At 35.3% G+C, this 72,089-nt stretch overlaps 5 protein-coding genes across 5 annotated transcripts in view; 4 read left to right on the plus strand and 1 right to left on the minus strand.

Moving 5' to 3' along the window:
- Window positions 1-29, plus strand: part of LOC110720941 (G-type lectin S-receptor-like serine/threonine-protein kinase At2g19130) — a 3,004-nt gene extending 2,975 nt beyond the window's left edge. Inside the window, exon 1 of the mRNA XM_021900040.1 lies at window positions 1-29. This exon is cut by the window's left edge and continues 2,975 nt beyond it. The gene's annotated coding sequence lies outside the window, so the exon portion shown is untranslated.
- Window positions 30-1,575: 1,546 nt separating this feature from the next.
- On the plus strand, window positions 1,576-4,299 carry LOC110720942 (G-type lectin S-receptor-like serine/threonine-protein kinase At2g19130). Its single transcript, XM_021900041.1, has one exon. It carries the CDS (start codon window positions 1,783-1,785, stop codon window positions 4,135-4,137), a length of 2,355 nt encoding a protein of 784 aa, XP_021755733.1. The 5' UTR covers window positions 1,576-1,782; the 3' UTR covers window positions 4,138-4,299.
- An 18,916-nt stretch (window positions 4,300-23,215) lies between these two features.
- On the plus strand, window positions 23,216-25,826 carry LOC110720943. Its single transcript, XM_021900042.1, has one exon. The coding sequence runs from the start codon at window positions 23,785-23,787 to the stop codon at window positions 25,564-25,566; it is 1,782 nt and encodes a 593-aa protein (XP_021755734.1). The 5' UTR covers window positions 23,216-23,784; the 3' UTR covers window positions 25,567-25,826.
- A 16,698-nt stretch (window positions 25,827-42,524) lies between these two features.
- LOC110720944 lies at window positions 42,525-49,667 on the plus strand. The gene is made up of 9 exons (XM_021900044.1): window positions 42,525-43,205; window positions 43,786-43,855; window positions 43,968-44,061; window positions 44,149-44,194; window positions 44,321-44,419; window positions 46,486-46,554; window positions 46,646-47,012; window positions 47,135-47,280; window positions 47,359-49,667. Exons 1-9 carry the CDS (start codon window positions 42,723-42,725, stop codon window positions 49,093-49,095), a joined length of 3,111 nt encoding a protein of 1,036 aa, XP_021755736.1. The 5' UTR covers window positions 42,525-42,722; the 3' UTR covers window positions 49,096-49,667.
- A 209-nt stretch (window positions 49,668-49,876) lies between these two features.
- On the minus strand, window positions 49,877-51,644 carry LOC110720945. The gene is made up of 3 exons (XM_021900045.1): window positions 51,182-51,644; window positions 50,481-50,734; window positions 49,877-50,396 (listed from the first exon to the last, which is right to left on the minus strand). The coding sequence occupies exons 1-3, from the start codon at window positions 51,642-51,644 to the stop codon at window positions 50,217-50,219; spliced, it is 897 nt and encodes a 298-aa protein (XP_021755737.1). The 3' UTR covers window positions 49,877-50,216.
- Between the last annotated feature and the right edge of the window lie 20,445 nt (window positions 51,645-72,089).

A 72,089-nucleotide genomic window follows, 5' to 3' on the forward strand; every position in this document is an offset into this window, starting at 1 on the left:
ATTGTATTATTCCTTTTTCAAATGCAGACCTCTCTTTTATTTGTGTGAAAGTTGCAGTTTGAGTTATCTGCCATAGTAAAAACGTTATCATAAAGATGTACGAGTAGTAGAGTACTACTGTACTGTACTAGTTTATTTTTTATAGTGATTAATTAGACAAGTATATCGATAATCAACCCTATTAATCTGATATTCTGTTTTAGGTGAAATTTTATTCGTGTAGGATTAAGTTAAGCTACACAAATTAACATATGACTAATGCCACTATTTCAATAGTGTGGATTTATGACTTGAACAAACATACTGTATGTATAATTCCTCCATTAATTTTCTACTGCAACATCTTTTTCCATAAATAATGTATCCAAATTTGAATATAGTAGTATGTTTTTTCTTGCTATAAATGCAGTCGTTGAAATTTGCAAAGACTGAAATAGAGATTGACTTGAAAATAAAAGCAAAGAAGCTACAAGGTAGCTGAAATGAAAAGGATGTATGTTAGAGAGAAACTTGATACAAAGACAAAATTATATTCAACTTAATGTTGCAGAAACCAAACAATAATGTCCTCCAATTTGAAAATTCTTCCTATTTTAGCTATACTCTACCACATACTTTCCATACTGATTAATACTTCCTCGCATCCCTTGTAAAATATTTATGGAAAATAACATAAAAATCATTTAGTAGGATAGGATAATTAGAGAGTGAAAGAGAATATCCATAGAATATTCTCATCCTAGGTTTAAGATATATTTTGTATAAAATTATCTTTATGATATCTTTATATATCTTCTTAGTTACTTAATATGATTAGGACACTCATCGTAACCCAATAAATATTAATCTGGAAATCACCCTAATAAAGGAGTTTCATATATATTATCTGACAGAGAGCTTATGATATACTCTTTCTCTCCCTTCGATTGCCTTATTTCTATTAAAATTACACTTTTTATTGAGCATGTGGGTGTTTGAACATTTAAGCACGTAAGGTAAGAAATAAAGTAAAGAGAGATCGTGATGGCTTTATGGGAACCATATAATGTTACAGAAAATAGATGAGAAATGATGAGACAAAAAAAGCGTGAATGATTTAGGGTCCGTTTGGTAAGGTGTAAAACATTTTCAATGTAAAATGGTTTTCCATAAAAATCATTTTACAATGGAAAACTCATTTTCAAAAAAAAATTCCGTTATTTGGTTGAATGAAAAATGATTTTCCATTTTAAGCATTTTCCATTGTTTGGTTGAACTGAAAATTCAATTGTGCGGGAAAATATTTTCCCTCCACTTGATTTTCCACTTGTGATAGAAAATGAATTCCTTCTAAATTGGGGGGGAAATGTTTTCAATAGTGTGGAAAATGACCTCAAGTTTTACATTTTAATGTTTTACACCAAACCAAACAATGTAAAATGTGAAAACACTATTCAGTGAAAATGTTTTACGCCCTACCAAACGGAGCCTTAGTGCAATCTTTAAGATTAATAGGGACTACAGAGTATCAATGTATCTCCAACAAGAAGGATGAAGTCAAAGTACCTAAGGCGCGTAATTGCAGTCCTCGTTGAAAAGTTGCAAAAAATAAGAAGGATTAAGACTTCTTTGGCAAAGATTGATCGTTATTGACTTCTTCGATCCTAGTCAACGAAAGAGTTGACGTTGCACAGCAAGTTTCTTTACTCACATCCCAACTTCTCTGCTCTTTGCTAGTGCTTAAATCCATCCTTGTGTTCTAACAAAAAATTAAAAACAAAAATCACAACAAATGAACAAAAGATGGGCACAATAATCATTACCAAGCTTTTGTTGCATGTTTATTCTTTGCATCTCTTTTTCTTTCTTTCTTTTGGAACCGATACCATTTACTTGGGTCAATCTATATCCAATGATCAGACCATTATAACGTCTACAAATGGAGTCTTTGAACTTGCCTTCTATACACCAGAATCATCGTATGGCTGCACTACCTACGACAGCAGCCAGTACAAAGCCTGCTACATTGTAATCCGATACAATAACCTTCCTGCACGAGATATTGTGTGGACAGGAAACATCAGATATCCCCTGTCTATCAAATCATTCTCACCTACACTATCTCTAGATGGTAATTTAACACTCACCAATGGTGAGGGACAATCCATAGTAATTTGGTCAAGCAGATCATCTTCAGAGTACAATTCCACGAAATTAGTCCTCGAGGACAACGGTAATCTGGTACTTAAGTGTATTTCAGATCCCAACATCATCCTCTGGCAGAGTTTTGATCATCCTACCGATACGTGGTTACCTGGTGCCAAGGTCGGATTCAATAAGCTTACTAACACACAACAAGTCTACGAATCCGGTATATTCTCTTTTCAGATGGATAACAATACATTCAACTCTATTAGTCTTAATAATGGCTCCTGTAGGGTTAAAGAAAAATCTATCTTTTGTATGTTGGAATTAGGCTGGTATAATGGTCAAGCAGACATGGTTCTGTTTGACCACACCTCCGTCTCCCTCGTGTCAAATGTGAACGAGACATATTTTACTTATTCACAGACAAACACCTCCATTTTAACACGATTTATGCTCGACAAAGCCACTGGGTTGTTAATTCAATATGTGTGGTTGGATGATTTCCATGTCTGGATGGCATCAAAATGGAAGCTGTCAGACAAATACTGTGATCAATTTGCAGTCTACAACCACCAACGGAACAACTCGCAAGATTGCACATGCTTTTCTAGAGCTGAATGTGTAAACACTAGTCCTTTCCAGTGCTATGATGGCACAAAAGAAGGTTTTCTACTGATTCAAAATTCAACACTTCCTTCGGAGACTGGTCTTCCTATAGGAGGCCAAGACGGTTGCATTAGACCTTGTGTGCGAGATTGCAACTGTGAAGCATATGGAAGATATGATGATCACATTAACGCTTGCCACATGTGGTATAGCCCCCTAGGCCTATATTATTCTCCAGGATCAGATGTATATGTCAGACTTGCTACAACAAATAGGATCAAGGCCGGACTTGCTACAACTAAGACAAGAAAGGCTAAGCCGAAAAGTAATTCATCAATCATAGGAGCAGCTCTAGGTGGATTAAGTCTAATAGTCACAGCAGTGGTTTTCATTTGGAAAAGCAGAAGAAAAAACTCTGTACACGCGTTACAGGCAGAGGAGGGTTCTTTATTTATCATGAAGTACAGTGCTATCCGCAGTGCAACAAAGAACTTTTCATGTAAGTTGGGTGAAGGAGGTTTTGGGACTGTCTACAAAGGAACTTTGCCAAATTCATCAGCGAACATAGCTGTGAAGCACCTTAAGGTTCAATGTCAGGGAGAGAAGCAATTCCGAGCAGAGGTAAGCACCTTGGGAACAATTCAACATTCCAATCTTGTGCATCTTTGGGCTTTTTGTGTTGAGAGCTCAAAAAGGTTTTTAGTCTATGAGTATATGCCTAATGGATCACTTGATAAGCATATATTTTGCAAAAGCCCTGGAAATTTACAATGGAAAACAAGATATCAAATTGGACTAGGTATTGCTAGAGGATTAGCCTATTTACATAGCGAGTGCAGAGAATGTATCATACACTGCGACATTAAGCCAGAGAATATATTGCTAGATGGTGAATTCAATCCTAAGATTGCTGATTTTGGCCTTGCTAAACTTCTATGTCGAGACTTCAGTCGTGTATTGACAACAATGCGGGGAACAAGAGGTTATCTTGCACCCGAGTGGATTTCAGGTGCACCCATTACATCAAAGGCTGATGTATACAGCTACGGAATGATGCTTTTTGAGATTATATCTGGCAGAAGAAACTGGTCTATGAGAATCAAAGAAGAAAATGATTACTTCCCAATTCAAGTCATGCAGAAATTGATGAATGACGAAGATGTTATAAGCTTGCTAGACAGTGAACTAAAGGAAAACGTCGACTTAGAAGAATTAATCAGAGCTTGTAGAGTTGCAGGCTGGTGTATACAAGAAAACGAGGAGGACAGACTATCCATGAATAATGTCGTACGAATTTTGGAAGGAGTCATGGAAGTTGTTAATCCTCCAATTCCAAGATTTTTACACTATGTTGCAGAAATTCCAATTAACTCTACAGCTTACCTTTCATGTATTACTGAGTGATAACCAACTCACCTAACCGAACAAATTTTGTATGTTAGTCATTCAAATGATAATTTCAGCATACTATCATAAAACTGTAACATGCCATGCTCCAAAGGTATATATTGGCGAGTTTTGGCCAGAGTTCTCTTCCTATGTGTCTGTTCTAATCACGTTGTAATTTTGTATGCAGAAGAGAAATTTTACTGACATTTGAACTTAATTATGTGTCTATTTAAAGAAGCTTAATTAAATGCAAAATTTACTTTGATTTGTTACTTAAGAATTTGTCTACTGGGAGTAGTACTGATTACTGATGTAACACTTGTAGATGAGTACTCGAGTATCAACTTATCCCAGCTAAATAACTAAGCAATATGCAAAGTATATATATTCATGTAATTCATCAGTAACATTATCTCATTTGCATCACGATCTTTGAATTTATCAAACTTCACTTAGCTTGAAGCTAACTACAGAAACATAAGCTCAATTGCATAATTTTTCCTACATGTTTTATTTTGTCTATCTACACTGTGATTAAGCATTACTGTGACAAGTAAAGGTTAATCATAAATCAAACCAGTAACATATCTTGTATGCAAAACATACTTTTAGTCTCGCTTTGCAACTGAAACAAATATCACAGGCACCAATGTTTTTTCTTCATAATTCTTCAATCAATGCAGAAATTTCATTTGTTGAAAGCTTGAAGCAGGTAAAAAAGTTCAACAGCATAAGTGTTAGAATATGTAAGCTTATGAACTGGTACTAATACATCAGTAATCAACCCTCTTATGCTGTAATATCATAATGCTCCACTGTCCAAATTTAAAAATTAAATAAAAAAAATTAAAAAAAGTGATGCATGTTCTAAGATTTTGTTCTAGCAAGATAAACTAAAATCTACACAAAGTAGCATAAAAAGTATTTTGTACTCCATATAATACGAAATACTTCTACCACTTTTTTTATAGCAACAAATTTTTTAATGGCCAAGCTTTGATGCTATAGTATTTCGAATTAAAACTTTTACTTATAAATTAAAGATATTGATGGTCAAACTTTACATTAGAAGAGTTTGTAACAGAAATTATCGCAATTCATTTATAACGAAGGATCGGATGTACTAACTTTGGATGAGTTGATGGCTTGATGTTATGTTGGATTGTTGCCGTTGGGGGGAGCAAGATTTTCAGGATCACTTGCTCATCGGAATTTTAGACCAACTGACCAAACTCCAGTTACATCTGGTCCATATTAGAGTTGTCCTTAGAATTTGTAGGCTTATATTTGCATGGTTAGAAAGTTGATTTGGAATAACAACCAAAAAATAAGATTAGGCCATTATTGGACGTACTAATGACAACAACCAAAAAATATAATATTATCAATCTTACTAATTCTTTGTACTTTATAAATCTTACTTTTTCCATTCTTTTGTAGTTGATACATACTTTTTTCATTACGTTTAACGATGCATAAGTTTAACAATTAATAAGCTCTTAAAAAAAGTTTAACAATTAATATTTCTGATTATCAGTATGACAGGAGCGGTGCCCAGTTAATATTTCATATTAATGAAATATGTTAATATAGTGGCAATATTACAATTTTGAGAGGTTGCTGCTATTATTTTATTGTTATTTTAGTTTGCTGCTAAGGTGGCAGATAACTTGACGTTAGCAACTAAAGTTAACAATTCTTTTTAATTCCGTTTGGTCTGTTATTTCGTACTCACAAACTCAATTGAACCCCGTTGTAGAAAACACCGTCTCTTTCCTCTCGCACCTGCAGTATCTTTTGGAGGAGAGTCAGACCATTCAGGAGAATGGAACAACATTTGGTTCAGCAACGGAAAATAGTTACGGAACGGGACTGTAAAAAAAGGAGGAGGTTAACGCCGGCATTTTGGAAGTTAACGGTCCTCCCGCATGTTTACAAATTTGCCCTTACTTAAAAGGTGGAAATGACCGGTGCACCCTCATATAAACGAGACTGATTAATATGGCATATTAACCAGTCTTTTCTCGTATGACAGTATGTAATAATCATAAAATGCTGATAAATTTCTTGAGAAGGTTCATAAAAAATTCGACATTATTACCTACCTCATTTTCACTTCACTAATAAGTTCAAATATGAAGGTTCAATGGGCACTCAAGAGGGGGGGGTGAATTGAGTGTTAAGTAATCGTTGGCTAATTTTGCTTCTTTTCGGATTATGTGTGAGGAACCAGTTGTGCTGGTTCCCGTACGCAGCGGAATATAAATAAGCAATAAAGAAGACAACAAATTTAACGAAATAAAACAAAGCAATAAAGAACACAACAAATTTAATGAGGTTCAGCCAACTCAGGCCTACGTCCTCCTATCCTAAGTTCTTTATTAATCTACTCCGAAAAACAAAGACAAAGAACACTCTGCTGTTCCCTACTCCGGGAACCAGCAAACCCCACACTCTACTCCGAGTGTGCTCTCGACTTACACTCGTAAGCCCAATGTGTTTGAACTCACAAACACTCACCCAGCCTTTAACCCCTTTGTTAAAGACTCAATACAAGAATCAAGAACTCCCCTTTGATCTCACTTCTACGAAGCTAATTAAGAGAAAATATTTAAGTACTAGAATGCTCTTGTATATGACTTGATGAATGGGATTAGTGCTTAAGTATATGCTCTCAAATAATTGCTCTTTTGATTTCTGGAGAGGCACACGAAATATGTGAAATAAGATGAGTTTATATAAGCTTAGATTCCTAAAACCTAGTTTCCTTAAATCACACAATCTTAGAGAATAAGATATAATGTAATTTTAGGAAAGTTTTTATCTTATTTGATTTAATCACAAAGATAGAATCAATTAAGATAAATACTCCTAGTTTTTAGGTAACCAAGAATATTTCATCTTATTTCCTGCTGCACAAAATATTTTCAAAATAATCTTTTCGAAAAAAAATCTTTTTGTAAAATCTTTTTCCAAAACGGCAGCTCGAATACAGTGAACCTGGTTCCCCGACCTGGTTCCCTGAATTGAAAGATGTTATGAAACCTGTTCCAACTTTGTACCAGATTTCATATCATACTTCAATATACTTTTAAGCACTTATATAACCCAAACATGCAAGCATACTACGGAGCATATTACATGAAAACCTAGATAACATATTAAAGCATAAATCGTCTTTTCTTCATGTAATCTTCAAGACTTGAATCTTCCTTGAATACTTCTATTATGAGCAAACAATCTTTCTTCGAAATATCTTCGAAAGGCTTCTATGCTCCAAGTCTTGGAATCAACTCAACTACTGCACATGTAACATGGTTAATGCACAATAAAGAGTATGTGACTGCTTTACCACGTAGCAACCATGGAAACAGTACATACTGGTTCCCTACCAGTACATAACACTTTTATCATATAACTGTTCCCTGTATAAAGACAAGTTAGTTCAATAAGAAAACTCATGTAAGTAATAACTTGTCTGGGGAAACAGTGTTCTATGTTAGCTGGTTCCCCCAACTGTATCGAACACTTTCAAGGACCTGTTTCCCTTAGCTGTTTGTCATCATTCAAAACTATCAATCAAAACCTAAGGGACTCAACAAATTCCCCCTTTTTGATGATGACAAACTCTTGAAGTTCCTGAACCTGTGAACATGCTCAAAAGGAAAACCGTCAAAAACTTCAAGGACTCAAGACTCTTTGGAACAAGTCAGTTAGGCCAACTGGTTCCCTAAACAGAAAATAGAAAATACGAAATTAGAAAATACGAAATAAAAAGACTCAAACTGACTCAATCTAAACTAGCTAAACCTTAGGCTTCAACTTCAGACTACTTCCCCCTTTTGGCATCATTAAAAAGTATCCACAAGTAAAAGCAATGTGCACAAGTTAATGTGCTTATCCATACAATGGCATCAACCACCATTCAAGCATTATGCTGCAAAAAGAGATTAGTCAAACAGTTCATACCATAGCAGAGTTAGTAGTTCATACAAGCCAACAAAGTTCAACCAAAGAAGCCCAAATCCATCCAAAAAGAAAGTTCATGGAATGGAGAGAAGTAGACAGACCAACAAAATCAGTTATTTAAGAATAAACATGAGGATGAGGAAAACAAGAACAGAAGCAGCATCACTCCTCATCATCATTCTCGTTCCCTTCCTCCTCCTCGAACTTTGCAACATCTTCTGTATTATCATCTGATTCCTCTTCATCCTTGTCACCATGCTCTGCTTAAACCAAAATCATTATATTACTAAGCATATTCTTGTGATTCCCCAATCTGTTTCAAAACCACTTCCTGACCTGCTGGTTCCTCTATTTTTTTTTTATTTTTTTATTTTTTTATTTTTTTTTTTTTTTATTTTTTTATTTTTTTTTTATTTTTTTTTTTTTTTTTTTTTTTTAAAGAAAGCATGAGAGATATGTACTGATTCAGAATGTTCTCCTTGTTGCATAACGAGTGCAAAACTGTTCTCCTTGTTGCATAACGAGTGCAAAACTAGCATCACATCAATCAAGCAAAGAGGTTCTTGCTGGTACCCTTTTTCTCTTGGTTCCTGGAACAGCGTCAATGGACTGTTCCTCCTGCACCTTCTCAGTGAACTTCTTTAATTGAGTTACTCTACTTCGTACCATGGTCTTAGCAGTGGGTGTCTCCTCATAATAACCAACAACCTCTATTTCATCCTTTTCACTCTGACTTTTCTGAATTTCCTCCAACTTCGGGCTTAAGGACATTTATGCTTCCTTCTGATGTTCCCCCTGAGACTGAGCTGGTTCCTTGAGTGAACAGTAACCGAATGAACAATGATGAATTTAAAGCATACGAGAGAGAGAAAGAGAATTTCGAGTGATGATGATTGATGATCTGCACAAAGGGTTAGTGTATATTTTTAACAATGAAGCACAAAGAGAGAAGAAGGAAAGAAAAGAGTTAGTTGAGCCAATAAAAAGCAACTGTAAAGGATATTTTTAAATTGAAATCAAAAATTTGGTAATTATCTTTTACCATAATTATCTCAACCAACTATAAATAAGGCATATGATATGTTTGCCTTTTATATGGGATTAAATAACTGAAATAAGATAAATTCCTTCCAAAAGGAAATATCTTATAGTAATCTTCCGAAAATAAAAGATATTATCGGATGACATATCAGAGCTGGTCTGCTGTTTCCCTTTGCTGGTACCTGTATAGAACCATGTCACGCTGTTTCTGGCAATTCAGCCTGATTTCACCTGTTTCTTACAACAATGATTCTCAATCCTTTTGAGATTTTGAACCATCTACACAACACTTGAAAGATATCAACATAAGTATGTACACACACTATACAAGAGAATACCATTCTAACCAATCATTGAAGGAAGTAATTGAAGCCAATACCTAAAATCTAACTAGACCTAAAAGGACTCTTAACCTACAAAAAGACTCTCTACACAAAGGCTTTGTGAAGATATCAGCAATTTGATCTTCACTTTTACAAAACAACATCTCCACCAATCCTTTTTCCACATTGTCTCTTAAAAAATGGTGTCTTATTTCAATGTGTTTTGTCTTGGAGTGTTGCACAGGATTCTTTGAAATATTGATTGCACTAGTGTTATCACAAAACATAGGAACACTTTTATAAATAACACCAAAATCTTTCAGCTGGTTCCTTATCCACAGTAGCTGGGAACAGCATGAAGCTGCAGCTATATATTCAGACTCTGCCGTGGATAGGGCCACTGAATTTTGCTTTTTAGAACCCCATGAAATTAGACAAGAGCCAAGAAAGTGTGCCATACCTGATGTGCTCTTTCTATCAACTAAGAAACCAGCATAATCTGCATCTGTGTATCCAATAAGATCATTGGTACTGCCTTTGGGGTACCACAATCCCAGATTTGCTGTTCCTACAAGATACCTAAGTATCCTTCTAACAGCCTTCAAGTGAGATTCCTTTGGATTGCTTTGAAACCTAGCACACAAACCAACAGAAAACACAATGTCAGGTCTACTAGCTGTTAGGTAAAGTAGAGAACCTATCATTCCTCTATAAAGAGAAGCTTCAACATCTTTTCCCTTAAGATCAGCATCTAATTTTGTAGATGGGGGAACAGGTGTATCATAAGCTTTGCTGTTCTCCATGCCGAATTTTTTCAGCAACTCTTTTAAGTACTTTTGTTGATGGATCATTATTCCATCATCCATTTGCTTAATCTGCAGCCCTAGGAAGAATCCTAGTTCTCCCATCATGCTCATTTCAAATTCACTCTGCATAAGATTAGCAAATTCATCACATAAAACCTGATTAGTAGCACCAAATAAAATATCATCAACATAAATTTGTACTACAATCAAGTGTTTCCCCCTGGTTCTTATGAACAAGGTCTTGTCTATTGTTCCCCTCTTGTAATCATTTGCCATCAAGAAATTGGACAATCTTTCATACCAAGCCCTCGGAGCTTGTTTCAACCCATATAATGCTTTGTCCAACTTGTACACATGTTGGGGGAAAGGTGCATCTTCAAAACCAGGTGGCTGCTCCACATATACTTCTTCCTTTAAATATCCATTGAGGAAGGCAGTCTTTACATCCATCTGAAACAGCTTAAAATTCATGTGAGCAGCATAAGCAATTAAAATCCTAATAGCCTCTAGCCTAGCTACTGGTGCAAACGTCTCATCATAGTCAATTCCTTCTTGTTGATTGTACCCTTGCACCACTAGCCTTGCTTTGTTTCTGACTATAGTACCAAGGTCATCTAACTTGTTTCTAAAGACCCATCTAGTGCCAATGACTGATCTTTCCTTGGGACGGGGAACCAGGTGCCAAACCTGGTTCCTCTGAAACTGATTTAACTCATCTTGCATAGCTAGTACCCAATCAGGATCAGTCAATGCCATTTTATAGTCAGTAGGCTCTACATTAGACAAGAAAGAATAGAAAGCACAAAAGTTTTGAAAAACATTTGTTCTCGTTTGAATCCCCTTATTTATATCACTAATTATTTGATCAGTGGGATGAGAAGATTGATATCTATAACTTTTAAAATTAAGACTGTTTTGTGCTTTCTCATTAAGTTGGGAACCAGCATGTTCATGGATCTCTCCTTCTTCTGAGGAGCCAGGAGGATTCACATTCATGCTGTTTCCTCTATCATTACTTACCTCAGGTTCAGGGGTGGTACCTTCTTCTGTTCCCCCTGAACTCATTACCTGTCTATTATTTGAGGAACCATCAGGACTTGGTTCCCCTTCAGAGTCCTCATTATCTTCATTTTCTTCTCTAGGCACTTCATCATTATCATCTGGTGGAGTATTTGGTAGGCCTAGATCTGCTTGCACTTCATCCGTGGGACCAGTATACTGGTTCCCCGTGAAATCCATCAATCCAATCACTTCATCAGGTTGTACCTGCGCAATCTCAGAAGACATGTTAAATTCATCAAAAATGACATGGACACTCTCCTCAACACGAAGAGTCCTTTTATTAAAGACTCTATATGCTTTGCTGTGAGAAGAGTATCCAAGGAAGATTCCCTCATCACTTCTAGGATCAAATTTATCAAGCTGGTCCTTCCCATTATTATGCACATAACATTTACATCCAAAAATGCGAAAATATGTAATGTTGGGCTTTCGACCTTTAAGCAGTTCATAGGGAGTCTTATTTAACTTTGGTCTAATGAGACCTCTATTCAATATATAGCAAGCAGTGTCAACAGCTTCTCCCCAAAAAACTCTTTGGGAGACCACTCTCAATGAGCATCGTCCTCGCCATCTCCTCAAGAGTTCTATTCTTCCTTTCTACAACACCATTTTGTTGAGGTGTTCTAGGGGCTGAGAAGTTGTGATTAACTCCATGTTCCCTACAATAATCAATAAAGTTAGCATTATCAAATTCAGTACCATGGTCTGATCTTACCGAGACCAGCTTGTGGGTGAGCTGGTTCTCCACTTGTTTCACCAATGTTACCCATTCTTCAAACGTTTCATCCTTTGTGTGTAACATCATTACCCAAGTGTACCTAGAATAATCATCAACCATAACACAGACATATCTATGACCTCTTCGACTTTGTACTCTCATGGGACCACACAAATCAATGTGTACAAGTTCGAAGGGTCTGCTGGTACTCAAAACAGTTTTAGGCTTAAAAGAGATTTTGACCTGTTTCCCCCTTACACATTCAGAACAAACTTTATCAGCTTCATACTTAATGTTAGGAAGGCCTACAACTAAGTCACGTGTTTTAAGTTTGTTTAGAAGTGTTAGGCTAGCATGTCCAAACCTCTTATGCCAAATCCATTGATTATTGTCAGAAACAGCTTTCAAACAGATGGACTTGTCTTGAGGGATTTTATCTAAGAAGGTGATGTAAACATCATGCTTCCTGGTTCCCTCACATACAAGTTCTCCTGTTTGTGAGTTAACTATGTGACATAGGTTGGCTTGAAACTCAACTATATTACCTTTGTCACATAATTGAGAAATACTCAAGAGATTATGTTGCAAGCCTTCAACATAATAAACATCATCTATTGCGTTAGAAAGTGTCTTACCAACCTTACCTAAACCAGTGATGGTTCCCTTGCTGTTATCCCCAAAGGTGACACTTCCTCCATCAAAGGCCACTAGTGAAAGGAATTGATCTTTATCCCCGGACATGTGTCTTGAGCAACCACTGTCCAAATACCAATAGGTGTCTCCCTTCACTCTAGCCTGCAAGAGCAAATCAAACATTAGTTTTAGGAACCCAAACATACTTGGGTCCCTTTTCAACAACATTAACATCTTGTTGATCCTTTCTTCTCCATACATATTTTACACCCTTGCTGTTCTTATTAGCACTAATTTTCTTAGCTGGACATTCATGCATTTTATGTCCATTTTTACCACAATGAAAACACACATGCATCTCTTTAGTCATGACATACTTGCCTCGTTGATATTCTTTGATCCAGGTGGTTTCTCTGGGAGACCAGTTAGTCCTGGTTCTCTGTCTAATATAACCAAGACCCACTTTTCCTCTGTTTCCTCTTGATGAAGTCAGGTAATTTAAGGATTCTTGAGCATTCAATAATTTGTCCACATGTCTATGACTATCATTAAGTTCTTTTTCTCTGGTTTCAAGTGTTTTAGTTAACAATTCGTTTTTCTCTTTAAGAAAATCAAAGTTACTTTTTAAAGCTTCGAATTGTAGATTAAGCTTTGAAACCATAGAGTCAATAGACATGTCAACAACCACTGGTTGCTTGTCCTTTTTCAGTTGATTGATTTCCGCATGCAAATCACAAATATTACTTTCATACTTATCAATCGTATTACTGACATCTACACTGGTACCTGTAGGGGAAACAGTGAACTGTGCAGCTTTAAGTGAAGCAATTTCCTTGTGAGAGTTTTCCAGGTTGTAAGCCAATGTTTCAAAGGCCTTCAACAAGGAAGTTCTAGTACACGAATTTGCTTTACTTATAGCTACTGAAAAATCAAGAGTATCACTAGTGGTTGATAAGTCTCTAGGGAACCAGGAGGTCAGATCCTCTTCACCATCAATTGGTTCAAACGATCTTTCCTTTTCTAGTTCCACTTTACACTTGTCCAATTCAACCTCTAGTTCTGCTACTTGATTTTTTAGTTCATAACAGACTCCTTCTAGATGATCACAACTAGCAATAGCAATATTACATTCACCACGTTTTTCTTTTAATTCTCTTTTGCAAGTTATGTATGTTTCACTTAGTTTATAGCATTCATCTAGTAAGGAATCAATACAAGCAAGCATATTTTCTCTATCATATTCATGCATATCTTCTCTAATTTGCTCTAAGCTTACCTTGCGTTCATGTAGTACATCCTTCTTTGCCATAAAGCATTTGTTGAATGTACTGGTTCCCCCTCTGGTTCCTGGACCAGTGCTGTTTTCCTTGATGTTTGTAAAGGCAGTTAGGCAAACATCTGAGTTGGGTGATCCTTCTTCCTCATCTGACCCTGAGTCAGAGTCTCCCCACATGGAAGCTATCATGGCATTCTTGTATGCTTGTTTATCTCCGGATTTAGACTGTTTGTCATTCCACTTAGGACAATCTCGAATAAGATGTCCTTTTTCTCCACACTTGAAACATCCTGTAGAAGAAGAATTAGAGTTAGATTTTTTATAGTTTTTAAAATGCTTACCTTTGAAATTCTTTCTTTGATCTCGAAGAGATCTCTCAAATCTTTTTGCAATCATGCTAATTTCATCTTCATCATCTTCTACTGTTCCCTTAAGCGCCATGCCTTTTGCTGGTTCCTTCTCAGACTTAGAGTCAATCAGCATCTCATGAGTCATAAGGGAACCAATCAGCTGTTCCAGAGACAAGGTAGACAGATCCTTTGCTTCATATACTGCTGTTACCTTGGCTGTCCATGCATCTGTTAAACTACGCAATAATTTTCTCACAAGATCCTCGTCAGATAAATTTTTACCAAGAGATCTAAGATCATTTACAATAGTCATAAACCTACGAAAGCAATCATTGATTTTTTCATTTTTATTCATGGCAAACAATTCATATTTAGACATGATTAAATCAATTTTAGACCGTTTTACCTCACTGGTTCCCTCAAACGCAAGTTCAAGGGTGTCCCATATCTCCTTAGCACTACTGCAGCCAGATATACGATTTGTTTCGGTCTCACCTATTGCTTGTTGTAGTATTGACATTGCCTTAGCATTCTTCTCCAGCAACTTGTAATCAGCAGTGACCAATTCGCTATCTTTCTTGGGAACCTGGTTCCCCTCAACATCTGTCTTGAGAATGATATTAGGACCATTTTTAACTACGAGCCAGCATTCATAATCAATACCCATGATAACATTCTGGATCCTGTTCTTCCACCAAGCATAATTATTTCCATTAAACTTGGGTGACTTGTTGTCATAACCGATTGCACTTAATTCTTGAGTACTCATTCTTAACTCCTCTAGATGTTACTCTTTCGAGAAGCTTAGGCTCTGATACCAATTGAAGGTTCAATGGGCACTCAAGAGGGGGGGGTGAATTGAGTGTTAAGTAATCGTTGGCTAATTTTGCTTCTTTTCGGATTATGTGTGAGGAACCAGTTGTGCTGGTTCCCGTACGCAGCGGAATATAAATAAGCAATAAAGAAGACAACAAATTTAACGAAATAAAACAAAGCAATAAAGAACACAACAAATTTAATGAGGTTCAGCCAACTCAGGCCTACGTCCTCCTATCCTAAGTTCTTTATTAATCTACTCCGAAAAACAAAGACAAAGAACACTCTGCTGTTCCCTACTCCGGGAACCAGCAAACCCCACACTCTACTCCGAGTGTGCTCTCGACTTACACTCGTAAGCCCAATGTGTTTGAACTCACAAACACTCACCCAGCCTTTAACCCCTTTGTTAAAGACTCAATACAAGAATCAAGAACTCCCCTTTGATCTCACTTCTACGAAGCTAATTAAGAGAAAATATTTAAGTACTAGAATGCTCTTGTATATGACTTGATGAATGGGATTAGTGCTTAAGTATATGCTCTCAAATAATTGCTCTTTTGATTTCTGGAGAGGCACACGAAATATGTGAAATAAGATGAGTTTATATAAGCTTAGATTCCTAAAACCTAGTTTCCTTAAATCACACAATCTTAGAGAATAAGATATAATGTAATTTTAGGAAAGTTTTTATCTTATTTGATTTAATCACAAAGATAGAATCAATTAAGATAAATACTCCTAGTTTTTAGGTAACCAAGAATATTTCATCTTATTTCCTGCTGCACAAAATATTTTCAAAATAATCTTTTCGAAAAAAAAATCTTTTTGTAAAATCTTTTTCCAAAACGGCAGCTCGAATACAGTGAACCTGGTTCCCCGACCTGGTTCCCTGAATTGAAACATGTTATGAAACCTGTTCCAACTTTGTACCAGATTTCATATCATACTTCAATATACTTTTAAGCACTTATATAACCCAAACATGCAAGCATACTACGGAGCATATTACATGAAAACCTAGATAACATATTAAAGCATAAATCGTCTTTTCTTCATGTAATCTTCAAGACTTGAATCTTCCTTGAATACTTCTATTATGAGCAAACAATCTTTCTTCGAAATATCTTCGAAAGGCTTCTATGCTCCAAGTCTTGGAATCAACTCAACTACTGCACATGTAACATGGTTAATGCACAATAAAGAGTATGTGACTGCTTTACCACGTAGCAACCATGGAAACAGTACATACTGGTTCCCTACCAGTACATAACACTTTTATCATATAACTGTTCCCTGTATAAAGACAAGTTAGTTCAATAAGAAAACTCATGTAAGTAATAACTTGTCTGGGGAAACAGTGTTCTATGTTAGCTGGTTCCCCCAACTGTATCGAACACTTTCAAGGACCTGTTTCCCTTAGCTGTTTGTCATCATTCAAAACTATCAATCAAAACCTAAGGGACTCAACAAAATAATTAGTAACAAAAATAACATAAGGACTAATAAGTTCAAATTAGATAAAATAAGAGTTAACAAGTTTTAATAAGCTATAATAAGATAAGATAAAATAAAATTAAGAAGAGGTGAGGCTTAATAAGACAAATAAAAATTAGGAAAATGTTATACATAATTCTAATATGCATAGCCCTTAGGGCTACATATAAGCATTAAATACATTTTAGAAAATTGTTTAAATTTAAGAAATCATGACAAAAACACTCGAATTACACTGATTTACGCTTATTTTTGTCATGAATTCCTAATTTTGTACAATTTTCAAGAGTGTATTTAATGCTTTTATGCTGCCCCAAGGGCTACATATAGCATTACCCCTTAAAAAATTATGGCTAATAACTAAGTTCAAGACTTGTGTAGGAAAAAAAAAAAAATAGGTTTAAGATTAAGGTAATACGGAGTACTACTTTAAAAACTATTACATGCATTAATACAAATTGACTTTGTCAATAAAAAAAAATGGATGAGGTTGTCATTCATGTTATGCATGGTTGGTATATATGTTACTATGTTGAAATACTTAAATACAATATATTTCATTAAAAGCATGATTAATTCCTAACTAGTTTTATACTCCAGAAAATATACTCCATTAGATGATTCATATTTTTTTATATGATTGAGCGAGATTTTACTACATAGTTCCACATGCACTTAAAAGTTTAGACAACCATACAAGCAATGAGATGTTGAAATTGAAATCTCAAGGCCACAAACACTCACGAAGTTAAAAAAATTTAAAAAATATACTTCGTATAATATAAATACTTATCTTTCTAGTTTCTGTTGATATTTATTATGAGATCTGTGAATGTAATATGAACTATGAAGATATACTTTCAATTCAATTGATTAAAAATATCCTGGAGGAGTACCCCAAGTCGGCTTATTTGTCTTCATCGTAGGACGCATTCAATAAAAATCTTTGATGATCTGTCTCAATGAATCCAAAAGCATATTATATCTTCAATTCTTCGTCAAGAAACATGCACGCGGAGTTGCAAAATTTCACTACACCTATGATGACGTGGATATTGGATGAACCATAACAAAATTTAATTATTTATACTAGAGCGTCTTTGTGTGGCCTGAGTAATGTCTCGGGTTCTTACATTAAATTTTGAATTGTATTAATTGAGTTATAAAATGTAAAGTATATAAAGAACACAACGAAAAAAGAGTTATATATACCAAAGAGTACTAAAATTTGGCATTTGTATCAGGGAAGGTACTGAACTTTCAATTGTATCAGATAGAGTACTTTTGGTAGAGTATTATACTTTCTTAGCTACGGTAACCGGTTAACACATAAATAAAAAAATAAAAAGGAAATTAAAATTCTGAATATTTAATGGAAAGGTATTGAACTTTCTTTTTCTCTTTTTTCAGCTCCTTTAATTCTCTTTCTCTTTCTTCCCCTTTAATTCCTCTCTCTTTCTTCTGCTCTCCTTACAATTCTGGGTATTTTTTCATCATCTACTTCAAATTATATCTCCTTTTACATGATTATGACTTCCTAAAAGGAAGGGATGAGTTTCTTTTAAACATCAAAAACTGGAATCATGATGTCTTTGGTAAGATTACTAACAAAAAGAAAAGATTAATTGCTAGAATTGATGGAATTCAGATTGCTTTGTCTAAAAATTATTCGCCTTTTCTTATTCAGTTAGAAAGAGATTTACTTTTCAAGCTTAATCAAATTTATAAATTTGAGAGAATAATTTGGGCTCAAAAATCTGGATTGGATTGGAGGAGGAATGTTGATTGTAATACCAAGTATTTTCACTTGTTATTAGCCAACATAAAGAAAACCAGGGTGAAAATTTTATCTTTAAAAGGTGATGATGATGTTTGGATAACAGATTTAAATACTCTTAAAAACATGGCCAGAGATTATTGTTATACTGTTTTCAAAAGTGTGTCCATCAACGAAACCCTTTTCCAGTCTCATTCTTTTAATAAAACTCTTGACCAATCTATGATGGATAATCTAGGTCTCCCTTCTTCTTTAGAAGAAATTAGACTTGCCCTCTTCAAATGGACCCCATTAAATCCCCAGGACCAGATGGGTTACAGCCTATTTTTTATCAAAAAAATTGGTCTGCTACTGGTAATTCGATTCAGAAATTCATTTCTGATTGTTTTATCAAAGATTCTATTCCTAATTCGATTAATGAATCTTATATTTCCCTTATTCCTAAGTGTGAGCATCCTTCTAACATGAAAGATTTTAGACCGATTGGACTTTGTAATTCTATTTACAAAATTCTTACTAAATGTATTTCTAATCGTCTAAAACCTTACATGAATGATCTCATTAGCCCGTTTCAATCCAGCTTTATTCCTAATAGATCTATTGAGGAAAATGTCATTATTATTAAAGAAGTGTGTCACTATTTTAATAAAGTTTCTAAACATGCCAATCTTTTAGCCTTAAAAATTGATTTGTCTAAGGCTTTTGATAGTCTTGAATGGAGTTTTATTAAGGATACTCTTCTTAGTATTAATCTCCCCTCTAATCTCGTCAATCTTATTCTAAGTTATACTTGTTCTCCTTCCATTTTCCTCCTTTGGAATGGAGAAATTACTAAGTCTTTTAAGCCTTCTAGAGGTATTCGTCAAGGTGATCCTTATCTCCTTATATTTTTGTTTTGTGTCTTGATCGCCTTTCTTCTATGATTCAACATTGGGTTAATCATGGTGATTGGAAACCTATGAAAATTGCTAAGGATATTAAAATCTCCCATCTCTTTTATGCGGATGATGTTTTTCTTTTTGGAAAGGCTTCTCCTTCTAACATTTAGGTCATGATGAATGTTCTTGAGCTCTTCAAGAGTATTTCAGGCCTTTCTATTAATATTTTGAAATCTTCAGCCATCTTCCCTAAGAAGGTGAACCATAATGTTAGGAAGTCTATTTGTGAAATTTGTAATATTACCAATACTACGTCCTTTAGCAAGTATCTTGGTATTATCATTTCTCACAAACGTCTAAGCCTTACAGATTATTTCCCTTTATTGGATAAAACTTGTTCTAAAATAAGAAATTGGCAAGCTAAAATCTTAAACATGGCTGGAAGATGCACCCTGATAAAATCTGTTTTAAACTCTTATCCGATTTATGCCATGCAAACTAATGTTCTTCCTTGCAGCGTTCTAAATGAACTTCAAAAAAAGTGCAAACAATTCCTTTGGAACCGTGTCAATCTTTCTAGATATATCCCTAGAACTAATTGGAAGGTGATTTGTGACCCTATGGCTAAGGGGGGTTTGGGAATAAGAAACCTAAAGAGATGGAATTTATCCTTTATGGCTAAATTAGGATGGAAGATCCTCACCCAACCTCATAAGCTAAGGGTTCAAATCCTTACCTCAAAATATTTGAAATACTCTAACTTTTTAGATTACTCAATAAAACCTTCTGATTCCATTATTTGGAAAGATATCCTTTCGGGTAGACCTTTTCTGAATAAAGGAATAATCATTAATATTGGGAATGGTGATGACACTTCTCTATGGTATCACCATTGGATAGGAGAGTGTTCTATTTACCTTATTCCCAATATTAATATTCTGGATTCAAAAGGTCATTGGCATGTTTCCAACATCATAAGAAATAAGAAATGGTATTTAGATGATGTTTCTCATATTATTCCCTCTTCTCTTTGTTCTTTAATTTTAGCCTATCCGCTTCCTTACATTGTTGATGTTTCTGATAGGTTAAAATGGACCATGGATATAAAGGGATCCTTCACAACTAAATTGGTTTACAACTCTAATAATCCTACCTATAATCTTAACTCTTCCTTTTTATCTAAGTTTTCTTGGAAGAATCTGTGGAAATTAGTGTTCCTTTTAAGTATAAAATGCTTATTTGGAATCTAGTTAGGGATATCCTTCCGGTGGGTACTACTCTTCAAAAAAAAAAAAAATACCTTTCTTTGATCCTGTTTGTATAAGATGTGAAGCCATTCTTGAGAATTCTATTCATGTTTTTAGGGACTGCCCTAATTCTTCGGCTTTTTGGTCTTTGGTTTTCCAGAATCTTGCTCTTGCGGGTTTTGATTTTTACTCTTTTTATAACTCTACTCTTTCTGATTGGCTGACTTTCAACTTGACCAATGATTATACTTGGAAAATTATTTTTGTGGTGGACATTTGGCATTTGTGGAATACTAGGAACATGGTTATCTTTGAGAAATAAATGCTCTTTATAAAGTCCACTTTTAATAAATTCTGGGTGGATTGCCATTACACTCTCAATTTAAAACAGGAACAGGTTGGCATGCTATCCTCTTCAGATTCTATTCCTCGGATGTGGGCTCCTCTACATAAGGGATACTTCAAGCTTAACACAGATGGATCATGGATGAGCCTAGATAATGCTAGTGGAGGTGATGTTTTGAGATGTGAGAAAGGGTTTTGGCAAATTGGTTATGCCGTGAATTTCAATGCTATCACTCCTGCTGCTGCTGAACTTTTAGCTATCAAAGAAGGTTTACTTATTGCTTGGGCAAGGGATATTAAGCTCCTGGAGCTTGAAACTGATGCGGTTGCTTTAAAAAAGATGTTGGAGGATCCTGATTCTTTCAAAGACCATTTTCTAGGAAATATTATCAGGGATGTTGCCTCCATGCTTAGGAGATCCTGGAAGGTTACTATCTTCCATGTGAGCAGAGCTGTCAATTGTGTTGCTGACAAACTAGCGACCATTGGTAGAACTAAAGTAACTCGAGGAGAATCAGCTCTCTACCATTACCCTCCTGCTAAGTTATTCGAAACATATGCTTCAGAAATCCCTAAAATGGTGGTTACTTAATGCTGTTCAAGGTCCAGATTATGCGCCCAGTACTTGTTTTGAACAATTTGTGTTACTTAAGCAAGCTTTTGTGATCTGGCGCTTAGTTTTATTTTCTAATTCTGCTTTTAATGTAGTTTGTTTCAATGTATTTCTACGGTGGATAACCATAAACTTAGTTGCCTATCTTTTGCTAATGTGGCTTCTGTCACAGTGATATAATATAATGTTCCCTTTTGCGTTAAAAAAAAATATCTCCTTTTAACTTATTTTTTTCAAAAAATCCCCTACCCACCGGAAGAACAACCCCTATCACTTCCTGCCAGTTAGGGTGGGAATTCGAGGTAGGTATAGTGGTTTTCTCGGCTGCTCTGGTTTGGAGGTTGTTGCCGGCAGCTGCTAGGTGTTGGTGGTTGTTGAGGCGGCTTCTTGCGGTGGCTTCTTTTATATGAGTTGCGACTTGCGGTGGGAGTGGCTGCGGTTAGGTAGGCAAATGGTGGTAGTGTGATGATGGCTGGTTTGGGTGTCGAAATTGGTGGTGCGGCGGAGCAGGACATTGTGTGGCTGTAGCGTTGGGCATCACTATAATGGTATGTAGTGTGTGCATGGCAAAAGCAGGGGAGTTTGAAGGAGGGGTTGGGATTGGTGATGCAGGGGATATATTGGGTTGTGATGGCAGGGGAGTCAACTAACAAGGGGGGAGAGAAAGGCCGGCGGCCGGTGGTGGGCGAGGGTGGGGGTTTTTCTCTAATTGTAAAATTTGAGTTTATTGCTAATTGTTAAATTTTCCCTATTAAAAGAATTTGCTCTTATTGTTGAATTTGACTTGATTGCTTTTATATGGATATTATTATATAAATTTTCATTGAAGTTGAATTAATAAATTTTCATTGTGGTTGTGGGACTATGGTCATGGAAGTGTTTAGAAAGAGGTCTTCCAACCATGAAAGAAGGAAAGAGAAAAATTAAAGGAAGGGGATGAGAGAGAAAAACAAGAATGATGGCATTTCGTTTTATGAGACCTTTTGCTGACACAAAAAAAAAAAAAAAAAAAAAAAAAAAAAAAAAAAAAAAATTATATATATAAACACGTTAACCGGCTAAAATAGGTTAGTAGCGGATAGTTTTTCTCCGGTCACCGTCAGAGTACTCTCTTTGATACATTTTTAAAGTTCAGTACCCTAAGTGATACATTTGTCAAACTTTAGTACCTTATGGTATATATAACTCAACGAAAAAGTATCACAATAAATATCCTCAATCTGTTGCACCAAAAGAAATTCTCAATCGTCAACATAATCAAAAGATAATTAAGATAATTTCTCTAGCTCAATTCTTATTAATCTTGAGCTCAAATCCTACAAATCCTATTATTCACATTTTCATATACTTTGTATTCGCATTAATGCATGTTATGTTCACCTTATTTTCATTATTTCAGATCTAATAATTTCGGATAAATTCAATTAAGGAAAGTAAGTTTTGATAAGGGTTACCTAAGTTCAAATTACAATTAAAATAAGTTCAAGTAAATTCAGATAAGATAACATATGTTCAAAATACTGAAAATCAGGTGAATAGTTCATACCGCTAATTTTTTCTAACTAGTGTTATGCATAACTTCATGTTGTCGACTTTAATAATTTTCATTTGTTGATAAGAACATACATAATTCTTTTCGAATCCATGAATCATTCTCTGAACCAAAACACGTTTTTTTCAAACACTTCAACACAACCTGATGAATATTTTCACGTTAATGTATTCAACGACTGTATCCCCTCAAAAACTCAAACGCAATATAAGCCTGATGAATATTTTCACGTTAATGTATTCAACGGTTGTATCCCCTCAAAAACTCAAACGCAATATAAGACAATTCAAACCTTCCCTATATATAGGGCAAAGATGTGTACAAAATACCCCACTAATTTAGCTTTATAACACCAATAATTAATAATCATACACATTCATGTCCTATTTCAGAGGAGTTCAATTTAAAACTAAGAAAATAATCTTAACTTTGACCAAGTAAGAAGGTGTCCATCCAACCTTTCCCTTTCAAAAGTCTCCTCATCACCTCTTTAAAAAAACCTTCCAATTTTTTCTTAACAAATCAAAATCACATGAACCCACACACTTTACTCTCACTTGCTTCTTAAATTTTCCATTATTTTCCCCAATTTTTTCGCTTCCCACATTCTTTCTCTTTGTTGGTTATTTTTTCTCTTCCAAATTATCCCCAAATCTCCTTTCTTGTTCCTTGTTTGGATGAATTTACACCCAACAAAATCTGGGATTTTGAGAGATTAATTTTTCTGGGTAACTTGAATTTTTAATTGATTGATTAATCATGCCATCTTTATGGAAGAAACAGAAAGGGAATCGGATTTCTCGGCTTGTTGCCGACTTCCAAACAGGGCCTAAACGAGGTGGGTCCCTCGTTGTTGAAACTGGGTTTCCAACTTCTTTGATTGATCTGTTTGTTAAGAATCGTGATAAATTGAAGAAACCCAAATCAAAGCATCACAAATCTAAGAAGAAGAAGAAAGCAAATGAAGAAGATGTTGATGAACAACACCGTTTTCCAAATTTGCCCTCGGTGAGTGATTCTTCTGTTTCTGGGTTTGATTTTGATGCTTCCAGTTGCTCAGTTGTTGAAAATTGTCAAGAAAACGTTGCTCAGATTGATAAAAACGGTTTATTTGTTGATGATTGTGTTGCCCATGAAAACCCTGTTATAGATATGCATCATCATCATGATTCTTGTGAAAATGGTAGTGATGAGGAAAGAAGAGAGGTTTTCAAGGTTTCGAATTCGAGTTTTTTGGTTTTGTTGTCAATTGTATTGGGAACGGTTATTTTTGCTGTTGTGTTATATACTAAACGGTGGTTTCTTGCGTTGATCACTTTGGGGTTTCTGTTGTTGATGTTGTTAGAATATGTTGGTAAACCGTGTTTCGGGTTGTTGAAACCGTGTGAGAATGTTGTTTCAATGTCGATTTTGAAGGGGGCTTTGGTTGTTGGTGTAGCCCTGTATACAAAGTGGTTTGTTGTGGGGATTACAATTGGTGCTTCGTTATTGATTTTATTGGAATACGCCGGAAACTCGGCTTGTGCGTTGTTTAAGCCTTGCCAAGATGTTAAGAGGAAGTTGCAAGGAATTTTGCCACATTGGTGTTTTTCTAAACAAAGGAGGGAGTTAGGGGTAAGAAGTGGGAGAAGGGTAGTGTTGACAAGGTCTCTTCTTATTGGTTCGAGGAGGGAAGTTCGTAAAGGAGGAGATGATGATCGTTTTACAAGTAGTGATTCCGATCAAGATGAAGTTGAAAGTGAAGATATATCGAGTAGGGGATTCGAGCCAAAAGTTGGGAGTGATCATGCTTCGAATAAGGATGATGAGCGAACATTTGATGATGGAGAAGTTATTTCTTCCAAGGGGGAAATCGAGCAAGGTAGTGGGGATAGTAGCACCCTTGTTAACAAGAATTCTCTGTTGGTTGAGGAAGAATCACAAAACAAGCCCATGTATAAAATCTTAGACCATGAATTGAAAGATTCCAAATACCCGAAGAGCTTAAACCTCAGTGGTCCTGTTAGATATAGTGACCTGGTAGCGGAGAAAAGAGCCATAGAAGGAAGAGAAAAGGGGTGTGAAGACTCCAATTTGTCTGAATTGGTTAATCATGATGTTAAGTGTAAGAAAAACAAGAAGTTTTGGAAGAAATTTGTACCCAAGAAAATGCATAAGAAAAAGATGCATAAACACGAAAAAGAAAACAATGCAGCCTATACTCCTGATGGTAGTCAAGACACTGAAACTGATTTGGAGGAGGATGATGGACAAGAAGAGTGCGAGCAGGAAATAAGCGAGGAAGAGGGATCAACAACATCATCGGTTGAGGAAGATGAGTGTGGAGTTGACGATTTGGAGGTTGCAAATACTTGCTTGACTGAGATGTTACAGCTTGATAACAAACTCTCTAAACCCTGTGAAATGGTCAAGGAAAGATATGGGAACTTGAAGTACTTGACTACTATGATGATTCCACTCACTGGTCTTATAGGAGGCCGGATGTTTGCCGTTGGATTAACTGTAATCTGCTGTCTGGTGTTCAAGATGGCAAGAGGCTAAGTCCAACGTCCAATTCATGTTATTATACATTACCTTATGAAGTTTCGATGTAACTTAATTTTCATTTTTGATTTGATTCAGATGTGGTTTTCTCCTTATCTTCTGATATTAGAGAAGGTGCAGGTTTATGCGCATCCTATGTGAAATTGTACTTAGATATAAGTATAATTTTACAAACAAATCTTAATCATTGTAAACACAAAGATAGTGTTAATAATTGAAGGCCAAAGTTTGGCTCATACATTGAAACATCAGATTCTCATATTATTGGGATGTTCTTTAGTTTGGATAAGTGTTTTTGAAGTCTTGCACTATGAATACATGTGCTCGATGTTCACTGTGCATCAAATGAACACAAGTGCATGCCTAAAAGAACATGATAGTATGATAAAATAACTAGTAATATACTTCTTTTATTTTAAACTATTGCTCAATCAAACAACATATCTCATGTTCATTCATTACAATATCATGTTCTTTTGTATACGCACTTGTGTTCTATTGGGTATACACTATACAATGAATATGGTGCATATGTGTCTATGATCTAATTTATGAAGAGATTTAATTTCTTACTTAAAGTTCACATGCATGAAATTGACAGACTTGTTTTAATATAAGCTTAACAGTTAAGAGTGTTAATCATACAAGATATTTAGTGGTAAACAAAAGCAATAAAGCCAAAGAAAAAGGAGGTCAATCATGCAAGGCAGGCGTGTTTGGTTTTAATGGTGTTGTTGGGTGCTTGGAATGTAGCCCCCACCAAATAAATGGTTGCTATATGCTTAATGACACGCTTTTAGTTAAGGAGTGATCTTTTTCATGGAACATTATCATTTTTGTCATGCAATGACTACAACAAATCTAATGGATCATTTTAGTGCATTTCATTTTCTTATTTATTGTCTAACCACTATACCGTACTGTTTTATGGTCAATATTGGGACATATCATCCAATTCCTTTTTTTTTTTTTTTCTTTTTTCGGTTGTGTAGCTCCATCCTTGCACCGAACTATGCTTATCAATTTATCGCACACTCCTTTCGTTAGAATTTGTTTGTATTATATTCTTTTTATACGTTCATCTTATTCCTTTAGATTAGTGGATAATATTGTCTTCTTTATAGGAAGGATAAGAAGAAAAAAAAAAGTATATATTAGTTGTAGCGACCATGTTAAACGGTTAGAAAATGGAATAATATTTCCTTCGTCTAGAGGTGCTCAACTATGGCCTAGCCTGCTAGTTTGGCTTTATTTGGTCTGAAAAAAGGGTGAGTTCGTACAAGCTAAAAAAGCACTTTCTTAGTTAATAATTCGATCCCGACCCAAAAAGTTTGTTTTGGCCCGACAAGCCCGTCACTTTAATGGATTTGGGTATGACATTTGATGTTAAGGTCTGGCTCGACTCGAATTTTTTATCATCTTCGGCTGTGTTCTATTCACCTGATTTTTACTTATCTAAACTTATTTGATCTTATATGAACTTACCTGAACTTATTAAACCTTAATAAAACTTATTTTAGTTGTAATTTGAATTAGGGCAACCCTTATCAGAACTTATTTTTCCTGAACTTATTAGAACTTATTAGACCTGAAATAAGTGAAAATAAGGTGAATAGAACAGACTATCCCTTATTGTTTGCTCTATTTTCATCTTTAGTTCATTACTTAACTTTACCCCATACTACTTTTAGATATAAAGAACCCCAAATTTACTCTCTCACAAGTCACAACCATTTCATTTACCCTATCATGTTCTCATTCATACAAGTAATTTTTCAACCAAAAATTACCAACCTCATTCATACTTGGACAGGCCAAATGACTGTTACCAACCTCATTTCTTTTGCATTTTTGTAAATAGGTAAGAAAAAAATTTTACCGAGTCAAAACTTTTTATAAGTCAACTCGATCCAAATTAGCAAACTAGGTCCTTTAAGAATTAAGAGTGGAGAGTAGGAAAATCTTATCCCAAATTATATCTAGTGGAATTTAATACTACGACCTCTTGATTGTAAGATTTCGAGTAACAAACATCTTGACTTACCGACCTCATAATGACAATACAATTTGTAATGAATACAAGGAAAATTTGTTAGAAAAAACCTTTTAAAAGCACCATTTTGCGAAAAAAAACCTTTTAAAAGCTTTTTGGTTAAAAAAAACCACCACGTTCATTGTTTTTGCGAGAGAAAACCTATTTCCTTAATCACCCTCTAATTAACTTAATTAGCCTCTAATTTTTCTTATTTCTTCTAATTAACCTCTAACCCACCAAATTATTAAATAACTAGATTTAATTTATATATATAAATAAATAAATAAATAAAACCACCACTCCTCCCCTTCCTCCTCCCTTTCCCTCTCCCATGGAAGTAACCCCCCTCCCTCATCGGACCCACTGCCTAAATCCCCCCACCCCCGGCGACCTCCTCCACCGCCGAACGACCCCCCCTTTTGCCCCTTATCACCGCGGCGACAACCACCTCCTTGATTTTGAAAAACCCTGGAAAATCGATTTGGGGGTTTTTAATTTTGTGCATCTTGCTTGTAATTGATGCTTGTTTTGGTTTTGATTATGTATGTATGTGATGCTAAGGTGATTTAGAAGCAAATTGCAATTGTTTTGGACTTGATTTGAGCATGTTTAAGTAGATTAGAACCAAAAAAATTGAAGGGTGGTGGTGGTTGCCAACGGGGATAAGGGGGAAAGGGAAGGTCAACCGGCAGTGAAGGTAGGTCGCCGGAGGTGGGGGGATTTGGGCGGCGGGTCCAATGGGTGAGGGGGGTTGCTGACAGGGGAGGGGGAAAGGGAGGAAGAAGGGGAAGGGGTGGTTGGTTGGTTGTAGGGGTGGTGGTTTTTTGATATATAAATTAAATCTAATTATTTAGTTATTGGGTGGGTTAGAGGTTAATTAGAAGAAATGAGAGAAAATTAGAGTCTAACTAGTTTAGGTCCCGTGCAATACACGGTAATTTTTAAAAGTTACTATCAACTTTTCATAAAGTTAAAAAATTTCTATAAAATAATAAAAAAAAAATATGCACACTACTTTGATATGAATTCTAATCAATAAATAAACAAATATTTTTTATTAGGGAATAAATATGAATACTTTCTTGAAGTAAATCAAAATATGTCGCAAATCATGTTAATATTTTCTTTTTATTATAGTCATAAATGTTTGTGTGGAAAGGTATATCAAATCTTATTTATTTCAAGTAATTATCTTTGTTATTAACATATATATAAAAAATATTTTTATATAAGATTATTTTATTATTTTATACTATAATTGATTTTTTTTCAAAAAAAAAAAATACTAAGGACACGCCAAAAGATGACACGTGTCATTGCTGGTGTGTCTTTTAGTATATAAATTATTGATTAAGTTAATTAGAGGATAATAAAGGAAATGGATTTCATTTCGCAAAAAAAAATGAACGTGGTGGTTTTTTTTAACCAAAAAGGTTTTAAAAGTTTTTTTTTTTCATAAAATGGTGCTTTTAAAAGGAATTTTCTGATAAATATTCCTAAATACAATATATTCTTCTATATTACGGAGTATATAGATTTTGGCCGGGTGTGAATGCAACAAGTCGTTTACCGACCTCCTACAGACAAAAAGACAATACAAAACAGTTTACCAGTCAAATTTTAAATGAAATTGGATTTGGGCCTGCCTTTCTGTATTTCTTTATTACCAAAATGCTTTTAATGCAGTTTGGGCTAGGGCCGTTTAATAGAACAATTAGAGGTTTTTACCATGAGATAACCTCCTTAGTCATTCCTTATCACCCCCCCCCCCCCCTTTCATCCTATTGAAATTTATGAAGTACTCCGTAATTTTTATTAAAAAAACAATAAATTGAGAGTGACGAATAGTTCAGTTAATTAGACTTTTCTCTCGATTTTAGAGGAAAATGGTTTAACTTTTTTCCAGATAATTTAATACTCTGTTGTACTTCATATTTGTTAACATTGAGCATATTGTATACAATTAAATTTATCACCCTGGATCATATACGATTCAACTTTGCAAGTGGATTGCTTCCATGTGATTTGTGGTATAAATGCTATTGTATGTACCCACTTATCTGATTAGCATTATCTAAAACCAACTAATTGAGAAAACTAAGGCCTTATTTGATTGACATGGGAAATAACTTCCCATAAAATGCAATTTTTTGTGGGAATTTATTTCCCTAATGAAATTTCTAGGAATTTCCTAAATTTGTTTGGTTGGCAATGTGGGAATTTAGAAATCTCATGAATTTTGATTGACCTAGGGGGGGCGGTAATTTACTTCCCTTGTTTTGTGGGAAGTTAAAATTCCGATGAATTTTCATTTCCCTCATTTTTGCTTTTTTGTGTCAATCAAACAACTCCTCAATTTATCAAATCTCATGAATTTCCACTTCTCCCATTTTATGTTGTCAACCAAACAAGACCTAAATATACCAAATTTTCCTTTTTTGGAACGAGATATTCATGAATAAGAACCAAAAGAAACCTATCCTTTTCCATGAATCACAAGCACAACTGCATGAATATCTAAACACAATGTCAAATATTCAATAAAAATGAATCTCCCTTTTTTATTTTTGTAACAATAAAGTATCTGTAAAAGAATAAATTATTCAGTTACTAACCTTTCTAATTTTATTTTATTTTGGTGTTAAAGAGCCACGAGGATAAGTGATGATCGATCCCAAATCTCTTCAAGAAAAAAAACAACCAAAATAAGAAAGTAAAATCTGGAAAATTTCTTTGACCATTGAATGCAACCAAAACAAGAAAAAAAAAACAAATTGATTCAAAAAATTTATATGAAGATAATAATATGAATAATTTAATTGTTCTTGAAGAGAAATTGGGCTTAAAATTAAATACTTTGTATTAAATACCTCCGTGATTTAATGTTAATTAACAACTTAAAATTCGGCTTCAATACTATATGAAACAAAATCGAAAAACCTTCTATTACAACAATGATACATAGTTATGTAAAATCCTACCTATGTGGGGTAGGATGAGATTGTTAATTGTTATATACGTAACGTTACCTCTAAGTAGTCGAAACTAGTAAAAAAAAATTAAGACAACTTCGACAATAGTAGTGATCATACGGTAACAAGAAAAGATAGAAATTGTTGTGCACACTTGACTAAGAAAACATAAACACAAGCTGCAATCACCCATTCACAAGGAAACAACATTGCTCCAAACGCTCCTTTGCTTTAGAATTCAGCTAAATTTCGATCAAGTAGTATATATACGTGTACTCGTATATCATATATCCTTCAATCTTCAACGTCGTTGATGATCTAATGACGGATAGTTTGTAAATGAGCCTTGTGAAAGCGCGAATATGGCATTTCCTGTATAAGGAGGTATGGAGGAGGAAGGAAACCTTGAGAGATTCTCAACTTCCTTCCTTGATTTTGTTGCTTGGGTTTGGTAAGGTTATATGATGTGCATACAAGTATTTTTGTTAAGGGAGACTTATTAGAGCAAATATATATATAGGAGACTAATTTAGGTAAGCTTTTGAATTTTGAAAAATTACAGTGCATACTTGGACAAATTTCTTTGGTCATGCCAGCAAAAGAAACGTCAACCAGAGAAGAGAAAGAAGGGGCCAGGGGACCAATAAGATATTTGTATTTTTTTTTTTTAAATATTTCCTCGCTTTTTAAGATATTTGTAATTATATATTAACTTTTGCATTATTCATAAACGTCATATTATGACTTAGCTTGGTCTTTATATTTACCTGACCAAATTTATCTAAATATCTATTCCTTTAAAAAAAAATGTCCAAATATCAATTTTATAATAATTTTAACGAAATACTTCAAGTACTACGTATATAAATTTAAATATATTAATAGTTAAAACGCAAACTTGAAAATTACGTGTTGCAAGTTCTTTGTCTTTTGCAGCAGATAAAAACTTAAATCATACAAGTAATACAATACTTAACTTCAGTTTTGGAGAGATTACATTTGGCTTTGTGTGTGAAAGCAAGATTGAATATTGATGTGAAATTTTTAAATAATAATTGATATCAATCATTCTCCATATCATAATACATGTATGGCCTAGAATTCTATCAAAATAAATAAATAAATAAGTATATGTGTGGATACTTAATTCAACATTTGGCTACATATTGAGCACTAGCTCATTAGCCTGGAATAATTGAAAACAATATGTGATTCTTCTCACTTTGCTTTGCTATATTATTAAATTCAAAATAATTGACTTTCTGTTTTTGGAAGGAATATGACAATTTTTTTTTTTTTGTTGCAATGGGGAATACTTTACATTTGTTGCAAATAGATAGCTTATTAGGTTAGCTAAATCAGATTGATAAGCTCACTCAAGATATTTATTTGGAGCGTACTTAATAAAGTACGTGGAATATCTATATAATAATTGCAGTCATTTTTCCAACTTGTTAATGACAAACCTCTAAAACCTTAATACTCAAATTTTCTAAACTTTTTTAATTTTTATTTAATATTTAACTTTATATTATCACTTCTCATCATAACTTTCAATGTCATCCTTACATTCAAATATACAAAAAAAAAATTCTAATCATATTTGGTAAAAAGATAATACAATAACCAACAACATGTACAATTAATATATATACCCCTTGGTATGCTCTAGTTTCATTACAATTTTCCAAGTATATCATATTTCACGTGTACTTTCTTTCCATTACATGAAAGAGCTTCAAATTAGCAAATAAACAAAAATATGAGTATGGGTGTAATCTACTTGTATTAGACAAAGTATATTTGAAGGAAAAATTGACAACTTATATTCTTAATTACCTAAAAAATTGAACATTATTGTCATCGAATTTATATATAGTGTTTGTTTTCCCAAAAAAAATCAAGCAAAATATTTTAAAATTAGGAAATTCAAATGTTGTAAATATTACACTACGTTGATGTGAAATTCTTTGAAAGTGATTTTTTTTTTTTTTTTTTTGACATAAGTTTTGAAAGTGATATTGGTACCGTAGCAATAGATGGGCGTAACAAGTGGATTGATATTGATACCGCCAAAAGAAATTTGAACAATTCAAGCATTATAATAGTAGTACATGGAATGATGGAAACAAGATAAATGCCACTATCATTAGAATTCCACCAATTAGATTAAAACATATGGAGTATGCCGTTAACGAATGCGGATCTGTTTGAGTGAGTGATACGGAATATTGGTGAATCAAGGATTTTCAAAGGATGGAAGATAAAATTTTATTCACCTCACTCTTGGGTCTGGATTAAGTAAAATGTACAGTAATTTTGAATAAGTTGAGTTTGGATGTGATTTTTTTCCCGTCATAAACAAGGCTGTAACGGCGGTGATATAGAAGAATTCTATCTAGTGTCTTGGGTATTAAGCTCTAAAACTTTAAACAATCAAGCTAGTTGACATTCATTTAGAGTAACTAGGTGATATTCAGCCATTTCTCAATGCAGATTTGAGATCCTATACGTAGTCAGTGGCGGACCCAGGAATTTCCGACTGATGAGTCACAATCGATAACCAAATATGTAAAAAAAAAATTTGACAACATGACAAGCTTAGCTCTCTAATAATTGACAAGATTAAAATCTGTACAAGCATTAGGGTGTATTCACAATTTGACAGACATAATTGACTATATCATTAGGGTGGGTCGACTATATCATAAGCAATCGTCCGAATCGCCAATCAAATCAGCACATATGCAAAACCCCATATAAATCTACCAAAGTCAATGGTGTATTGACAATTTGACAGACATAATTAACATCAATAAACACCCTAAATAAACACTGATTACAATTCACATGGTAAAAAAGGTTCAAATTTCATCAAAAACCCAACAACATTAACAAAAGGTTCAAAGTTTACCAAACAAACAACAACAAAATCAACCAAAGAAAATAATTTTTTTTTTTTTTTTTTTTTTGAAAAAAAACTTAGAAATTTTTTTTGGGCCCTGGTGAGTCATTTGACTCACCATGCACAAGGGCAGGTCCGCCAATGTACGTAGTACAGAGTATATATTACACAAATTTACTACTTCAGACACATGTAGTAGGATGAACTAAATTATTTATGACGAACACATATTAAATAGTGGTAGGTTTAATAAAAACATATGCATCTCACAATCTTAAGATCGTAGGGGTGAGTTTATTGGGAGTCTGGAGATGAGCCTGGAGTGAGACGCACTCCAAACTCATGCGTTAATGTAATAAAAGACTCATGTGAGTCTTGGAGTGAGTTTGGAAAATAGAAACTCATCTCCAGACTTTGCATGGGAGACAAAGTGCTGCAATAATTGCTCATGAACCAAACAATACTTGCCACCTCACCTAACAAAGTTAATGGCAATTCAATTCCAAGATTCCCAACGGCTACTTGCATGTAATTTGAACTTCTTCCAACTGCTATATTGCAACGGCTAAAAATTAACTATATTAACTTATATGAATTAAAGATAATTATCGTTGTGTATTATCTCGTCCATAAAAAGTTTTATTATAATTATTGTTGTGTATTATCGTCCACCTCACCTAATTATTGTTGTGTATTATCTCGTCCATAAAAAGTTTTACGATATTAACTTAAATGAATTAAAGATTATTAAGATATTTAAAAAAAAAATAAAGAAAATAAGTGAGTTTGGAGTGAGTCCTCAGATAATGTGTGAATTTGGTGAAACTCTAGTATGAATCTGAATAATAAATCAAAAAAAAAAAAAAAAAAAAAAAAACATTTAAAAATTAATAAAAAGCTAATGTGCAGAATTTGGAGTCTAGGGATAAACTCACCCTAAAGATATTATTTTAGTCGAATTATCCGGTACATTATTTCAAACCACAAAGGCAAATCTGGCATCTCCTCGCCTTTAAAAAAAATTACGGCTTAGTTCATAACTACATACCATACTTACGGTGATTACATGGATCACATGGTTAATTTAACATTGGCCCACTCGTCTAGATGTGCATTTGGACAAACTTTTAGTGTTGTTTTCAACATGTTGTCACAATAGCAAATGAGTACGGAGTAGTGAAGTCAAATTGGCGCTTTAATTTGGTTTAAATTAATGGATATGATAAATTATTCGTCTCATTCTTTATTCAATCATAGCCTCCACGGCTCCACCCAGCACTTAATTATTAGGGTCCTCTAACACTCATGGAAAATATATCTTCAAGCTCTTTTAGTTTGTAGACAACTTACTTCTTGACGAAGCAATATACTATCTACAAAGTATACTAGTATGTGTTACATTAAAGCTGAAAATATAAAAAGTTTGTTGTTCCATTGTAAAGCAACAAAAAAAATTAATTGATATAGTTTAGAAGCATCAGTATATGAAGGGTATAAATAAAATAAGATATCTAGACATACGAAATATTATTCATGATTACTATAAGTCATTACTTAGTTAAATTTTTTGTATGTGTGAATTAGACTTATATAATAACCCTAAACTGAATAAACATGATTTTTTTTTTTTTTTTTTTTTGTTTTTTTAGAAACTAACTTGAACTTAACTTATCAAAATTGATCAAAATTTTAACTCATAAACTCTTTTTCTTAAGATAAATAAAAATAAGACACTATCCCAAATGAAAATGAATCTTTAACTTGTAAACTTTAACCCACAATACCAATTTTCCCACCTCAAAAGTAAACACTTAAATTTAGGCTTTCTCAGGTTATAAGGCTCACCGAGCCAAGGTCATGAACCCAAACACCCAATTGCAATTGTGATCATATGACATGGAGCTAATCAATGGAATTGGGACAAAAAAAATCATCTTGAAAGGTGACTAGTATTTTTAGACTTTTTGATACGAATAAAGATTTTTAGGCCCTTTAATTATATGCCAAAGCTATCATGAGCCTATGAGGGCAACTAGGCCCAACCTTTTTTTCATGGTTTGGGTGGGTATAGTATTAGCTCATAGTTAAGAATTTGTTAACCTTAATTCCATTTATTAGAGGAAATTAAAGATTACTACTGTATTATATAACTTCAGATAAAAGTTAATTAAGTTTTGATAGTCTCAAATAACTAAGGTACGTACTATAATTCGTAGCCTTGATGCTCCCATATCTTTGTTTTTATTCTTATTATCTCCACAATACTACATTTGTATATTCAACTAACCAAAATACTACTTTCCTCTTGTTTTTTTATAGTTGCAATACTTTTCTTTTCACGCTTACCGATGCATGTTTTCAATCGTTAATATATTTAATTATCAATATGTAAAAATTATAACATTTGATATTAAAATTGTATAAATCGAGACGAATTTAACCAGATCTCACATGATTGTATTTTTACTTAAGTATAAACCGTGAAAGCTAATCAAAGTGAAACAAAAAATAATATAAAAGTCAAATTGTTGCAACTAAAAAAAAAACAAAAAAAAACAAAAAAAAAAAAAACGGATCGACTATAATTTATGACAAATCTTCGACTCTTAGTTCACAAGAACCCTCTCCTGACATGTTACGTAGGTAGTATGTCAACACATACAAAAATATAGCCGCCTGTTACACCTCCGACAGTTGTCAAAGTTCCATATATGCTCCGATCTCCTCTCTTGCCGATACTCTCGTATTTACTTTTCTTATGTCTGATCTTTATGCTATCAAATATCATATACTCTATGCTCGTAGTTTAGTAAGATTGGTGGACTCATAGTCACCCACAATTGTTACCCATTTTTATTGGGGTTTTCTATGTTAATATATTGTGTCTCTGTTCTCTCTTTCTTTTCCGCAATTTAATTTGTCTTTTATTTCATTCAATCAAATCTAGTCGTGATAAAAAGTCCCAATCAAGAGTTGTTTTTTTAAGCAATTTTTGACATTAACAGATAATCTAAGTTTAATTAACATGCACTTATTAATTTAAGGAAAAGAAGAAAAAAAAATTAATTTCATGCCCGTTTGAGGATATACATTAGAACTACTCCCTCTATCCCTTTTTTTTGTCTCATTTAACTTTTCACAGTGTCCAAGGTACGTCTTAAAACGTACTCCCTCCATCTCATAATGCTTGACATAGTTACCATTTTCGTCCGTCCCAAAATACTTGACACGTTACTAAATATGGAATGAGACCACTAATAATTTTTTTTTTATATACTCTCTTTGGGACCACAAACCACAATCCCCAATTAAATCCTACATTTTCTCTCTCCTCAATACCCCCACCTCCCCCACTTTTTTTTTCTTACAATATAAAAATACAAAAGAGAATCCTTTATATAATAAACAAATGTTTTAAATGGACCCACTTGTAGTTTTCTTAAACTACGTGTCCACCCCAACGTCCCAAGTATTATGAGACGGAGGGAGTATATAACCCAAACTCTATATGCACAAAAATTGTAAAAACTTGATTTTAATAAAATATACAATGAGACAAATTCAACAAGACCTCACTTGACAATATTATCTCTTATAGATTAGTGAAAATTTATGGTCAAACTTTTTAAAATTTGACCTAATTATTTGCAATGGGGCAAAAACATAGGAATAGAGAGAGTAAGAAGCTAAGAAACCTCGCATCGATGAGGTGAACATTTGAACAACCGCAAATGATATTTTAATTCTTCGCATGATTATCATTATAGCTTCAATAATTTAAGAATGAATTATCCATTTGGTTTATTGGAGGGACACATATCTATAATTATTCCGAGCCGTATTTGTTTAATTAAGATGCTAGAAATTAAATCAATGTTTAATATCACAAACTTTAGCAAGATTTAGATTTGATTCTACTTAGTCAAATATTAAAAATGTTTAGACAAGATTAGATACTTTTAATGAAGCCCAAATCAAATGAATTGAATTGATGGATATATAAGTAGAATCTTAGAATGTCCATGCATGTGTTTTTAAGCACATTGGAACGGGTACATTTTTAAATTAATTAGTACACAATACAATAATTTGTTCATTAACTGTTGTGTGGAATAGTAGGAGCTTATCTTTACTAGGGTCCATAAAAAGAAATCAATGCTTTGTTGTTTGTTCGTGATGTAAGAGAATTTGATTCCAAGTGCAAATGAGGTTCAAGTTGTGCAAAATTATGTAGGCAATGTAGCTATTGATAATACGGAGTATGTAAATCTTTGATATCGGAGATGGATGGTTTGACGTTGGTAAAATAGCATAAAAACACAATCACTAAAAATAATGTTCAAAGTCTGAAATGATGTCCCACGCTTTCACGAATGTTTAATTACTTTTTTTACAAAAATTTCTATATACACCGAATTTTCAATAATATTACTTTAAACCAAGTTGTGTTATGGTAAATAGGCTATAACTCCTATAAGATAAGATTTATAAAAGTAATCACTAAGATTTGGTTTTAAGTCATTTGAAGAGTACTAATTTCTATATTAATATAGAATAGATCACTTTTATTTGTATTGGTGAACTTCGTACTTTTTAGACTTTTATTCATTTTAAGGATAATTTTTGATCATTTTAGAGCAACTTTATGACGAATGAACAATAGTAATCAGTTTATGCTCGATTTTTTTTTAAAAAAGTTTGTGTTTTTCCTAAACCAATTCAATATCAACTCCCATTAATTTGCTGAGCCAGACCTAAGCAATCAACTCTGTTTTACGTAGTTTATCAATCTCAAGATCAAGTCAAGACAAAGTATCATCACATACGTAGTTTTTGATTAGTTGATCGAGAACCATGTGACCTTGACAATTGACTCTTAATAAGTAACATTTTAACTAAGATGTCAAGGGTTTGAATTTTATCCCTCTCAATCATGATTATAGATGAATATTAGTGTTTTCTAACTAGTTTTCTCATTAAAGGTTATATATAATTGGTGATCAAATTCTCTCTCTCTCTCTCTCTCTCTCTCTCTCTCTCTCTCTCTCATGAATTATGTCATAATATGCATTACAATTAATTTTGACTTGTCTAAATTTAATTATCTATTATTTTTTTATATATAATTTTAAATGAAATTGTAAGTATGTTTGAACTTATAATATCATGAATAATTCATGAGAAAATCCAAGTTTTTTTTAGTAGTTGAAGTCACAATTTCGTAAATAAATAAAAAAAATCATTAATTACAATTGTTCATTAAAATTGAGCTTGGAATTATTTATTTTATTACGATGATATCATGCTGATTGAGATTTTTATTCATTTATTTACGAAATTGTCACTTGATAAAGTTTTTATTTGTCAACTATATAAACTTGGGTTTTCTCATAATATCATCATATATTGCCTTTAACTTATTTTGTGTAATCCTATCATATTTAAACTAATTAGAGCATTTGTGTGAACTAAGCCAAAATATTTTGAAAACACACCCTTAATGATGATCTCATAGAACTTGACAATTACTAAAAAAAAAAATAATAATAAAACAAAAACAAAAAAAATAGACCTAATTATTTTGACTAAAGTGAGAAATGAGTTTTGAAATAAAGAGAGTAGTTACATAGAAGTATACTGTAATCCTCAATTGCCCTTAATGAGATTTGTTGTCAAAAAAAAAAAAAAAGAAAAAAAAAATTGATCTCATCACCTTTAAGTTATAAGACTAAACTCTTACCATTACATAATCAACCTTAGCTTGAAAATGTAGAAATATAAATGCATGAGTGAAACATAGGGGCGGGTGGGAGTATCGGCACCATTAATTTAATTTTTTTTTTTGGTACCACTCAAGTATTTGTCTATGACATTCATTAAAAACAAATACTACGAAATACTAAAAAAACATTTGAAAATTTTGACAAAATAGGTAAAAATATTTTCTTAGTCATCCCTAATAATATAGAATAAAATTTTGGTCCCCTCCAAAATTAAATTTTCTGTTTTCGTCTAATACCAATAACATTGTTTTATAAGGTCCTGGATAGCTCTTTGTTGGAGGTACTAGAAAAATAGAGGAGAATAATAAAAGAGCAAAAAAGATGTGTGAAAGCCAAATCTTGAAGAGCCAAATAAGTCAAACCACTGAGCTGTAACACAATTTTTAAAATAATCTCTACTCTTTTTTTTTATTCAACCTTTTGTAAACCACGTAAACTCATCCCACTCGCTGTTTGGCGCGTGTAAAAAACTCATCAATTTACATTTTGCCTAAAATGCAAATCAGTTCTTGAATTTCTTGATCAAAAGCATGGGTGTGTTTACTTCTTAAGTTTTATAAAGTAATTGGATAAATGGATTGTATAGATGACTAACGAGTAATGTGGATCCGTTTTGTTTTGGGTCGATTTAAGGGTGAAAATTGTACAATTTGAATTTAAGTTGGTTGAACTGTAATTGGACATACTTAGAATTGAAGCTTATTAATGTCGAAGTGAAAGTCACCATACTCATCGGGTTGAGTTGGGTTGAAAAGTTTCTATTGTATGTTAGTTTTTTTTTTTGCTTATTTGCTAATGCAATCATGTACATGAGTAAAGAAATAATCTTGGTTGTATCATATATATATACAACTGGTTATGCTAAGGAAATTTATTTGTTTTCAAGTCGTGTAGTATGGATAAAATCTAGTTTGACTTCTACAATCAAATCAAGTAATTAGATGTAGGTTATTAGTTTTTCAGTCTAAAAACTCAAGAAGTCTTCATCGATCTCAATTATATCCACTCTAATTATACTACAAAGTAATACTCGTACTTGACATTAATTGAGGAATAACAAATGCTACTCCGTAACATGATTAACTTCTTTTTATATTATTTATTTCAACCATTTATTTTATTTGTTTATTTTTATTATTTATATTGCGAAGCCATAAGTTGATCACCTAGAATAAATGTTTGACAACCTAATCAAATCAATCAAAGGCTTATTTAATGAGCATTAACATCAAGCACAGTCAAGTATCAAGAACGTTTAAATTTGATTTCCTAAATTTTATGTGACTAATAATAATGAATACTCCGTAGTAGTAATTAATAATCCCATAAAAATATAAAATATGTAGCTAGTGTCTGAAATTCAGGGGTCCATAACACATTGTCTGCCCTGGTGCTGCGTTGATGGTTCATAACTGAGTGGACTACAAAATTATGCGCATGAAGTCAATAGTGACTCAATACACTCGTCTTGGACCTAGATTCATTGTTTAGCCACATTTTCACGAAGCTATGTTACAAATTTACAATTATACTTTTAGAAATTATACCATAGCTTGAAAAAAATTGCAATTAATTACTTGCTTTCATTTTTCTAAATTTGGATGTTCTATTGAAGAAACGGGTAAAAATAATTATAACGGGGTGGAAATTTGGTCTCTACTTTTCCATCTGAGCATGAAATCAAATATGCTAATTCCACATTGCATGTGAGTAGAATAAACAATTGAACTTACCTTTGCACATTTCTTTTAATTTTTTGGAGACATTTAAACTACTTATTCAGTCACGTTAGCTAGGTCCTACCTCACTAATGTTTTCAAATGAATAGTTGTGGTAATAACACATTTTTAGATGAAAAGAATCGTCTTTTTAGAAAGTTATAGCAAGTATTACTCCGTATATATTAGATTTCAATGTACTGTGAACTTCGCATAAATTGTTTTTTTATTGATGTTTTAACGATATTATTAGGGATCATGCATTTTGTGGTTCCAAAATTTTGCAATATTAACATCAAATTAAATGTACATACATTGCTTTTAAAGTTGAATCTCTTGGCTAATCTTCGCATACTTACTATAGCTAGCCTAGACAATGTCTTATAAAGTTATAATCGTACATAGTAGCAGATGTACCACCTACAATAATGATATGGTACACCAATAGTTATAACATATTATAATTGAATAAAGTCTAAATGTTGTTCTAAATCCATTTGTTCGAATCAAGTTGACTTTTAATCCATATTTTTAGCTATATAAAGTATGATATGTTAGAGATAAGATAAGACTTGTTCCATTAGGTGCAAGTTTGCTCATTCTTTGGTGCAAATTGAGTTTTTCAAGTCAAGTGATTTTCAATCAATTGCCAAATTAACTTAAGTTGTTATGGAAAACAAATGATTTTTGGCCTTATTTATTTCATGATCTAATAACTAATGGTCCATCTTTAAATTTGAATATATTAAATTCGTCAAATTTAAACGTATCTGCATTCTCGCCTGTACTTAATTACACTAGACTAGATTAATCGAACCCCACTTGAAAGATAATTAGGTACAAATTTACTATTAAAGACAATGCACCATTGCAGATGCTTTTTCTTAATAAGGAAAATTTTCATTCAACACACTACGCACTATAGGAAATTATCCATCCACCAACAAAAATAATTCCATCTTCATTCGTTTTATTTTTTTGATGAAAACGGTTAAAACTATTAGCTATCATTAATACTTAAGCAAAAATCAATAGCAACAATACTTCTATGTACAACACTCGGACATACTCTAGTCGAAAACTCGAAAGGTGTAGGATGAACCATACTCATAGCATAACAATTCATTTTTTTCACCTATAAATTCAAAAACAATTCAACAAATTTCTTAATTTGTATAATTCCCCCAAATTAGAGGAAATTGCGTGAATTTAACGTGCTTTTTTATTATTTTATTTTATTTTTTATTTTATTTTACTTAGCTACTCCAAACTCAAAACTCAAAAAGAAAAAAAAAAAGTGAAAATATCTTCGGGCAGCAAGGCTCTTAAGCTAGACAATTGACACGTAACCCTACCCGGGGCAGAACGGTCAGTCCCTAAAAATTAAAAACCCAAACCAAACGGCAAACGGCAAACGCCGTCATTCTCAGCCACTCCCTCTCCTCCTTTTTTTTAATTATTTTCAAAAAATAAAAAAAAGTGGACCCCACTTCATATATTATATATATATATATTAAAATATTCAAATATTTTTTTCTAGTAGGTCCCACCATTTTCCCACACTACTCAATAATGCAATAAAACAAGAGAGAGAAAAAGTCTGAAAAAAAAAATTCCCCCTCTTTTAATTTCTCTCTCTAGAAAAAATTAAAAAAAAAGGTTAGATTATCAATTACTTTACTCTCTATCTCTAGATAGTATAGTATCAGAGGAGAGAGAAAGTAGAGGAGAGAGAAAACCATGGTTCAGATCGAGAAGAGGAGGAGGAAGAAGGGGAGACCATCGAAGGCAGATCTAGCTGCACGGGTCGTGTCTGATGATGATGATTGTGATGTCGGAGTATCTCCGTCATCTGCGGCGGCTGAGAGGGAAGTCCGGCGAAGTTTACGGCGGAGGACTTTCCGGTATAATATTATTGATTATGATGAGGATTACTTGGATGACGACGTCGTTTCGGAGGAGGAAGATGAGGAGGATGAGGAGGAGGAGGAGGAAGATGAAGTTGATGTGAATGGGAAGAGGAGGAAGAAGGTGAAGCTTGTTTTGAAGCTTAACAATGGCGGACGTGGGAGGGGACGAGGGAGGGGGAGAGGGAGAAGGTCAGTGAGTCGACTCGGGGTTGACTCGGAAGAGGAAGAAGATGAAGGAAGGGAAGTGAAGAAGAGGAGGGTTGTTGAAGAAGAAGATGATGAAGAAGTTGAAAATGAAGAAGAAGATGATGAGGTATAATAATTTTTTTTTTGTTTTTTTTTTTTTGGATCTGGGAAAAATGGTGGGAAAAATGGGGCCGGAGGTCTGATATGGTAGAGAGAGAAAGAGGAGGAGAGAGAAAGAGGGGTTTTAATTGGTCCAGAGATTGAGAGATGAAAATCTCACTCTTCATTTTCTCTCTCCTCTTCGGAGGAGTGTGATGGAATTAACGGTTGGGGGAGGAAGAGAGAGGGGTCAACTGTCAAAAAAAATAAACATCAAACTCAGAGAGATTCTGGGTCATCACTAAAACACAAAAATAGCCTTCTTTCTCTCTCTACTTAATCCTCTTTCTCTCTCTAGATTGTCTTATGGACATTCTACATTCATGTAGGAAAATCTAATTTTGGTCAATTTGGGTGTTTTGGATGGCAATCGGGTCGTTTGGATTGGTTTTGGGTGTGTTTGTTTGTGTTTGGGTGGCAATTGGGTTGTTTGGATTGGTTTCGGGTTTTTGGGTGTGCTTGTTTGTGTTTGGGTGGCAATCGGGTTGTTTGGATTGGTTTCGGGCTTTTGTGTGTGTGATTGATGTTGTTTGGTTTTGTTTTGGCAGGGAAGAGATGGGAAGGAGGAGGAGGAGGAAGAGGAGGAGGAGGAGCCAAAAAGAGTGGAGTATGTTTCTGGTGAGATTTTTGTATTATTTGACAAGTTTGGAAGCTACTACATTAATGTGGTTTATGTTGCAATTTTGAAGAAATTTTGAATTGGGTTTGTTTGATTTTTTCGTGTTTTCAGGGATACCCAATGGAAAAATTGACCATCGTGATGATTGTATTACTCCTTTACCAGATAAAAAGCAATTGGAGTTGATATTGGACAAACTTCAAAAGTATGTGATTTCTTTTTCTCTAAATTTAATTGTTGAAGTATTTCTAAGTTTATTTACTTAGTGAAAATGGTGGTTTTAATGTGGCAGAAAAGATACATATGGTGTTTATGCTGAACCAGTTGATCCAGAGGAGGTAACTTCAATTTGAATTTTTCTTTCCTGAAATGAAATTTGTGTATTGCTATTACCGTTATTCGATATTGTTACATTGGCATTGTTGAAAAGTTTGGATTTTTGATACAATGATGCTTTGGTGTAGCTCCCAGACTATCACGATGTCGTTGAACATCCGATGGACTTTTCCACCGTGAGGAAGAAGCTTGCAAATGGTTCTTACTCCACTTTAGAGCAATTTGAGGTTGGTAATCCTTATTTAGTTATTTATCTCCTTGAGGAAATTTTCTGGAAATTTTATTGAATTTTCACAAACTCTTGGGGGCAATTATTGGTTGTGTTAGGAATCAATGAGGATGTCTATATAATAAAGATTACTGCAAAAACCTCGATTTTTGTAAGATTTTTCTTATTGCTGCCTATCAATGAGGATGTCTATATATTAAAGATTACTGTGAAAACCTCGATTGTTTTAAGATTTTTTCATATTGCTGCCTGTTTGCTGCCAATATGAGTTAACGAGTAATGAAATTCTTTAATGATGGTTACCCTTAGGATTTACATATTCAACGTATTCCAAGTGTCTTAATAGTGTTTCATTATTTCCATTTATCATCCACATCAAATCTTTAGACATATCTAGGATATGTAATTAACCCTGTTCCAATCATCCAGGAGTACTGCTAGCCTGAGGCCCTGATGTCAGTTTTAGAGGCTGGGCATATAATTAATAATATTGGTAATAGCAAAGTCTGAAATGATATGCGGTATCAAACTAGTATACTTTGGAAATGGTTATAGTTATTTGTAGAAGGATGAGTATGGATGTACTTTTTCAGGGTCTTATTTATCTTGAACATTTGGAGTATTTCTTCTTTGTGGATTTGATAAGAATTGCTTTGCCATTATTCTCCTGTGTATTATCAGCTTTATCACTTATCATTTTACCAAAAAAAAAAAAAAGGCTCTTGGCCTCCCAGTCATCGAAGGATAAGGGGGTTGTGTATGCAGTCTTGCTCTTGCAATAATAGAGCATGTGTTTGAAAAGAGGTTTACTCAGTTTAATGTAGGTGTGTGAGTTGCATTGAAGGGGTTAGATTTTCTGAAGTAGAATCTAGCTTTCAATAAATTAGATTTGAAGTTTTGAGTAAGCCCAATTCTACGGTCCAATATTATCCAAAATTTTGGGTCCATTTGTTATTTTTATTTTGGCCAAATAATGAACAATTGAAGGTTAATATATAAATTCCTATGGCATAGAGAAATACTTGTCATTGCATTAACGTCTATGGCTGTATGGAAAAGACTCAAAGAGTGCTACTTCCTTTCGTTTAAATAAATTTCTTCACATTTGGGGCTTGCAGTTTGGTGTGGGGATTAACAATGGTTATAAAATGAATTATGGAATGGAAAAAATGGAATAAAGTGATGGGTTGGAGCGAGTGAAAGAGGAGTTGTCTTTAACTCAAAACAAAACATTTTCCTTCATACTTGATTACAATAATTTTGTTCCAAGGGCAATATAATGCTATTTTTTTAATGTACCATGTTCTTAGCAATAATGTTATGCGTTTTCTAAAATCAGACTTTGGACTCCTGCACATCAAGTCCAAATATATTCTAAAAGTCCAACATTCCAATGATTTAGATGACGTTAGGTTCATAGGTTATAGCCTTTTAGGTATGAGGTATGGGGTTGGAATGAGTAAAACCCATACCTAATGTTTGTTTAAGAAAAATCTAATTTATAAACCCATACCTCAAACCCACAAAGTATGGGGTTTAGAAACCAAAGGGGGGGGGGGGGAGGAGTATGGCTCATACCACAATTATAAAAAAAAAAAAAAACCGATCTTGGACAACAACCAAACACAAGGTATTAAGAAGCAAGTTACAACTCCATACCACCCTAGTTTCATTTCTGATTCCAAACCCATACCACTTTGTAAACCAAACACCCCCTATATCCAAATCTAATCCACAATTCTAGAATGCTGACTTGAGAAGGATTGAGCTCACACTTTCATAATCTGCCTCAGACATCTCACATTCATACGAGTATACATCTACTATAAGTCATAGCATGTACTGTAATGTTTGCTAGGCCTGTGTAATTCTTGTCACTCACCAGTCACCACTCTATTCTAGCCCCCGGCTAATGAATAGACAATCATTGCGTCAACCATATTGTGTCTACAACTCATTCTGCATAGTTGCTGAGGACTTGGTGCATCCTTTCATCTCAACACTCCAAGTACTCAGTACTCCCTAAGTGGTACTCCATGCTAATAATGGCGTTCTTTTGTGCAGAGTGATGTTTTCCTTATTAGTTCCAATGCAATGCAGTATAATGCACCTGAGACTGTTTACCATAAACAGGTATTAGTTGAGCATTTTATTTGTATTTGCTTTTATTGTTTTTATAAATCCTCCTATAGTATTAATTGCAGTACATGTGCATTTTTGAAAGGCTCGTGCAATCAAAGAACTTGCTGAAAAGAAATTCCAGCGGATCAGGATGCAGATTGAGCGATTAGAGAAAGAGCCGAAATCCGAACCAAAATCTGAAACAAAGCTTGAGCCAAAGTCTGAACAGAAAGAGAGATCATACTCACAAATTAAAAAACAAACAAAGAAGCTGCTCTACAGAGGCGCGCAGGAACCTGTAGGATCTGATTTTTCATCTGGTGCCATCCTTGCGACAATGGATGCCCCTAATATGTGTGGCGTTGATCATGTGAGTAACTTTGAGAGGCCTAGCAATACCGATGGGCCTGTAGAGGGCATCTCTACCCTTGCAGATAATAATATAGAGAAAACCGAAGATACACAATCAGGTATGTATTAGATATAGATATGGTTCTCTTTCAGATTCTAAGCTCTATTGTTGGTCTATGGAAGGAGTAGAAATCTGATCGTATATCTTCTTTGCTTATACTCTTTATCTTCCCTCCCCCAGGGAAGGGTGTACTGCCAAAATTTGGAAGGAGATCATTTGTCGTAGATGAGAATCGCCGTGCAACATATAATATATCAAATCAGCCTGAAGACAGGCCCGAGTCAATATTTACAACATTTGAGGACGACAAGAAGCAGCTAATTCCTGTATGTAATCTTTATAGCGATCTTTTTACTAGTTCTATCAACATCTTTTCTTTAAATAATATTTCCACCATGGATCAGGTTGGTTTGTCTGGAGAATTTTCCTATGCCCGTAGTCTGGCTCGATATGCTGCAAATCTTGGGCCTAAGGCTTGGACAATTGCCTCTAAGAGGATTGAGCAGGCTCTACCTCCTGGCCACAAACATGGTCGTGGATGGATTGGAGAATATGAGCCACTTCCTAGAGCGGTGCTAGTTGTTGAACATCGAAAAGACCCCTTTGCTTCAAGGTTACATAATGCTTTTGAATCAAAAAAGGATAACAAAATAGATCCCTTTGCTTCAAGGTTACACAATGCTGTGGATTTAAGAAAGGATGACAAAAAGGTCCCCATTGTTTCAAGGTCAGATGCTATTGATTCTATAAAGGCTGACAAACTTTTGGATGGCCGAAGTCAAGCCCACGTGTTGGTTAAGCAACCCAGTTCAAATGGAAAATCGGCCTCCATGTTTGGCTCTGGGGAAGCTAAAGCATCTGCCTCTAAATTGGCAACCGTGGTTGGTTCTGGAGAGGCTAAACCACCTGCATCTACTCTTTTAGTCTCTCAACAGCATAATCCATTTTCTAGAGGCTTTCAACATGTCAATTTTAAGGATGCTGAATCAAATTCTCCATCTTTAAATAGTCACCCTGATAGTGTTGTTTTCCGGCAGCAGAGCCATCAACCGAGGGATTCAGTTTGTCCTGAAAATATGGGCGCAAAGAGAGTGGAGCCGAATTCTCCATCCATATCTGATCAGAAAAGAGGTCATTTTACTCAGAAACAACTGCCTCATGGTATGGAAATAGGTCAAAGGAGGGTGGAAACAAAATTTCAGCCCACATCTATCCAGAAAACAGATAATTTTCCACATAAACCTGCTCATTTAATGGAAATGCCGGCTTCCATGCCAAGTGAATCCTTAACCAAGGGGAAAATTTTTCTGCAATCTCCGCCTTTCAAGCAGCCTGACACTAACGGAGATGCTCCTGATGTTTTTTCTAATGGGAAGGTAGTGAACAATTTTGTAGGTAATAATCGAATAGTCACTTCATCTCCAGGTTTAATGTCACCACAGTTAGGCGGACCGCCACTATCCTTCCCCCAGAAACAGTCACAGAACCAGGGTCTTAGTGACCCAGTCCTAGTTATGAAGATGATGACGGAGAAAGCTCAGAGGCAACAGAATGGATCGACTAACGCTCATAGTCCTGCTCAAGGTAGGCCATCTGTCCCATTGTCCAGTGGATCGATTCACGCGCATAGTCCTGCACAAGCTAGACCGTCTGTTCCATCACCCAGAGGAGACACTGGAGGCAATGCTGCAGCAGCAGCTGCTAGTGCTTGGATGTCTGTTGGCTCTGCAGGATTCAGACCAAATGCTCAAAACTCTGCGACAAATAGAGGTCAGGTTTCCGCAGACTCATCGTACAATGCAACACGGATGTTCTATCCTCAGGCAATGCAACCTCAGACTGAATATCCAGTCTCTAATATGATGCACATACAGCGAGAAAAGATGGGTTTTCCCTTCCAATCATCTGCATCACAACCTATTAAAGTTGGGAATGAAGCACAGGCCCCGAGCAGACCAACAGTTTTTCCTCATCAATTGGTTACAAATGATTTGTCAAGATTTCAAGTGCAAGCCCCTTGGCGTGGTCTTAGTCCATATACTCAGCAAAAACAAAAACAAGATACACTTCCCCCTGATCTGAATGTTGCTTTCCAGTCGTCAGTCGATTCTCAACAACCAGACCTTGCTTTGCAGCTTTAGGTCATTATTGTTTTTGCTAAATGAGGATTATTTAGGGATATAGAAAAGTCGACCCAGATAGTTGATTTCCATCATGAAGAGAATCCTGCCGTTGGATTATGTTTGAATCGCTTGTTGAGTTGTGCTATAAACTGAGTTGGTGTAGGAAAGAAATAATTCTGCGGCTGGTTGTCTCCTTCATCTCCTCAGTGCAAATTTCGTGCTTTACTGACAAGGTAAAAATCATATCTAGGGAATATATTCGAGTAGTTGGTAGTGGAGCTGATAGATGATGCATGTTTTTCTTCTTGGACGAAATTTACTAACTTGAGGCAGCAGATAATCATACAAATCCTAGATAGGTAGTATTAATTTCTGGGTGGTGGTGCGGGCTTAAAGTGTATTCATTGTAGAAGTGGCTGATTCATTGTAATTAGTGTGGGCAGACTGCAGAGGAGGCTGTGTATACAGGGTTATTTGCCTTCTTGCCTTTATGATGCGTTTGTTGATTTGGTACACACTTTTTAGCATGCCATGTACATCCGAGCTTAGATTTCTCCAGAAATTAAAAGATTTATGTTCCGTTCAGTAAACTGTGTTTAATTTCAATACTACTTGATGGCTGATTTATTGAGGGTTGACAATATTTTCTGTAGCATTATAAACATAAGCAATATTCTTATGCATGGATACATCTAATATTCTTTTTCAGTTCAGTTTGATGTATCTGTAAAGACTATAATGGACCTCATTTTGCTTCATTGCTCGAGTTTCATATCATTTCATTAAGCCTTTTGAAACAATCTGGATATCTGATAGATTGCTCAGAAGTTTTATATGGATTGGGATTTTTTCCAGAAATTTGATGGTCTAATTAGTCGAATTTACATAAAGCTGTATCATTCTATTTAACAGGAACCAAACAACTATTCAATGAGAAGCTGTGCGTTCTAACTGCTTACTTTACCATATGTAAAGTTAGACCTATTTAAGAAGAAACTAGAACTTGACTAATCTAAACCAGACCCAGAACTAACAAGAGCATGCACCCATCTGAGCCTCATTGACTGTGCAACAACTAAAAGAACATGAAATTTTTTGCCATAGAAGATCGACTTGAATTACTTGTGATAGCAGGATTTTCACGATCCACCTGAAACGCTGCCATTGAAGATCTCAATAGTATCACCCTGTCGAACATTGTGCCACTGGAAAGTCTCCTTTTCCTCCATTACATTCTGCTTGTAGATGAAGAAGTACCCTTCTGATGGAAGCTGAAAGTCTGCACCCTGATGACGCTCGTCCAGTTCATTTCTTAGCACCTGTTTTTGCACATTTTCAACATTATATCAGATTTTCAGAACTCACAGTAATTTTGTTCATAAAAGTTTGTCTCTAAAATTTACCTGAACTTTATCCAAGGGATTAACTTCAACGACCAGTTTCTTAGTTCCACACTTAGCTAGCACAATAACTTTCAGCTTCTTGGCATTAGTTGCCGACTTTGTGTTTGCCCTGCCAGAATGCTTAGGAGTTAAGATCGGCTTGATAAAAACTTCGATCTCACACCCATCTTTGAGCTCATATTCACGCAAATGTCTTTGATCCTGCAGCTCAATACTCTTATTTAGGTACAGTGCTTGCTGGTGTACAGAGTAACCTGTAAGAAACATACATTTTAACAAAAGAGCTTAAAAAACTGTGGCATCGAAAGATTAGCAGTGTCAAGTCCATTTGAGAGATTATCTATTATTTGTCATATCAAATAACTCAGATATAATTAATGAAAAGAAAAAAATAACACAAAGTGACAGCAACATACTAGTTATTTATAGAAATGAGATCATAAGGACTTTTTCTCTCCTAGAATGTAACAAATTATATCATACTAAAGATATTGCTGTATTAATGCGCGGGATATATTAATAAACCTATGTTTATAATTCTTGGCATATAATTATGAACGACCTCTTAAGTCGTACTGTCGACCAAAAATAAATAGAAATCCATGCATAATCATTCCCATAAAATCATGATTATACTAATTTAACAACAACAAAAACACATTAAAACCCAAATAATTGATTAACAAGAAAATAAATTTAACCTTCAATCTGGTGAACTTTCTTCTTGAGCTGCTCAACAGAATCATTCAAGTCCACATCAATAACAAGTTTCTGATAGATATTAGACGGTCGCGACGCCGGCAATCTAAGAACAATCTTGGTTTTCTTGGAAGCATTATGATGATTATTATTATTAATCATTGGAGGAGAAAAAGAATGAAAGAATTGATGATCATCTTCTTGTTTTAATTTGAGTTTTTCAGGGGATTTTGGTTTTTCTTCATTGGGTGCAACAATTAAGCGCATTCGAGAATTATGAAGAATAACGCAAGATTCAACATTACCAGAATCTTCAAGAATTTTGCCATTAAAAACAAGGGTTTGTTTTGAAATGGGTATTTTTCTGTATTTTTCAACCTTTTCTTTGATCTCTAAAACTGAATCAAAATACCCTATTTCTATCACAAATGACTCTCCTTTTTGTGTCTCAAATATAATATCCATTTTTCTTTTCTCTGGGTATTTTTAATGTTGAATTTTTCTGGGGTTTTAGAAGAGTAAATTCTTGTATTTGTGATTTTGTGAAGAAGAAAGAAAATTTTCAGGGGTTTAAGAGAAAAACTGTCGTTACTTGATTCTTGGGATGGAGTTGAAAATGAAGTAATTGACTGACTGACTAGTGTGACTAGTACTATATATACACAATCACTCCGTTTATGATTTTTGATGAAATCTGTTTGATCTTTTGGATGAAATCTTCTTTGATACATGGCTAGCTGTTAAAAATTTATGCATGGCAGATACTCATGTTCGCACTAGTTAAGAGGTGACAAATGGGTTGTTTGGATTATGTATTTGAATGAATATAATTCACTTGATTTGGTGGGGGGTTGGTTGGTTTGAGTCATATTTGGACATACTATATTCATATACGTCATATAAACGTGTGTTTAGTGACTAGCCAGTTGTATTGGGCTGATTTCAGTTTGGGTCAATTCATTCAGATACGTTTATAATTGAAATAAAGAAAACTAAATTAGATATGGTGTGTGATCAGGTGTGATTTTGTTATAACTAATAGTGGCGTTATAGCGATAAATATTGAAGTATGAAATTAAAGGTTAAGTTAGCTTTATGGCGGATCATTTTGCAATAAATTCGTCCAACTCAAGTTTGAGTCAACTAAATCAGATTGGATATTAAAAAAAAAAAAAACTATTTTAGATTCGGTAATCAAGTGTGAAATCTGTTAACATTAAGTAGTCACATTATAACACCAAATTTGAAGTATGCAACTTCTTGAATCAATAACTTCGTGGCAAATTGATTAGAATAAAATCATGCTATTCAAATTTGGATCAACTAATTTTAGTCTTGGTTCCAATTAATAAAAAAACCACTTCAGATTAATTAGTCGGGTGTGATGTTATTTACACCAAATAGTTGTGTTATTAGGTTAGAACCCGTGCGATGCATAGTTTATATAAAATCTATTTTTATAATTTTATACATTTTTTTTAAAAAATGGATAAATATAAATAAGAATTATGCACTTTGTACAAAAATATTTGTAATTTTAAAATATTATATTTTCATCAAAATTATGATATAATACATGTCCAACATCGCCTAATACATATTTCAAATTTCAATGTAAGAGTCCATTTATTAGTGTGCTATTTACAACTATTTCATTTTTTTAGGATAAATTGGTAGGCTGAAATTGTAATGTAGAAGGTTCTAATATTCAAATTTCAAAATTGTTAAATATGGTAACTCCACACACACAAAAAAAAAAAATGACATCATCCTTGCATTTAGGGGGGAAAAAATTTATTATGAGAGTGACATATGGATAGTGATGATGGCAGCAACGTTTTATTTTAGTAATAGTTAATAGATAATGCTAAATATATATATATTGAAAGTACAATATCATTTTAAAGCTATGTCTATATCAAATGTGCTCCTAGTTGATTTCACTATATCAAGATAATATTGACACATATCTGAATTGAACATATAATTATTGGCGTTTTACATGCCAAAATTAGTAATAAATTGTTGATGATCTTTCTCCTATAGAATCCATATACGCATTATTTGTTAATTTTATTTAATCGATTTGGAAAAATTAAATATTTACGCAACAATTTGTGATTGTAAATTTAACAATTTTTAGAAACAAATCATATCAATGCGAGGCAAATAACAGATTTAATTTCTCCCATGGAGATATCTTATTTGGACCATTTAACAAATACATGGGATATAGTCATGTAGACATATGGTTTGAAGGATATAAATTGAGGGTACAATATTATTGATATTATTTACTGGCAAAGTCAATAACGATACACTAATCAGAAATCAATCCACATTGATTTAGTTTGTTTTGATGATTATTATTTTCCATATTTCATTCATATTCATGAAAATTTAACCTTTGACTATGCAAAGTAAATTCACAACCCCTTTAAGCATTGTACCAAAAAAAAAACCCCTTAGAGCAACTCCAATGGTTGTAGCTAGGGACTTGCTTGAAATATTTAATAATCCCTAGCTACTAGCTTGACCATTGGAGCTAGCTTAGAACATGCAATCCAAGCTAATTTGCTTGAAATAAACTTACTAAAATAAAACAAATTAGAATAAATAAAATGAAATTTAAAAACGTAAATTAAGGAGGTGTGGTCCATTTAAATAGTAAGCTAATAGCTAGCCACTGGAGCTCAAATTAGCTAAAATGACAATTAGCTTAAAAGCTTATGTGACATGACAAACTAATTTGACAATTATTGCTTTAAAAAAAAAAAAAATTAAAACAAAGGGTAATTCAAATACATGTAAAATACTTCTAAAAGTGTAAATTCGCATTTGATATCTTCCAAGCTTTTATAAATCCCCCAGACGCGTTGTTTTCTATAACAACCTTAATTCATGGGTGCAATAATAGAAAGAATGAAATAAATTCATGATATTTTACTTGATTTAGTAAGATTAGTTTATTTCAGAGTATACACAATAATTTTGATCTCAATATGATTCAAAAACAAAAGTATAATAATACCGACTCTTGAAATATAGATTGTACAAAGTATTACATGACCTCTATCCCTACCTTTTTAAAAGTATGAGTAAACTCTTATAAATAGTATTGAGACTATTATGTCCCTAAAATGTTTATTTACATATTTGCCCTCATTAATGTTAATTGTTTTTTTTTTCTTCTTTTTTTGTTTAACTTTTAAGATTAGTGTGTTCACATTTATACCAAAAAAAAAAAAAAATCGTTTACATATTTTACCTAATTAGCGTTACTAACAACTAAAGTTATAATATAATGCCAAACCAAAAGAACCTTCGGACATAGCTAAATATGACGCGCATTAGCCACCTTAGTTCTTAAATAAATGTCTCATTTCTTGTTAAAAAAAAAAAAAAAGTCACATTTTACCAAAGTATTATGTCCATAATTAAAAGTATATTTTCGTAAAAAAAACACACACCTAGGCTTATTGTGCCGTCCTCTTGTAAGGCTACTTGTGATTTGGGCTTGGGTTTGGCATGACACACAATTAAATTTATGACTATCACGCTACCACTCCGATAACCACAATCCCCCAATTTACAATAACAACTCTTATCTGTGATATATTAGGCTGTGCTTAAAGATAGCACTAGGTCGGGCTAACCCGAGACATTGCAAGGTCCAACATGAAAAACACGACGACACGTATTGTTGTAAATTGTTCTTGAGCCACCTTTATTTAGGAGAAGTACGACAAGGCACAATACAACACGACAACGAACACTAAAATTAGTAAATTTGGCTTGGGCCGCAAGCACAAATGCACAATAGCGATGGCACATGGGTTTGGGCTGTGGATGGATTGACCTTTTAAAAACTTTGGCACAACACAACCACATATATCGTGGGCCGAGCTAGATAACCCCAAAACATGTCCAGTTGCGCTCATACGTACCAATGGCAACTAGGATAGCCGGGGCCAATGCCATTATGCCAAGCCTAAATCACAAGAATTGTTTCTTTATAATTTGTAAGAGTACAAGAGATTACATGAAATTGAATGCGGAAATTCTTTACTTTTTTCGATTTAATGAAAAAGCTAATCACATATCATTCACATAATCACATACCATAATTTACACAACAAACTTCGTGCAACAGTAATAATACACACGAAAGTTCATAGTGATTGGCTTGATCGTACAATAACAAGAATTTGTGAAACTCCTTTATAAACTAAAGTTACCAACTCTAATTTACAAAAGAGAGAGCTTTGTTATCAAAAGCCAAAGGCTAAATTAATGAAGCAACTTCCTTGCTATTACCTTGCATTTAATTTTCAAATATTTATGATAAAACTTTGAGCTTTTTTTCAATTTGGCAAGTATAAGTAGCAATCAAGTAGATGTTCATTTTTCATTATACAACAAACTAAACAATCTTATTTTGAAACACCCAATGATGGAAGCATACTATGATGAAGTATGGGGAAGTGAAGAGGATAAATATAGTGATCTACGCGATGAAGTATGGGAAAATGATGAGGATGATGATCTACGCGGTGAAGTATGGAAAAATGAAGTGTGGGGATATGATGAGATTGAGTATGATTCAAATGAGGGTTTTTGTGAACCATTTGTTAAAGAAACACACTCTAATTATCAAGGTAAGTGGGTTTTATTCAAGTGGATTTTAATTGTTCTAAATGTTGGGATTGAATTAAACCAAGCTATATTTACTCAAGAGAATGCAATTGGGAAAATAAGCACACCTATTTACTTAAAGTTAAGTGTTGTTACATCTTGTCTTTGCTTGTATTTACTTAAAGTTAAGTGTTGTTACACCCATTAAGCAACTCCTTATTCTCTATACATTTGGGGAGAAAAAAAAAAAACCTAAACTCTCTCCAAACCATCTCGGAGAATGACAATACAATGCAACCCTTCTCACCAACTACACTTCAATTCGTACATTGATCAAGATCGATTTGCGTTATTATATCCAAGATCGGTCTCTCGTTCCGGACGTCCGTCTTGCGAAGGATAATGATATTTGCAATGTCATCATCCCTTGATTTACTCCGTGATTTACACAATTAGGTTGATTGTCAAAGATTTACCTAACTATTGTCTAATGTACCTAGACATATACTCTAATATATCTAGTCATAGTCTAATGTTTACTTATGTACTATAAATACTCTTGTATAATCATCAATATAATCAAGCTTTCCAACATTCTCTTTCTTATAATTAACTCTATCAAAGTGGTGTGGCAAAAGAAGGGCTATCTTATATCTTGGTTGGTTTTACTACCCTGGGAGGCAAAAGAAGATGTTTTTTTGGGAGGAATTCACTCATTTTTGGTGTTGTTAGCTCAATGATACAATTATGTATCAACTTAGTGGCACTAGTGATCAACAAGAATTTCATTAATTTCGAAATCTTGCCATTGATGCTGTCGTTTACTTATTTGATTGCGGCGATGGTTGGTGGCGGAGGGAAGGGTATGACTATATGTGAAGTTCATGGGAAGTGTGCTGCGAAGTATTCTCATTATAAGGCAGATGCATCTGTTTAGACGAAAATGTTAAAAATCGCAAATGAAAACAATGAAAAAAAATAAAATAAATACATAATAATAATAATAATAATAATAATAATAATAATAATAATAATAATAATAATAATAATAATAATAATAATAATAATAATAAGATGACTCTTAGCTTGTGTACCTATGGTAATTTTTGTATAAGATGGTGGATAAATTGTGCACCAACCTGACTTATCAATTTTGCACAATTGAGGGTTTCAACAATTGTTGTTGTAATTAAAGTATCCGCAAACCTATTTGATGTAAATGAAGTTTGCAAGTTGATTACATCAAATTTTGAGGATATTAGCCACAATGCTTAAGTCATTTTATTGTGTTTTTTTGGAACTTAATTAGTAATGTGGTAACGTGCTATTGTAAACCATAAAAATTCAAACTTGCAATTATACAAATATTGAGTAGAAAAATAAACGGAAACAATGATTTTATTAATAATTTGTGGGTAAAAACTCTTGTAGATCTCTTGATTCCTCTCTCCAAAGGGCTTAATTTACCGGGGTTTTATCGACTTATTCCGGCTAAATATACCTACAATGTTTGGTAGTAGGGAGGAGATGGGGTCTTTGTGACTTGTTCCATCCGAGCCTCCTTAAACCCTAGGAACGACCCTCTTTATATAGAGAGTCGTAGGGTTATTAACAAGATAATAATCATCTCTTCTATGAGATTCTGGAGATACTTATCTTATATATATATTTTTTTTGATATTATCTTCTTATTTACATATATCTGACACCTAAAAATTAGCAAAATTTCAATGTCAACGGCTATATATCGACCTACAAGTTGTGGATGAGTTTGGCATAGAGGTGAACTTCGTTCATGGTGATAGCTTAGATGTGCGCGATTTCATTACAGTGAACAACACCATCTAATGTCAGAATCATGAATTGGTTGTTGTGGAAACATGCTTTTAATTTGTAAATTAACTTGTGCATTGATGGTTAAGTACAAATCAAAAAAAAGTTCCATTTGTTTCTTATAAACTTTGCCATTAGCCTTAGGCGTCAATGCTATTACATGTAAGATTGTGTATAGAACAATAAAGACCGAGGAGCGGTACTTGCTAATCTTCCCAATGTAGAAGGTTATCCATGACTTATACTCTGTCTCTGGAAGTGGTGCTCGCTGTTCTGGAAAATGAATGTTGCAATCCCTCGTACCCTCGACATAGTTAGAAGTCACATATGTGAAATGTGTTTTCAGTAAGCGGTTATTATCATACTAAATGTTGTAATTGAAGTATGCTACGCTATATTTACTCAAGAGACATACAGTTGGGGAAATTAGCACTCCCTTTTACTTGAAGTTGAGTGTTGTTACATCTTTCATTTGCTTCTTGATATTGCTGGTCGAGACGATTCATGAAGGGAAGGAGAGTAAAGTGGTGTGGCAAAAGAGGGATTATTTTGGTTGGTTTTACTACCCTTCTTTTGTAGTAAAAACAACCAAAATAACTCTTCTTTTGCCACACCACTTTACTCTCCTTCCCTTCATGAATCGTCTCGAGTAGCAACATCAACAAGCAAATGAAAGATGTAACAACACTCAACTTCAAGTAAAAAGGGAGTGCTGATTTCCACAACTGTATTTCTATTGAGTAAATATAGCGCAACATACTTCACTTACAACATTTAGTACAACAACAACAACAAAAAAAAAAAAAAAAAAAAAAAAAAAAAAAAAAAAAACCCACTAATAAAAAACACATTTCACATTTATGAATTCCAACTTTAAAGCGTTCTTGATAATAGTGTGATATTTTAGCTCCAAAACCATGATTGTAATTACCTTGTCTATCAAAAAATGAGTGTGTTTCTTCGACTTGGATGATGGGCACCTCAAGTTCAACCTTGTAATCTTCAAGGTCCGTAACATAGCCTAAGCCGTCGATGCAGACAAGTGCATTGTATCTTTATTGGAGGTGAAATAATCAAGTAAGAGATTACAAAAGAGTATTAGTAAGAATTGGAATCAAGAATGGAATGGTTAATTGCTTAGTATAATTATTCTGTAAGCTGCAAAAGAAGATTAAATATATAGATAGATATTGTGAGTTCAAAGAAGTAGCAGAGCAATTTCAAAGTGACTTCAACGAAGCTTCATTTTCTTTTTCGCTTTTGCTAGTGCTTTCTCTTTCACTTTACTATAAATTTCTTTATTATTGAACTATCAAACCAGCAATTACTATGAATTTTCATGTGGGCCAGTGCTGATTAGCTTTGTTGACTAAAGTTTTGGGGTGATATTCGAGACTTGAGATCAATTCCTTCGTCTGTCCATTAAAGCTCGATCTCTACCTTGTCTATTTTAATTGAAATTTCGTTGGTCGAACTTTGTTATTGTATTCCTTCCGTACTTTCTAATTTACTCACCTTTTTTTTTTTTTTTTTTTTTTTTTTATGGTCAAATTTGCTTTTATCACTCTTAATCAATTATCTAAATACCAAAACATCATCGCACAAGTCTTTTTGGATTCTAATTAATGTGTAATTTTAAAATATCAACTTTATATAAATGTAATTCATACATACTCAAATTGATCCACTGAGCAGAGAGATTATTAACCTTGTAGGTGAATGACGTGAATCAACACTAACTTAAACCTTTAGTAACGTCAAATTTCTTTAAAAATTTGGAAAACTTAAGCCCCAAGTAATAAGTTAAAGATAATTGACTATCACATCAGTCAACTAATATGATACTTCCCATAACCAGGTTATAAAAAGAGAACACTTTACTGAAATTTCAGGATTATTGCGCTGATGTTTTCCCATCAATAACTATATACTAAAAGACACACTAGCAATGACACGTGTCGATTTTTGGTGTGTTCTTAGTATATTTTCTTAATAATTAATTACTAAATTTTATTTAAGGAAGTTATTTAAAAAAAAAAATTTGTTTTTTTTGTCAACTATATAAATGAGCAATAATATTTACCATTTGTATGTTGATACTCAATTAATTACGGAATAATAAGGAAATATATAATCGATTTCAAGAAGATGTATTTTGGTGGAATATATTTTAAGAATATGATCTTGATCAAATATTCCATGTTACTTCAATTTTGTTAAAGATATTAAACAATTTTTATATTTTATGCTATAAATAAATTAATTTGTCAAAAGTAATTAAAATAACGTACCGTGCATGGCACGGAACCTAACCTAGTTGACCTCCTAAAATGAAGTTTTTAAAGGAAAAGAAAAATTAGAACATCTATTATAATTATCCTTAGATCGTAAGGGATAACTTAGGTAGTTAGAGTTTTCTTCTTGATTTCAGGGGATCTTGGGACCTCAATCACACGTCCTTGTGGCTCCCTAAACACCAAAAAATTATTAATATTTTTTGGAAAAATTAGAAAATAGCACCACAAAATTGTCACGATTTTGATTATAACACCACAAAATAAAATAAAAAACTTTTATTATAACACCATAAAAAAAAACCAAAAAATTGGTTTCACCACGACTTAACTTTGCCATCCAAAAAAACCGTTAATTGGGCCCCATACAGTACTCGTGTCAATCAACTATTGGATTAAAAAAAAACCCTATAATCCTAACCCAGCCACCACCCCCACCACTGGCGCCGGTTCCCACCGCCGTCACCCTTACCCTACCACGGCCGTCACCCCAACCAACCCCTATTGCTGTCTTCCCGACCTGAAACCGTCGCTGAACCACCCAGACCCCAACCCCAACCCAAACAAGCCTAGCCCCCATCGTCGTCTCCCCGACCCGAATTCGCGAACCACACAAACCAGCCCAACCGAGTAGTCGACAGCAGCACATCAACCCACCACCGTCGCCGAACTCCTTTACCCTACCCAAAGTCGTCGCTGAATCGCCGAAACCCCGACCCACACCCACACCCACACCATACCTATACCCAAACCCACAAACCGCCCTACTCCTCTCACCCTCACCTGAAACCAAATTAGGGCTTGTTTCGTAGGTACGGTTGGGCTGATTTCGACGGTCGAGGGTGGTCGACTGGCTGGTTTTGTGGGTTGAGGGTGGTCGGTTGGGATTGGGTGACAGTGGTGGGGGCTGAGTTGGGGTAACGACGGTAGGAACCGGCGGCGTCGATGGGGGCTGAGTTGGGGTAACGACGGTAGGAACCGGCGGCGTCGATGGTGGCTGGGTTAAGATTTTAGGGTTTTCCTTTTATTTTTTTAAATTTTCTTTTGTTTTTTTTTATTTTTTAATCCAATAAATAATTGACACATGTATAATGTGGGACCCGCTAACCAGTTTTTGGATGGAAAAGTTAAGTGGTGGTGAAATCAAAATTTTGGATTTTTTTGGTGGTGTTATAATAAAAGTTTTAAAATTTGTGGTGTTATAATCAAAATCATGACAATTTTGTGGTGTTATTTTCTAATTTTTCCTTATTTTTATTGGGAAATTAACTTTGAGAGATTATCCACATCAAAGGAGTGAAATAATACTAACATATATACGAAGTATGAGGTTGGTGGACGAAAGAGAAAAATCATTTTTAATATCCTATATTTGTTGGGATATGTAATCCAAATCTCACAAGGAAAGAATAAGGAAGTGAAGAGCTTTTTATACGTGAGAGCACACTTTAATTAGTATGAGGTCTTGCGGAAAGATGCCCAAAGATAAATCGTGCCGGCTATGCTCAAAGCGGACAATATTATACTAATGTGTAGTGGAGTTCAAGGAGTAAACAAGGAGTAAACGAGTCATTTCCTGAGTGGAGGCTATTTTTCTCATTCTCCCTTCTTCCTTTGATGCTGACATAAGAAAAAATGGAGAAATAAAAGGCATGGTTAACTCCATCCAAAGGGAAGTGAGTGGTTCTCCCTCTATTAAAACTGAGCTTTCATACTCTACCATTGAAGCTAAATAAGCTTGAAGAAGCCATGATTTTTGTGAACAAAATCAGCTAAACAAAAGTACTAGAACGGATTTGTTTAAAATTTATTTTACTATAAAAGGACGAATATCTAGATAAAATTTTTTCAAAATTTGCTTATAAAGGTGGTAAACTTGTATTTTATCAAACTTATTATTCCATATATCGTATTATTTGAACATATTATATCAAATTATATCAAATTTAAATTAAGTGAAAATAAGGTGAACAAAATTAAACCTTACATAGTCAAATGAACTCTCCTCCAATGTGAGCTTAATTCTTAGTCTTCTTAGTCGAGAAGCATGTAATTGTGCCAAATTTTCTTTGTTATTCCTTTCTAGACGCTTCTCTTTTTTTTTTTCTTTCTTTTGTGGCAGTATTTATAGTCTTATTTTATAGCAATATTCCGCAAAAGCTTAATGCTTGCGTAACAAGGAAGTGGCGGGGCTAGAATTCCATTAATTAGTTGACTGATTGTGATATAATCCTTTTTTTTTGGTGAAGCTTCTTGTTTGGGATCTTTACTTAATTTTCCTATGGTTATTGATTATCTCATACAAAAGTTTACGGATTAGAAGATTATACAAAGTGTAGGATAAAGCCTAATATTCCGTTACAAATAATGTAATCGGCACGGTAAAATTTATATGTGGCCAATTATTATAGGGGTTACTTCGTTAGTATAATAGGAGTTATTTGGTCAATGTTAAAGGGGTTATTTCGTCAGTGTTATAGGGATCGTTACTATTTACTGGGTCAGTATTATAGGGGTTACTTAATTAGTGTCATAGGGGTTATTTGGTTCTTTTATTAGTGGCCACACGGTGTGGCTAGCCACACACAAGACGGGCTGTAAATTTATATGAACTTGAAAAAAAACGTGAATATCCAAAAATATATATTAATATGAATAAATTTCAATCTAATAATAAACTTGTATCAAAGATGACTTTACCTAACCCAAAATCAACCTGGACGATCTATTTAAGAAATCTAGTTAACATCGTGTCTTATTACGTTAACAAGACAATATAATCAAATCACAATATCACATACCCTAATTTAATCTGATTGTCAACAACTTTAAATTGGTCTACTAATTGTGGAATATTACTAGTGTTTTGATAGATTTATGAAGGTTCATAGTATATATATATAAGTAAGTTAAAAAATTGCTATACGCCTATACACTAATGATGAAATGCTCCCTAAAGTAAAACTAATTTTCCAAAAGAAAGATTAGAACCGTAGTAAAAGCCAAAAGCAAAAAACGGAAGTGGTATGAAATTTCCTTATCTATTACACGTCTACACTGTATATGTTAAGCCTATAATAGATCATTAAACATACATTATTATCAATTATGTGTCTTCAATTTTAAGTAGACTTATACAATGAGCCCCCCATCATCAAACACTACCATACCCTCTAGTAAGGTTCCCATTCAAGAGTACGATAGCGATGATCCATTGCCAGATTATTGCGAAGACTATGCTTGGGTTTCATCCGATGATAGTGATCTTGACACCGAAGATTATAGTGGTTATTGGGATTTTTCAGAGGACGAGTTTACCAACACAACTAACCTAGATATCACCGTCGAATATATACCTGCACCACAACCATCCAAGGTACCATCGCAACTGCATTTTATCACTAAAATTAGATCTACGGGGGATATACATGATGTTCCTCATGTTGTACTCGACGTGAATTTCTTGCCAGGCAACGAAGTTCATGTTGGTAATCAAGAAGGTAATAATAATAATAATAATTGTAGCAGTGGCTTTAGAACTCTTATAACTTGCACATTTTTGTTGAAATGTTACAATGTTATAACAAAGGCATTAAAGTCGTTGAAAATGAAAAATATGAAATGGATTTTCTTCAAATGGCTTTTTATTGTGTTAAATGTAGTGATTGAAGTGTGCCAAGCTACATTTAGCCAAGAGAATGCACAAGGGAAACTTAATACTCCCTTTTACCTTAAATTAAACACAATCACCTCGGCTTTTTGCTTGATGATTTCGATAATTGAGACGATTCATGAAAAGAAGAAGAGTAAAGTGGTATGGCAAAAAAATGGTTGCTTTTGCTTAGGTTGGTTTTACTACCCTGGGAGAGAAAGGAGGATATTTGGGAGATTTTCACTCATTTTTGGTGTGGTTAGCTCGATGGTACAACTATGCATTAATTTGGTGGCATTAGTGATGAACAAGAATTTCTTGAAATTTGATATCTTGCCATTGTTGCTGTCATTTGGTTATCTAGTTGCTGCAATGGTTGATCGCGGAGGGGAGGATATGACTAAATGTGAATTTCATGAGAGGTGTCTCAGTTAATGTTCTTGCTGTGGAGTAGAGGTGGCAAATCGATCATTTGAATCAAGCTTGATTCAAATCAATTCGAGTTGGAATAAGGGAAGGCTAGGGTAGGCCATGGCAAGCCCCTGTACTTTTTGTGAAGGATTTCTTATGCAATTTGTCAATATGTTTGATTGGTATATTAATCGGTCAAATTTGAAGACAAGGTCAATAATTTAGCATGTGTGTGGTTCGAATCTTGTTGTACTCCCTTTTAAAAAAACGGATGAATTATGGAATCAGTATTCATGTAAAGTTTACTTATATTCGATGTAGTTTAATTAGTAAATTGTCAAAACAAAAAAAGTTTGTAATGTACAATAGACGCATAAAGAAATAAAATGATTGTGTTTCTAACCATTTTATTATTCAAGCATAATCAAAATTTTGTTCATAAAAATTAAATGATATTTTGAGACATCAAACTTGATTCCACAAGAATTATTTTAGGAAAAATTGACACTAGTTATCTCAATTATGACCGATCTTTTTTAAAAGGTCTCAACTATTGCTTAACTTAAGGCGGACCTAACTTTAGGGGGTCATTCTCTGAACATACAATCCCTAATATTTCTTTAACTGATTAATAGTACCATGTGTTTTGAATTCGTTAGTTGTGATTTGAAAAATTAACCCTCCACCACTCCAAACACTAACCCACTCCCTTCACACCATCTTCATGTTAGTTTTTTTTTTTTTGTAAAAATGGACCACTAAATTTTCAACACGTGACAAGTTTAAACAATTAACCCGGTTATTATAAGGTAGAAAATGTTTTAAGATGGACACCCCCAAAATTGAGACTGCCATGAATTAATCAATATTTAGGACCATTTAAAGAAGAATGTCCATAGTTGAGACTAGTAACATCAATTTTCCTTTTTTTTTTTTTGTTATTACTCCTTTTACATATATGGATTGGAGTAGTTATTTCATAATATTTGAATTATAATATATACTCGTCTTCTTTAACATCTGTTTAGATAGAAAAAATAGTAGAGGGAAAGCAAGGAGTAATAAAAGAGGAGTGACTTGGTTTAATAAAAAGAAAGGGAAAATAAATATTACCAGAAATAAGAGAAAGGGGTGCAATCATACCAAATGATTTAATTGCTACTTGGTATTTTTTAGAATTAGGTGTCCTAAGTTGTTGCTTACACCATGAATTATATTAAGTTTTTGCTAAAATGTTAAGAGAAGCTGGTTTTTTAAAATCATGCATGTTTGGGTCCAATTTAGTCCAATTGGGCCTAGATATTAAATGATCTAATTAAAAGCCCAAGGTCAAGGTTCAACTCTCCAATTGTGCTAAAGTCAAAGGTCAGCCCACAAAGCAAGCCAATTGGGCTAAGGCCCAACCTCTCCATGTATGATGAGGTATAAAAGCCATCAATATTGATACATTCAGGGATTGATTCATAGATTCATTCATATGTTCATTCATATGTTCATTCATATATTCTGATATATTCCATTAAAGCCTCAAGCAACAAACTCTCTTGCATAGTGTCCTCTTCTTACATATTGTACTGACTTTAGCATCGGAGGGGCCTTCCTCGGCAACACCCCCGAGGCTAGTTTACGTGTGTTTACTGTGCAGGAAACCTTCGGCTCAACATAACTTGGACCGAATCCAGCCTTCTCCGTTTCAGCGGACCTTCGGCAAGGTCCCATTGTTTTCACCCGAAACAATTTGGCGCCGTCTGTGGGGAAGACTTTCAAAAATCTTTAAGCCAAATTCCTAACCAAGATCATCTTGCAATTATCTTCGCAGCAATGGCTAAGAACCGCAAGAGCAAAAGCCTCCGTCAAGGAGCGGGCGAAAAGCCTAAAACCCCTACACCATCACCCTCGCCGGACCGGAACTCTCCCAAGGGTGCCGGCTCGGGGGGAGGATCATACAAGGAGGATTCCCTATCTCCCGTAATTCATGACTCTCATTATAGGCCGGGTCACTCTCGGTCTAGCAGGGGTGAGTCCGATCATAGGACACATTCAGTGTCCCAAAGCCAACCATCGGCTGCGCGCCCTCATTCCCACACTCGGCCGAGAACTCCTTTGACGGGGCCCAGCTCGGAAGAGGTGGCAAGAGCGCTGGCAGTACTCATGGAGGCGATGAGGGCACAAAATATGCCACCACCTCGTGATCGAACTCCTCCGCATACCCGGCATCAGCGGAGGAAGTTAGACCATGATGGTGGGAAGCTTCCTTCCTTCCGGGAACTGGAAGAGTGGGAGGAGGATTCCTGGAAAAATGAAAAACAGAGGAAAAAGAACCCTCAATTTTTAAAAGGATCCTCATCCTCAAGACCAGAAGCGCATAAGAGCAGCAGCTCAGCTTCTCGGCCAGAATCTACTCACCGAGAACCTGAGACTGTTCGCAGAAGTGTCCTTGACCGACTCGGCGGCAAGGAACCGAGCGTGCACAGTCGCCTCTCATTCCCTGCAGCCGAGGCCCAGACTTCCCAGCCAGGGACGAAAACCACTCCTACCTCTCTAAGAGGGCGGAGCGCGGTCCCTTCGGCCAGGAACAAGGGCAAGGCCGTTATGCTACCCGCCAGTTCACCATTCGAGCAATGGATACTGGAAGAGTGCGTATCCACGGTTAAAATACCGTCGCACATCACATATGACGGGACCACGGATCCGAAGGATCACGTGGCCTCGTATGAGACTCATATGCATCTTTGCCCCAGATCCGAGGCGACTTGGTGCAAATATTTCCCAACCACTCTCAAGGGGGTCGCGCAAGCGTGGATCTCCAAGGGAGTAAGGCAAGGCTCCATAACAGTGTGGGATGATCTGTCCTCCAAGTTTAGGAGCAAATTTTCCACGGCAAACCGCCGAGAGAAGACTACCGCAGAGCTCATGAGTCTGCAACAGGGGGAAACCGAAAGCCTCCGAGACTACCTGACCCTTTTCAGTAACGAGTCATCAAGCGTCTCCCAGCTGGACCAGGGGCTAGCCGTTTTTGCAATGCAGAATGGCCTTCAGCCCGGAAAGTTCCTAGACTTCATGGTCATGCATACCCCGTAGACCTTGGAGGAAGCTCTTAATGCTTCGGATAAGTTCATCCGAGCCGAAGAATGGAACAAAGCGAAAACCCAACCTCAATTCGGGGGAGGGAAACAGAGACAAATATCCTTGTCTGAAGGCCAAGGCCATAAGGCAAAGGGAAAGTCAAAGGCCCCGGAGCAATCTTTGGCCATCGACCCAAAGAAGGAAAGATCTGCCTCATACACAGGCAGATACGAGTCCTACACTCCGCTCTCTCTTCCACGCGCCAAAATTTACAGCGTGACGAAGGAGGAGCAGAGTTACCGAAAGCCGAGACCACTCCCAGAGTGGTATCAGCGAAAAAATAAAAATCAGTGGTGCGAGTTCCACGAGTCTTCGGGACACAACACTGAGGAGTGTATCCAACTGAAGGACCAGATAGAGGACATGGTCCGGAAGGGATACTTGAAAAAATACATCGCGGATCACCGCGAGAAAAAAGAATCCGAGAGGTCAGCAAAGGACCCTCGGCAGGACCTCGACTTCCCCCGGAAAAACAGTAAAAAGCCGGAGGGGAAATTCCCTCCGATCAATGTTATCTCGGGAGGAATATACTCTCGGAGGGAGCACAAGCGCCACCTTAGAGCTTTGACTCACCAGGTGAACAACGCTGACATTCAATCTCCCCAGTCGCCGGTGCCGAACATGACGTTCACAGCCGCCGACTGCTGGGGGATTACGTTCCCTCACGAGGATCCGTTGGTGATCATCGCCACGGTGGCCAACCACGACGTCAGTAAGGTCCTTGTTGACGGTGGCAGTGGAGCAAACATTCTGTTCCGAAAGGCCTACAATCAAATTAAGCTGAAGCCCAAGCACCTTACGCCGGTACTCTACCCGGTATCCGGGTTCAATGGGGCTTCAACTTATCCAGATGGGAAGGTGACACTTCCTGTCACCATCGGTTGCGATGAGGCAGCCCGGAACGTCATGATTGAATTTTTGGTCATCGACGCTCCTTCAGTGTACAACGTGATTTTGGGGAGACCCATAATTCACGAGATCCAAGGGGTCGTCTCAACTTATCATCAGCTGATGATTTACGTCTCAGACGCCGGCTTCCCCGAAAGGATACAGGGCAACCAAAAGGACGCCCGAAGGTGCAACTACCTCAAGCCATCCAGTAATCGCCCAGATGACGACAAGGATGAGGAGGAGAAAGAAAAAGAAAGAGAGCCAAGCACAAAAAAGCCAAAAGGCCTAAGTGCTTCGGCCCAAGGATCTGTGCCCAGAGAAAAAGGGCCCGAAAGGGAAAAGGCTAGCTCTTCAGCTGAGCCGCAAGACTCAGAGAGCCAGCCGAAGAACAAAAAGACTGGGACACCTGCTGACATTGGCAGCAGGCCAGATTCTGAAGAGTCCAGTCCATCGGCAATGGACATGGACCAACAGACTGAAACAGTTGAGTTGGCCGAAGGAGACGGTGAGAAATGTGTAACAATCGGGATGGACCTTAATCAGAATACCCGTTGTGAACTTATTCAGCTCCTTCGGGACAACAGAGATGTGTTTGCTTTCTCGGCAGCTGATATGCCCGGGATAAGTTCAGACCTCATCTCCCATAAGCTTAATGTTGACCCGACGTGTCGACCAGTTAAGCAAAAGAAGCGGAATTACTCCGCCAATAAGAACCGAGACATCGCAGCCGAGGTCAAAAAATTATTGGAGGCAGGATTCATCGAACCTTGCCAATATCCAGAATGGCTGGCAAATGTGGTGATGGTTCAGAAGCCCAATGGTACCTGGAGGATGTGCGTTGACTTCACGGACCTAAATAAGGCTTGTCCAAAGGATTTCTATCCCTTGCCGAGGATCGATCAGCTAGTCGATTCGACAAGTGGCCATGCCTTGCTTAGTTTCATGGACGCATTCTCGGGGTATCATCAGATCTTTATGCACCCCGACGATCGAGCAAAGACAACATTCGTCACGAACGCTGGGGTGTACAATTACAAAATGATGCCCTTCGGATTGAAAAATGCGGGGGCAACCTATCAAAGGCTGGTGGATCAAGTTTTCGCCGATCAAAAGGGCCGAAACATGGAAGTCTATGTTGACGATTCGATCGTCAAAAGCAAAAAACTAGAGGACCATGTAAAGGACCTGGCTGAAACTTTCGCCACCTTGAGAAAGCATCAAATGAAGCTGAATCCGAAGAAGTGTGTCTTCGGCGTGAAGTCAGGGAAATTCCTTGGGTTCATGGTCAGCAAAAGGGGGATTGATGCCAATCCCTCTAAAGTCAAAGCGGCACTCGACCTTCTTGAGCCGAAAACGAAGCGGGATGTTCAGCGGCTCACCGGAAGAATGGCAGCCCTCTCGAGGTTCATTTCCAGAGCTTCGGATAAGGGGTTACCTTTCTTCAAAGCCCTGAAACTCCCGAAAACAAAAGAGCTCGTTTGGGAGGAAGAGCAAAAAGACGCCTTTAAACAGCTTCGGGAGCATCTGGCTGAACTCCCAACGCTGGCTAGCCCAGCTGAAGGAGAAACTTTATACCTATATGTGGTCGTTAGCCCTGCCACTATCAGCGCAGTATTGCTGAAGGAAGAGAGTAAAAGTCAGCAACCGATCTACTTCGTCAGTCATACACTGACGGATGCTGAGACTCGCTATCCACTACTCGAGAAAGTTGCTTTCGCAGTAGTAGTAGCTGCTCGGAAGCTGAGGCCCTATTTTGATTGCCATCAGATAGTGGTATTAACTGATCAGCCGTTGGAAAAAGTTCTCGGCAAGGTTGAAAAATCTGGTAGGCTAGCCAAGTGGGCTTTTGAGCTCACCGAATTCAGCATCAGCTACCGTCCGAGGGCTGCCATTAAGGCTCAAGCTCTAGCGGATTTCCTGGCCGAATGCTCATACCAAGAAGCGCTAGACAGTGAAAAGAAAGTTTGGACCGTGTTTACGGATGGATCTTCCACCGAAAACGGTTGAGGGGCAGGAGTAGTGATAACTTCTCCCGAAGGCAAATCCTTTGAGTATGCACTAAAGTTTTCTTTTAAGGCCTCGAACAATGAAGCCGAGTATGAGGCAGCAATCGCCGGCCTAGAATTGTGCATCTCCCTGGAAGTCGATCATGTCTGCTTAAAAACAGACTCTCAGCTAGTTGCATATCAGATCAGTGGCAGCTACGAGGCCAAAGAGCCCTCCATGATAGCTTATCTTGCCAAGATCAAATCAGTCATTGCAGAGCTGAAAACTTTTGAGGTTCAGCTGATCCCAAGGGGTCAGAATACTCAAGCCGATGCACTCTCCAAACTTGCTAGTTCATCTTTTACCGAGCTGAACAGATCTGTATATGTAGAAGTGCGTCGAGAGAGAAGTGTCGACGAAGCACCTGAAGTGTGCTGCGCTGACCCAGAGCCTAGTTGGATGGACCCCATCCTAGCTTTCAAGCTTCGGGGAGAAACTCCTGAAGATAAAGCTTTGGCCTCCAAGATGAAGAGAACCAGCTCTAGGTTCATTGTCTTCAGGGGGAACTTCTGAAAAAGTCCTTCTCAGCCCCATTGCTGAAATGCGTGGGACCAACAGATGCAGATTATATCCTACGGGAGATTCACCTCGGCATCTGTGGGAACCACATTGGGGAAAGAACCTTAGCCCACAAGGCATTGAGGGCTGGATATTACTGGCCCACCATGATCGCAGATGCTAAGGAGCTGGTTCGGAAATGCGAAAAATGTCAAAAATACGCTCCAGTTATCCATCAGCCAGCAAGGGATCTTCAGCCGATCCTTAATCCACTCCCGTTTGCCCAATGGGGACTGGATATACTGGGACCATTTCCAGAGGCTGTGTACCAGAAAAAATGGCTGATAGTTGGTGTCGACTACTTCAGTAAATGGATCGAGGCCGAAGCAGCCTCGAACATTACAGAGCAAACTGTCAGAAAATTTATCTGGCAGAATATCATCACTCGATTTGGCATCCCGAGAGTATTTGTCTTCGATCATGGGAGGCAATTCGATAACTTGCCGCTGAAGCGGTATACAGATCAGTTCGGCATCAAACTGGCATATTCAGCGGTATGCCACCCGCAAAGTAACGGACAAGCCGAAGCTGCAAATAAACAGATCCTAAATGCCCTCAAGAAGAGGGTGGAAGATCAAAAGTCCAAGTGGCTGGAGGAGCTCCCTGGAACCCTTTGGTCCCTTCGGACAACTGAAAAAGAGGCAACGGGCCACTCACCTTTTGAACTGGTGTATGGTGCCGAAGCAGTCCTTCCAGTGGAAATTGGCTCTGAGAGCCTTCGAGTGCACCACTTCTCGGCTGAGAATGAGCGACTGATGAGGGAATCTCTCGATTTTCTCGACGAAGTAAGAGACTCAGCCCGAGACAGAATGGCCGCCTATAGGCAGAGAATCAGCAAGTTTTATAACCGAAGGGTCCATGCAAGGCCTCTCAAAATTGGAGACCTTGTCCTTCGGAATGCTGCTGCAGTTCAGAAAGGCCGAATCCATGGGAAACTCTCAGCTGCATGGGAAGGACCTTATGAAATTTATGATGAGCTTCAGCCAGGGACATACCGACTTCGGCAGTTGGATGGAACTGAGTTGAAAAATCACTGGAACGCTGTTGTACTGAAAAAATAACATGTGTAAACCCTTCGGGGCAGAACAATCTTTGTAAGTACATTTTGAATTAATGAAAGGCCTTGGAGCCGCCATTTATATAAATGTTTACAACTTTTTATCCTTTCAAAATTTTCTTTGTTCTATCTACTCTTTAAGGGTTTTTTATTCAGCCTCGTCTGAAACCTTCGCCTTCGGGTAACTGGGTTTCAGATTGCTGACAAAACTCGTCTTTTTAAAGAACACTGGTCTTTCAGCTGAAGTCAAACTTCAGTAAGACTTGTTCTCCAAAGACATGAGTCCATGGACAATTCTGGGATATTGCCTTAACTGAGCCTTGTATCCCAGAGAGCCATTATCCGAAACATTGCCTTAAGTTGGCCCTGTGTTTCGGGTATCCATTTTTCAAAGATAGACAGAAAAT

This window comes from Chenopodium quinoa, unplaced genomic scaffold (genome assembly GCF_001683475.1).
Source record: "Chenopodium quinoa cultivar QQ74 unplaced genomic scaffold, ASM168347v1, whole genome shotgun sequence".
In the NCBI taxonomy this organism is placed as follows: Eukaryota; Viridiplantae; Streptophyta; class Magnoliopsida; order Caryophyllales; family Amaranthaceae; genus Chenopodium; species Chenopodium quinoa.

Bases quoted from the DNA above. Each gene is read 5' to 3' on its own strand.
- LOC110720942 (XM_021900041.1), top strand. From the start codon at position 1,783: ATGGGCACAATAATCATTACCAAGCTTTTGTTGCATGTTTATTCTTTG.
- LOC110720943 (XM_021900042.1), top strand. From the start codon at position 23,785: ATGCCATCTTTATGGAAGAAACAGAAAGGGAATCGGATTTCTCGGCTT.
- LOC110720944 (XM_021900044.1), top strand. From the start codon at position 42,723: ATGGTTCAGATCGAGAAGAGGAGGAGGAAGAAGGGGAGACCATCGAAG. The intron at 44,195-44,320 runs GTAACTTCAATT...GCTTTGGTGTAG, and splicing joins AACCAGTTGATCCAGAGGAG to CTCCCAGACTATCACGATGT. The intron at 46,555-46,645 runs GTATTAGTTGAG...CATTTTTGAAAG, and splicing joins AGACTGTTTACCATAAACAG to GCTCGTGCAATCAAAGAACT.
- LOC110720945 (XM_021900045.1), bottom strand. From the start codon at position 51,644: ATGGATATTATATTTGAGACACAAAAAGGAGAGTCATTTGTGATAGAA. The intron at 50,735-51,181 runs GTTAAATTTATT...TGTTTCTTACAG, and splicing joins GAAAGTTCACCAGATTGAAG to GTTACTCTGTACACCAGCAA. The intron at 50,397-50,480 runs GTAAATTTTAGA...GTGCAAAAACAG, and splicing joins ATCCCTTGGATAAAGTTCAG to GTGCTAAGAAATGAACTGGA.